Source organism: Lutjanus erythropterus, chromosome 16 (assembly GCF_056507025.1).
Source record: "Lutjanus erythropterus isolate fLutEry1 chromosome 16, fLutEry1.hap2, whole genome shotgun sequence".
Lineage (NCBI taxonomy): Eukaryota > Metazoa > Chordata > Actinopteri > Lutjaniformes > Lutjanidae > Lutjanus > Lutjanus erythropterus.
In genome coordinates, this window is record NC_139332.1 from 27,495,114 (window position 1) to 27,565,369 (window position 70,256).

Here is a 70,256-nt window from a genome sequence, read left to right on the forward strand (position 1 = left end):
CACTGTTTACCTTGCTATCTGGCAGCCTTTTTGCGATGGGAAACTGTGGTTATATAAGCCAAATATTGCTCTCTCCAGACCAACCGAACGTCATTGGCAAAATCAGCAATTTTACCTCACAGAGCATGTGAGCTGCTGGTCTTCCGCTGCTTCAGTCAGTTCTTTTGTTTTTGTTATTGTGTGACTTGGGTGTTTTAAACAGTTTGTTAGGATTCACTGAAGTGACACAATAACACAAACACAAACTGACCGAGGCAGCTGTAGTACAGCAGCGCCTGTCTTCTGTAAAGTAAAATTGCTGATTTTGCCACTGGAGTCTGGTTGGTTTGGAGAAAGCGATATTTGGCTTAAATAATGGCAGTTTGCCATTGGAAAAGGCCGTCTGATGGCAAGGTAAAGTGATGAAAATATCCTAAATATATCATCTACTTAAACTTATATGGATTTCTTTTCTTTCTGTGCCGATCTACTTTAGGTAATACACTGACTAGAGATAAATACCTCATATAACCACTTCTCAAATAATCTGAACTATCCCTTTTATGCATTTTAATTCTAAGAGTATCAGAACAGATTGTCCCCCCCCCCTCCCCCATGTTTGTTGTCACGTTGAAGCTGTTTCTTAATGTCAGACATTACCAGCATTTGATTTTACTTGAAGAAAAATTAGTTGTGGGCATGTTTAACATTGTTGGCTAGTGCTCTGCTTGTTTTTGAAAGTTTATATATATATATAGAGAGAGAGCCTTATTACAGGAATCCCTTTTAAGCTCGTAACGCCACGTACAGTAAATCGACCTCTGGAGCCTGTAGGGCAGGGCTGTCTGTCTTACAGCGCTGGACATCAGATGCCTTTTTCCTCAAACAAATAAAAGCATTTTTAAGTCTGAATTGAGATATATTTATATGTAAAGATATTAATGTAATGCACACACCACTTAGTTTTTCTAACAAAGTCCTATTTGAAGCAGAAGCGTGCTAGCTGTAGTGAAATATGGCGTTTAATAATCGTAGTGGTCTGTGATCATTTTTTCCAAAATTTGATAATGCAATAGGTTTACTTCTTGTGTGAAAAGCAAAACCGATGTGTTTGACCTGCTTTGTGGAGACTGTTGGAGGTTGTTTTTGTCATGTAAAAGCGATCCGATGAGCCATCAACCCTCCTCTGCAAAGACCTGTGAAGAGAAGACCTCCCTCTACTGTTCTTTTATCATCTCAAACGCTCATCAAAGACGTGAAAGACTCAGAATTTGATGAACTTATTTCTCAATGCACGTGCTGCAAACTGCGTCAAAGATATATATTTTTTGCATATTCATGAGAGGAGGAGGGTTGAAAGTTCATCCTCGGACTGATTTGTCCGTTAAGACTGTGCCTTTCTTGATGGTGCTGAAAAAAAAAAATAATCAAAGAAAGGGCGCCGAGGCCCGAGTCTACATTGATAAGTATATATTGATACATGACAATACTGTAAGGTGTGATTGCGTGTGTGTGTGTATATGTATTTGTTTGTGTGTGTGTGTGTGTGGGAGTGTGTGTGGATACCTCTGACATATGCCAAGAACACAAAATATGCAGAACTGATCAGTGTGGAGCTGACCGGACCAAAAGGACTGTGGGGATCGGTTCAGTGGACGGGTCGGGCACTCGCAAGCACAACCCAAAAACTAACATTTCTAACAAGAATTTAAATAAAAAATAAAAATAGGGGAACACTCATGACTCTGTAGGTAACGAGTAGCTCGGTGTAGAAATGATGTAGCATTATTTATTTATGTCTACAGGGAGTGATGCCTCCCTTACTGCCTGTAATTTATGTGTTCATTCTCGAATGGACGGCAATAATGAAGCAAGTTTCAGTGCAATCAGTCTGTCTGGCCTCTCCTCACTGTATGCATATCACTATCTGACCCCTTTTATTTTAGTTTTTTTTCTTTTATCTGCTAATGTGAAATTTAGACGTTTACAGACTTCGGGATAGTTGTTCGGTTGAGTTGTTACTCCACGAGTGCCCGTTTCCCACATTAAGGGATACCCCACAATAATAAATCTTTAAACCTCTGTGGTTGGCTGCATATCATACTCAAAAAGAAAAACAATGTTTGGGTTTCACAGTATATTATTATTAATGTGCTTTTGTTGTTTGTTGTTTTTTTTTTTTTTTTGCCTGATTATTAAATGGTGTCACTTTTAGAAGTTAAACTGTATGTCAAGACCTTTTTTTTTTTTTGTCTTAACACTCATCTGATCCTGGTCCTAAGTTGAGCCTTTTTATTTGGTTGTCATATTTAATTTTTTGAATAAATACTCTATGTATGAAATGTGTGTTTTTTGTGTTTCGTTGTGTTGAAATCACTTGTAAGAGGAAAAGGAAATATTTAGAAAGCAGCAAACGCAGTCGTGGTTCATGACATTTTCAGGGATGTGGTCACAGGGGTGAAAGAGAAATAAATCGTAAAACCTATTTCATATAATGTTGCCCACATTAGGTATCGCTGCCTCCAGGTGTTCAGCAGGTATATATTGATGTATAAAGTTTAGTAAGTCACATATTAAAGGGATAGTGCAGATTTTTTAAGTGTAGTTGTATGGGGTTATCCATGGTCAGCGTATTGGTCGGTTGGCTCGCCTCCAGTTTGGGGAAGCAGCAGGACTGGGTCTGCAGCAAAATGTAATTTAGCCACTTTCCTTAACAAAATCTGATGTATAACACTTTAACTTTTCAGGAAATGATTAGGAAACTATGGAACCCACAAAAAAAAACTGTATGTTTTAATGGTAAATATGTAAGTGACATGGGGTGCTTGAAGGTGAATTTGAACCAAAAAAACAAAACCCTACATCAAAACTTTAATTTCTCTCATATAAACCAAGATCCGCTGCATCTAACAGTCAGTGTTTTTCAGCAGATTCATTACGTGCTGGAGAGCACGAACACATTAGATTCATTAAACTTTTTATAAATTGTCTGTGTGCACAATAAACTAATAAATGAACAAAGTGCACCGCTGAGCCAACATGCCTGGCTGTTCTCAGGACTGCAGTATATGACAGGACACTATAAAAGGAAATTATCTGTGTGTACATGCACTCCACCTGCATAGGAGCGCTGCGTTCATTATTATTGACAGGAAATGGCCAGAGGGCGGTTATCAGTCACTTCCTGTTTGACGTCCCCTCAGACCAGACAGGGACAAACTTTATAGCTGCGCTTCAGCACAGTGTTGTGTAATCCCTGTGTTTACACTTCCGACCGCCCGTGCCTATAACTCCATATTAGCCGGGCAGTGTACAGCCACTGCTTCCTGCTTATGTAGTCTAACATCCTCTGGTTTTTAATTGCTTTATCCCTCGCCTCTGTAAAACACTCATCTTTGATTGAACACTGTCCTCGTTGCACTGTGAGTCACAGAAAAGTATATTTAACCTGGACACTGCATGTATGTGCCCCGATGGGACAGTTTCCAGCTTCATTTATACCCTGAAGGTCACAAGAGTGCTGCTCCAGTCTGTGAAATATTATTACCATGGAAACCGCAGTTCTCTGAGAGCGGAAAACTATTTTTCCCATAAACGACGTGTGTAGACCTGACTCACAGTTAGGGCTCTCGTACTGCTCGGATAGCAATGAAACTCTGCCGGCTGAAGGGCCAGTGTGTAGGATTTAATGGCAACTAGCAGGTTGCATACATGTCGCCTCGCTCTCCCCTTCCAAGCACGTAGGAGAATCTACGGTGTCCGCCAAACTCATGAAAAACACAAGGTTATATCTAGAGCCAGTGTTTGGTCTGTCCTAGGAACATGGTGGTGCAACATGGTGCCCTCTAGATATAAATGGCTCATGCTAAGCTAACAAAAACACCACAATTCTTATTTTCAGTTGATAATACACTAACGAAAACATAACTGTGAATATTGACATTTCTTAAGTCCCTTATCTTTTCACTCTCTGCTCAAATAACAGCTGAACAAGCTTGGTGGGACCCATCAGAACCTCAGTCAATGTTCTCTTTTCCTGTTTCCTGTACTTACGCTATGTGTGAGGCTCATCTGTGTTGAAAAGAAAACAATTTTTGAAGACGGCTAAAAGATGCCGCTGGGTAACCTTAAAAAACAACACGTTGGCACATCCTAAGTTAGCTTATATTAGCAAAACTAGCTAACTCACTAGCTAAACACTGATGTAGGATTAGCTAGCTAGTGTTTTGTTGCCAAGCAAAATGCTAGCAAACTATTGATGTAGACTAGTGAGTTAGCTAGCATTTTGCTAACATTAGCTTAAGTCAGATGTGACAATATGTTGTATTTGCAGGTCCCCCAGCAACATCTTTTAACCACCTTCAAAATTTGTTTTCTTTTCAGCATAGACAAACTTAGCATGTAGCATATCCAAACACAGGAAACAAGAAAGACGAAATTGGACCGAGGTTCTGACGGATACCAACAGTTCTAAAGTATTACACACTGGACCTTTAACTTGGAAGAGGACTTATGGAAAAGGGCTGGTAGAGGACCCAAACAACAAACCATTTCATTCCAGCTCACTAACAATCATTACTGCAGATCTGTTGGCCACTTTACTATTAATCCACTGTTTACAGACTTGAGCATTTCCTTACAAATGATTGACAGTTATTAACTTGAACCCTTATTATAAATCTTATTTTAAGTGGTAACAAAACTTAATCTAATCTTGAATTCTGCTGGACTGATCAGCCTATTTTTTTTCTGCATTCATGACTGTTTGCTGAAGGACTTCTGTACTGTAATCCAGAATTCTTGAAAACTATTTTTAAGAAAGGCTTATTTTTGTGACTTTTATGACTAGGCACATGTTTTTGTGGCTGGAGGCGTTTTCAGGTCATCCCATTCTTTTCAATGAAAAGGAACGCTTTGAGGGAATCTATTCAAACTTGCCACAAATGACTACCTGGACTCAAAGATCAACTAAGAATTTGGTGATTAAAGGTCAAAGGTCAAGGTCACAGTGACTTGACTAAACACAAATTTTGGTTCAAGAATTCATTACAAATTTGCACACAATAGTCTAATATGATGATGTAATGATATTTCATATCCAAGAGGTCAAAGGTCAACTTCATTGCGACACTGTAATGTTAAGCTCTCTATCAATCAGTATTCGGTACTCCTCTGTAAACAGTCTCTAAATGAAGACAGCATGTTTCACACTGGAAATTATTCACATGTATAGTGAGAGAGTTTGCCAAAAAATACATGTAGTAGCCTTTATTATGTTTTTTCAAAGTTACAGGTGAATACAGCTGTAAGTTCTGTAATATATTCCTTCAAAGTCTTCGCTACAGACATAATATGGATCTGAACAAGCATGGATGTAAACTGTAACTTGACTGGTTGGTGGAGACAGAAAACAGTGAAGCAGTAATTTTAATTTTTGACTGCTCTGTTTTACACGACTGTTTTGAAATCTAGTTTCATTTCGGGACAGCGTATGTGGAGGTCACGTTAAAGTTCGCAAAAGTTTGCAACTCTGCTGGTTGCACCTGTCAGTGGTGGTGCCATTGCAGCAAATGCTTCACCGTTTGCTTGGCAGAGCTCTGCACTCTACTGAGTGACCTCGTCCAGTTGTGGTATGAGACCTGTGAGGTCATGTTAATGAACATGAAAGCGTATGCCGATGCTGCTAAATTTCAGCTTTGAGTGTCGCAGCTTGACAAAAACAGAATCAGCAGATAAATACCTGAAAATGAAATTGCACATTTAAGTGTTTATTGGCAGCCTTTGAACTTTGGAGCAAACATTGGCTGTAAAAAGTACTGACATGACATCAGAAAACTTTAGTTTAGTCCTCTAAAAGTCCACATTTGTTAGAGTTGAATAAAACTTGCCAACCTTCCACTCTGTCGTTATTTTGTCCATATTATTTCGCATGAAATAAACAATCATTCTCTCTCAAAAACACATTTATATGGATAATTTTCATGGAGGCGGAGCTTCTTTGTACTTGTCAGCCTTGGTGGTTCTCCGGTGAGGACCACACCTCAGGATGTGCAGCTTCGCCGTGATGTTCTTGCAGCAGTGATTCAGCATGCTTCTGACCGCCGCCGAGGAGAAGTAGAAGATAAACGGATCCAGGCAGGCGTTGAAGGTGCTGGAGAGCAACGCCACGTTCCTCCACCCTTCACTCTCCTGACGAACAAACCCCACCACATGGGAGGCGTTGTAAGGCCCAAAACAGACGGCGAAGACTATCAGCGTGCCGAGCGCCAGACCGATGGCGCGCAGCCTCCGGCGCCTGCCGATGTTTGGAAGACGTGAGAGGATGAGGATGAAGTTGACGTAGCAGAAGCAGCAGATGAAGAAGGGGACGCAGAAGAGGACGAAGAAGAGTTCTAAGCGGACTGGGAGCAGGATGTTGAGCTCATCCCTGGAGAAATCAAGGTAGCAGGTGGGTGGAGGCGTGGCTTGGCTTTTGGTGGTGCTGCCGTTGCTGCTGTCACTGTCTGAACCTTTACTCCACTGGGCGTAGGGAATGATGTAGACGATGCTGAGGTTCAGAGAGGTCACCACCCAGAACATGATGCTGGCCACAATGGCGTAGCGAGGCCTCCGGCACAGGGAGTACCTCAGGGGGTAGGCGACGCCCAGGTAGCGCTCCACAGCGACAGCGGTGAGGAGCAGGGTGCTGTTGTAGATGGTGACGTAGAAGATGAAACCAGAGAAGGGACACAGGGGGAAGGGCAGCAACCAGGCCATGTCGTCGGACGCCTCCTTCATCTTGAACGGCAGGAAGGCGAGGAAGATGAGGTCGGAGATGGTGAGGTTGAGGAGGAGGATGTCGATCGGGGTGGCCTTGCGACGCACTTTGCGGTAGAAAGTGCAGAAGGCGAGGATGTTGGCGGGGACCCCCATCAGGAAGGTGAGGATGTAGACGGAAAGCAACAGGCGACTGCACAGCATGACGGCTGCTCACATCAGGGACGTCAGACTCTCTCAGACACTGGACGCAAGAAGACATCAACTGTCGTTCATAAAAAACAAAACAGTCAAGCCTGATTCTGCTGCAACATTTCTGACATCAACAGACTCTTTTTATTTCTAATTCCAAGAACCAGTAATGATCAAAGGAATTTCAAAAGGTTGGTCTCATTTTCAGTGGGCGCCAACCGGGATTTCAACATTGATTTGTAGTTGAAACTGGTTAATATTTGGTCTTAGACGTCTTCTCATCGTCTTTTCAACCAGCTAAAATGTGGTTACATTGGCCAAGAATGGCCTCTGAGACTAACAGAGACCAGGGACAACAAAGACACTGTGGGTGGGGACAGGAGAGGCGTGAAATGGGCGAGGATGGAGACTGAGGTCGGGTGAGCAGTACTTCTCAAACTGACCACAAACTAACTACTCAAAAAGACTCTTTTCATTAACTGTAACTATTGCAAGTAAAAAAACTGCAGAACAAATATCTCACAAAACCAAACTTTGATTCAAATGATGCATCATCTTCTTAAAACATCACAGACTCTTTTAAATGAAATCCAAGAGAGATGCAAATAGATACAACAGAGAAATCAACATGAAAACTTCAGTTGGTTAAAGAATAAAACTGACTCAGTATTGAACCAACAGTACTTTCCAACTTTTCTATCAATCTGTGGCACTCTGCCCCATGTCGAGAACTACAACTTTAAATGCCATATATGCATTTATTTTACTGTAAAAAGTCAAATTGTGTTCCCGAAAGAGCTGGAAACTGTAGTTTTTCATATCTGTTACACTAATGGGAGTACATTATTAAGATATTAGGCACTACTATCAGCTGTACAAAGCCCACATTCACCAAAGGATAGTGTCAGCAGGAAAATGATGGACAGATTTGAGGCTGATTATGGTTTTGGATACATAGATAATACTTGATATTGGAATCAGCTGATTTGTTGGACTCTAAAGCTTTAAAGTCCAGCATTCACTTACCTTTAACAAACCTACAATCAAACATGAACCACATAAATTAAAAAAATTAATTGAATAAAAATGTAGATATTCATCCAGTCCATCCATGCTGCTGATCAGAAGTGAAGTATGTTCTTAACTCACCTGTGTGAAGCTTGAAGGACCAGACTCTCCATCACCGTGTGATGCTGCAGCGCTCCGGCTGCATGCTTCGCCTCCTGGAAGCAGACTGTTTGATCAGATCTGAGGACTGCACTTAATAATATGCACGTCCTCCTCTGCTATCTGTCCTCAACAGGGGAAATTTAATAAGCTTCTGGACACACTCTTTGTTCTCCCCTCTGTCCAAACACCGTCTCCCAGCAACCGCTCAGAAGCTCGGCGTGATGCAGGTGGACATATGTCGTAATGACTGTCTGTGTGAAAGGTCATGACAGTGACAAAGAGGAGGACGGATGCTGCGTCAGTTATAACTTCTGACCACAGAAGTGGGGCACTTGGTCTGTCTGTAGCTGTACTGTCCACCAGAGGGCAGATGACTCAGGTTTACATGTTCACTCCTCGGGTTCACACTGAAAAACTGCAGCTTTAATACTGTTTTAACAACCAGGCTCACAGACGTCTGTAGTGACTGTAAATGCAAAGCTGAACCTTCTTCTGTTAGTTTTAATAATCATAATTAGATTTTGTATTAAATAAATACGTATCATATTAATAGTGGTGCTGCATTAAAAATAAAATACACAACAAGAAGAAGGAGAATATACAATTAAAAATTCCACATAATCAAGGAAATTGCAAATGTGCTTGATTAACCAGGAAAAAACATTAAATGCTCTTTTAATGTTTACACATTAATTGTGTAACTAAAACTATTTTAAGGGCTGAAACTGAATATATAAATATATAAATAATAATATAAGTAAATGCATGAAGCAGTAGCAAATTACATGAGACATTAAATAAATGTCAAGTGCATTTGTGCATTTATTTCTTTATTTATTTTAATTCAGTCATTTACACACATATATATTTATACATTCGGATATTTATTTATTTTGCTGCAGGAAGTCCCATATAAATAAATAAAAGTATGTATAAATAAATGCTTAAAATTACAGATAAATGAATTTGCAAATGAATGAATAAGTAACTAAATTAATAATTAAAAAATAATGTATAAATGTGTAAATATACATATAAATGGATAAATAAATAATAAATAAATAAATGCACAAATAAGTTTTGACATTCTATTTTTATTTATTTATAGTGACAATAAAGCATTAAATTATGTAATCATCATTATTTGTGACTGACCGGTATTGGAAATTTGGAGCAGATGCCTCTAATCTCTTAATTATTATAAATAACTATTTAAAAAAAACACAAATAGAATATAAAAATATTATATATTAAACCTGAAAAAAATAATAAAATATACACAAAATGCTGCATATAAATAAAAACAATCTGATTTATGTACTGAAAAAAAAAGAGAGAAAAAAAGCATATCCTGACGCAGACTGATGTCTGTGATGTGGTCAATATCAGGTCGATAATATCAGTCGACTCATATATCAGTCATGCTCTACTATTTATTTACATGAACCCTGACTTTATATACCAGTACACCAAAGTTACTTTACGTTAACTTCAATATCCCATCAACGGCTGCATCAGTAGTTATGACAGGTTATAACAGTAGAGGTGTGAGTGAAGACTTACCTGCTACCTGTCACCATCAGTGACACTGAGGATCAGATGAGTTCACTCTCTCAGCTCCACTGGGGTCTGTCACCCTGTCAGTTTGTTACACAACGCCTCCCAGCAGCCTCCTTTTTATACCGTCTGTCGGCACAACAACAAAAGTGTAATTATTCTGCAGCTCGGTGCCAAATGACCCCTGTCTGATCTGAACCAGCGGAGGCTGAACATTAAAGACACATAAAGACCAGACGTGTTCATCAAGTGCTTCACGTGCTACTGTGTGTATACAGTAGTTAACAGTAGTGGAGTCTTTTTCTTCTTCTTCTTCTTCTTTTCTAATCTATATTTTTCTATCAAAATAGACATAATAAACAAGGAATAAACAAGGAACCACAACAATGAAAAATAAACAGCAACAAAATGTACAAAACCAGAACATGTTATTTTATGTTTGTTTGCAATATGTGTATTTATTTTCCTATTTCTTTATCACCTCTTTGACTTTGGCATATTATCGGTTTATTAAGTGGGCTATAAACGTGTTTCCACCTTTGCAGATATTGTGAATCGTTTTTGTATTAAACATGTAAGAACATCACAGGTTCAGTGGTTGTAAATTATTCAAATCATTTACTGAAATAAATGTAGCAGTTATGAGTTTTTTAAAAATTTTATTAGTGACAAAATTTACTTTAAAATATCACAAGTGAAAGTACTCATTAGGCCCGTGGTCTGAGACTCAAACTGGCGTGGGGCCAGTGATGTCACTGTCATCTCACTGGGAGACATTACAAACATATTTTCATCATACATTGATTTCTATAGATTTTTATGCACATTGATAGACACAAACCCAGCAACTCTTCTGCCACTTTTAACCGGTCTTTAATGCCCCTGATGAAACTGGCTGACTGACCATTGCTGGTTTTGTTTGTGCTTTTGTCAAACGTCACAGAGTTTGTAGTGAAAACTCTCGCTTCGTGCTCTAACTGATCATTATGTTCACTGTCATGTGCAATACCAGGTTTCTATTACGTTCAATGTCAGTATTACTTTTAATCATCATGTGCATTAGTACTTTCCTTTCATGGTTAATATGCAATTTTTAAAAACTATGTGCAGCACTACTTTTCAATATCACGGCTGTCTGTGCAGTATTATATTTTCTATTACGTTTATTGTCATGTTTAATACACTCTGCAATATTACTTTCACTATCACTATTATTTTTTGTTATTATCATGTGCAATTACATTCAATATCTAGTGCAATATAACTTTTTTATTACCTCTCAATATCACTGCCAGTATTACTTTCAATTTCATTGCTGTTACTACATTTTGTACTTATGTTATTTCTTTTATTCAATAAGGTATTGTTTCTTTGCATTTACTCCGGATACACTTTATATTTATGTTTATACTTCACTTATTTGATGCTCTATTGTTATTATTATGTGACTGTAATTTTGGAGCAATCTGGCACAAACATTTTGTTCAGGATTAATAAAGTTATAACTTATCTTAATTTTTTATATAACCTTGTTTTTGTGAGTAGCGAAACCACAACTTGATCTCGATATACAGCCTTCTGTTGTAAAATGATAAATAAATCTTCCTTGTACCTTGATTCATGCACTGCACTATAAGATGCACTTCAATGTTAAGAGATAACAAATAATGAGAAAATACTGACAATATTTTGATAGAAACTTTGATCATATTCACAAACTCAAGCATAATTGATTTATGAAAAAGTTCAGCACTGAGCTCTGTTTTTTATTTCCATAATTGACTTTTATTTTTGGTTTCATTGACGTCATCCTCAAGCTGAATGTACGTAGTGTGTGTGTGTGTGTGTGTGTGTGTGTGTGAGATGGTTTTCTTTACTCTTTAAAGAAAACAGACAGCCTGCACAAACACACTTGCAAATATCATAGTACTTTATTTTAAAGGACATAACATAATATTTTACAAGTAAACAGACTTAACTGAGAAAACTAATCAGCATGTTAAGAAAACAATAAATTAATGCGCAAACATATTTATTAAAATGAATAATTCATTTCAAAAATAAACTTTATGTCTCAGTAGACCAGTTTTAACTCGTCACAGTAGGAAAAGTGAAGCTAAAAGTACAAACATTAATGACGTGTTTCATTCAGCAGTGCCAGTGAACTATCCGATGAGTCAACGACCTGTTACAGACATTACAGACATTTTATTGGCAGCTAGTGAAAATATCTGCTGTGGTAAAAGGTCTGCTCACGGGTCTTGTGTCTGGTCTTGAAGGAAAAAAAAAAACACTAAAAACACTTTCAAAAAGAGAACATGAAACATTTTGAGGTGATTCACTTGTTACAGTCTGGAGACGTGACCGGCAGGCAGCAGGTGGAGCCATTTGTCACCGAACTTATCGTCTGATGTAAACTTCACCACTGACTGGTTTAAAAGTCAGACTGGTTGAATTATAGAGTCTGAGAAAGAAAACTTCTTCCATTTCAAACATGTAGAGTTTCCTTGGACAAAAGCAAGGATTTCCACGTCTGTTAACGGTTCATTTTTTACTGAGAAGTCCCCTTGAGTGATGAGTCACTTTTTAACAGGAACATAAATACTGACTGTCAAAAGAAACATTTAATTTGAAGAAAAAAAAGGAAGTTGTAATCTGATGACACAGTGTGATGTAGGTTTGATTCAGTTACTCTGCCTGGAAATGACAGAAACAGAGACATCAGCAGGAGTTGAACTGTCCTTGAATGTTTTTATCCTATTTCTCCTTTTGGATTGGTGACGATTACTTTTCCCCAAAATCCCTAAAGTCTCTGCCCACTGTGACCTCACCCCTGACTTACTGTCGTCACCTCGGCCCCCGCCTGGGTCCTCTCTGATAATGTAGGCGGTGCCCTGGCGTTTGCAGCACCATTAGCGCTATTGAATCGATACCGAAACCCTTCGATCCGGCTGAACTGGCTTTGCCGTCCACACATTCTTCCCATGATTCCCCTGGACACTGCTGGCGACAGCATCAGCATGACCACGGGCTCCAGGAAAACATTACAGGAGCTCGTCAGCATGGCGTATTGCCTCCAGGAAACATTTTCATTCCTCACAAACCCCACGATGTGCGAGGCGTTGTAGGGTGCGTAGCACACCACAAACACAGCCAGTGTGGAGAGTGCAACAGTCAGGACTCTTCTCTTTCCGATAGGGCGCAAGTTTGAGTGCCACACCAGGGTGACGCAGCGCAGCGTGCAGAAAGACGTCACAACGAGAGGCACAAGAAACAACACGATGGCCATCTCCAGGCGTAGAGGCAGCAGAACATCCAGCTGGGAGGAGTTGAAGTGGTCATAGCAGACGGACGTGTCGTCTTTAGTGTGGACGAAGTGAGCGCCTCCTTCAGCCACCAGGGCAAAGCTGAGGTGAAGGGCGACCATGGCCCACAAGGCAGCACTGATGAAGCAGGAGAGTCGAGCACGGCGGTATCTCTTATAGATAATGGGGAAAGCGATGCCGAGGTAGCGCCCCACTGTCACGGCGGTGATGAACAGACAGCTGCCGTACAGCGAGGAGAAGAGGAAGAAGTTGTAGACGAGGCAGACAGGTGCTGGCAGCCTCCAGTCCTTCAGCAGAGTCTCCATGGCTTTGACGGGCAGCCAGGCCACCAGCACCAAGTTGGCCAGGCACAAGTTTAGGGCGTAGACCACGTTGGGTGTGGCGCCACGCTTGCGGGCCTTGCGCACGTACACAAACAGGACGAGCAGGTTGGCAGGAAGGCCCAGCAGAAAGGTGAAGGTGTAGACAGAAAGAGCGACGCAGTCCTTATAAGCCACATGCATCTCTTCAGTTTAGATCTGCTGAGAACGAAGGTACCGCTGCCTCAGGTTCACCATGACAAGGATAAAATCTTGAGTATAAGAAGCAATCAGACAAAGATTATTTGATGAACAGTTGGGTGCACGGTTGTCCTCGTGTTCTCTCCGTTTAGAAGCCACATCTTCCAAAAGACAGATTCTCCATTCGTCGTAGCTTTTTTCTTTTCCAAGCCAGTAAAGACAGCTGCTGTAGTGCCAGGTTTCTCTGGCAGACTCAGCTCTGGCAGAAAAAAAAAAAGAGGCGGTGGCCACAACGGTGCTGATGCATGTGGGCGCGACGGGGGCGAGGTGCACACGACATCACGACAGAGGTGCAGATAAGGAGACGCATCCACTCATGCAGAAGTAGGGGGCATTTAGCAGGCACCAGGCTGCCTTAATTGCCCTCTCAGTGGAGGGCAACAGACAGGTAGCATCTGGGCCCTTAAGTGAAATGATTCAGAATAATTCAGCGTGTCAGGAAGCACATGGCGATCCTCTCAAAGCCGTGGCTGTCTAAGTGAACTGAAGGGCTGGGCAGTTAAGTCATAAACGTGGTGGAGTTGATGGTCCATGCGAGGACAGGATGGGCTGGGCTTTGGGAAACGGTGACTTGTTTGTGGCCTGAAGGTGCTTCTCACGGTTTTATGGCGGAGAATGAGTTCCTTAGTGTGTGTTTTTGGAGAGGAAAATGGAGCAGAAAATCACTGAGGCTTGTTGCAGAGGCATTTTATTGGAGCAGAGTCGTCAATACCAAGAAATGATTTTCCAAGAAAAGACCTGCAGCGGGTCAAAACATGACTGCCAGGTGTTTGATTGGTCTATTGATCCACTGCTTAAAACAAATGTGTGTATAATTACTCTTATGATATCTAGAAACGAATGTTTGCAAAGTAATGACTACATATTTACCTTATTTATTAGGTGAAATGAAACTGACAGCCTTCATTCACTACTTTTACAGGAGCTTCAGGAGGTCGCCAGATTTCCCATGAGGGCCATTTAATCATGAATCTGATATAAGATCTGCACACTGCACAAACAGCTCCCAGCAATGTTAACTTAGCGTAAATGACCCTTCTGAAGTCCTGCCTCTTTCTGCTCTGTGCTCCAGTAACAGCTTGCTCAGCTTGGTACCCAGCAGAAACTAAGGCAGGTTACTCCTTGCTGTTTTTTCTGTAACGCTTTAGATTACAGCCTGCAACATACAACAATCACGCTGGAGTTAAAGTGTAGGGTGTAGGGAATAATGCTGTACCAGCACAGCACCTGCCAATACATATATGTAGGGACTAGGTAACAAGATGGAATAAGAGGGCAGCGATTTGGGACTTACAAAGAAATTATAATGTACACTGGTAGCACCAACTTTCAAGGCTTGATCAACCTCCATTACTGCAGAACACACTGAAGGTGTTAACCCATGTCTTGTTCCCTGAAAAAGGTCTTTTTGTGTAATTCTGAAATGTACATTATTTTTCAGTTTTGGGTAGCCTTACCATTTTTTCCAACCTCTGGCAGTTCACCACTTACCTTTGTACCATTTCAAGCTATTCATTGGACTCGAACTGCTTGAATTTCAATAAAAAACTGGAAAAACTGGGGTGTTCTAAAACTTTTGACTGGTAGTGTAGTTATTTTTTTAACTACTGGGTACCTACTTTGGCTTTGAAGCCAATCTGAAATAGCTGCCAAACTGTGTAATGACAAAGTCACCTGTTGCTCTGTGGATGATGTTTCCCCCATAGACTTACATTGTGAGATGCTATAAAATTGCAGATCCATTTTTTTGAGCATCACAACCCCTGCGAAATGGCTCCTTCCACTATCAGAATTTGATCCATCTGGTCCAACAACATTTGGAAACTCTAGAAGCCAGAGGAAGTCTCTGCTGCACTTGCTCTCTAGAACAGAGGCCCGCCTCCGATGCTGCATACACATCTCTAAAATACAAGCTCGGTCACTCACTCTGCAGGACCGCGAGTGTTACTTGAAAAGGTTAATATTTACCAACAGGAGCAGACTGGCCACACGCTCACTCAATAGATGAATCATCTTTCTATAATTACCTGTTGCGCGATTGGACGAATATATCAGCTACCTCTGATTAGCTGAGTTGATTGCCAGTTGCTTTTTTTAGCACCAATTTTTTGTCATTTCTCCTTTTGCAGATTTAATGGGCTGCACAGGTGACATTCAGTGGCACAACAAACATCAACTGAGCTGAGTGAGAGGAAAACAGCCTGTAGAGCCAGAATATTTTCACATCTAACGTGATGAATTAAGGATTTATTTTGACAAAACCAGAGCTGGTGGTTGTTAAAACAGTGGAAGGACTGACAGAGATGATTTTGGTTCCACCTTGGCCAATCACAGGTCGATAAAATAGCTGACAATTTAGTCTCATTCACAAAATAAAACAAAACTTAGTCTTTCAGTCATTTGCACACAGCGGATCAACATGCAAAACTGTGAATTTCGTCTACAAGCGAGCAGAAATTGTATAAAACTCTGATTATATGCAGGTGTTGTGAAAACTGCCAGTTAGAGACATTTGTCTTACCTGAGAAGATCTCACTGTCCAAACTTTGAGAGACCAGACACAGACCAAAGGTTTCTTTCTCTCTCGTCTAAAACTGACACAAACACATCCATTTGAAGACATTACAACTCAGGCAGGTTAGAGTTATGGGGGCTTGTTGTCTGAGGGATCGTGTTTAGTGCCTGTTTACCAGAATTTTTATCTAAACCGTGTACGCTGTATGAGTCAAAGTTCACGTCATTATCACCGTCTTCATGCTCCCAACAGCGTCAGTTGATCAAACAATATGATGAGGCCAAACAGAGCCATTAAAGCTAATGGTCAATAAAAGTAATGACCTTACCTCACATGAATGTGAGCACTAAATTCTTAAAATAAAGACAACCTCATATGCAAAAATACATTCAGATGCCAGAAATATCTTCATGAACAAATACTTTAATTAACACTAGAAGAAACAAGCATATAATTCACATTTTCAACATAAAATTATGCTGTTGTTTTTTTTTTAATTTAAGACATACTAACAACACAACGAAGCTACAAGCAAATTAACCACACAAAAGACTTTCTATATGAGTCAAAGACTATTTTTTCCCAAGAGGATGAGAATTCTTGTTGTAAATTAATAAATAAAACACACATAAACATTTTGTTCCTCAGCACTAATGGGGATGATTATTGATTTAAGACTTCAGAACTCTATTTATCTCAATTATAGGCAGAACATTTTGGTGCTTGTTGATGACTGCAGGGTTAAAAACATGCCATCAAAGCTAAAAAAAAAACCAAAAAAACAATAAGCCATCCTAATGTATTTGTAGAGTTAATTCCCTTCCTTTCTAAAACTCCATACTGTTGTGTTACTGAGCCAGCAGCTGCAGGTTGCTCCTCCCACTGGAGTTTGCGAGCGGGACCACCACCACCTGGGTTTTATCAGTGCAGGAGGCGGGTTTGAGGCGGGTGCGGGTGTTCATGCTGCGTTGTTCCAGAGACAGAGCGTCCTGTTTTCTGGAAAGATCCTGCAGCATGCGGGAGTGATGGAGCTTCATCTTCTGCAGAGAGTGCCTGAGTGAGGAGGGGACGGGAGAAAGTTTTACAGTTATTTCTTTCACCTTCTGGTGTTAGAAACATACAACTATTATGAATTGCTTCATATCCGTAGGCCTAAAAAAATTATTTAAAAAGTTTATCATAAAAAACTAAATAAATTGGTAAAAGACAGTGATCATGAAAAGTTATGTTTCATGCAACATTAATGAAAACTGTTTAAGCCTTGTTTACACCCTGGTATTTGGCATTTTGTGGCATAATTAACGAGCCTGCTAAATGAACATCAGCAGAATGGGGCTCTGAAATTATAATAAAACTCTGCAGGTGTAAACAGCTCTAAAGTGAAAACAAAAAAAATTTACATCACAATGTTAGGCCTCCTGTCCTGGCTATGCATCAGGAAGATCACACCATTTCTCCTTGACCTATCGACCCATCTGTCTAAGGTGCTTCTCAAATGACACTGACTGCATATCGCATATCGCTCCAAACCCAAAGTTCAGGACTTCAGACTTGACTTGGATGTTGTTAGTCTTGACTTGGGACTTGAGTGCAAAGACTTTAAACTTACAGTAGTTGTGACTTGCAAAACAATGACTCCTCTGCTCAAGAAGAAAGTCAACATTCCTAAATGTGTATTTTGTCCTTTGTTTTAACAGAGAAGTAGGTACAGTATATTTTAAGTCATATGTTCGCTGAATGACTGGATGTTTTTTTGTGTGTGTTTTGATGTTGAATGTGATGTTTGGCTTACATTTATGTGTAACTTTATTTGGCACAAAACTCTTATTTATTTATTTTTTAAACTATTAGCCCCACTTGGTGATAATAGAAGCAAATTTCAGACTCACTGAGCTTCAGAAAGTTTCTGTTTCAGAGCCATGGTTGTTGCCTCCAGCTGATGGACTTCACTAACGAGGCCGTGCTGCACCTGCAAACAAACAGGATCAACGTAATATATAACATGGGTCATTTTTAAACATTTTAATGCCTAAATGTCGCATATTATAGCTTTAAACCTCGTCTCTGCACAGGTCCATGCCAGGTCTGTTGGTCCTGTTCTCCAGTCTGGTGTGAGCCAGTTTCAGGGGGGCCGTTTTCGCCTGCAGATCTGCATCCAGCCTGTGGATGTCGCTCTCCATTTCTGCCATTTCATCTTCAGTCTACAGGCAGACGTACAGACAGGCAGAAACACTAATAATCTCTTTCTCTCGAGGAAAATGCCTGGATTAAGACCTCTTTGAGCCCCCGTGTGTTAAAATCTCTAAAACAGCAACCTGCACTTAAAAAGATGAATACCTTTAGATAATCTTACATTTTTTATTTGCCACTCCAGCTCATCGCGGGCCTGCCCTTCATGGTGATTACGCTTACGGAGAGCAAACTCTGTGGCCCTGCGCTGAGTGTCCAACTCATTCTGCAGCTAAGAAATACAAAGTAGAGAGAAAAATCTTTGCAAATGTGCCAAGTGAAATGAAAGCAAGATCAGTGAAAAATGTTCCCAGACTTTCAGGAAAAAACAAAGAGGGAAACATGAGTCAATCAAATCCTTTAAAATTCCCTTGTTTCATTTTTTTTCATTCAGTCCTGAGATAAGTTATTTTGTAAATGGGTTGTCGTGTCTTCGGGATTTGCTATAAAAGACTCAAAAGTAACTTGTGCATCTTTCATATCATATATTTGCACTGCAAATACTATACAAGCAGAGGTATTTACACCACACACACCTGGGCTCTGGTGAGACTCATGTCCTCCCTCATTTGCTGGGACACCTGCATGGCCTCCTGAGCACGAGCCACATTATACTGGCTGAACTGGACCCACTCCTGGGGGGTGCAGGAACTACAACAATGACACCATTTGTTCATTTTACTTAATGAGATGGTTTCTTTGAAGCAGGGTTGTTTAAGGTACTTATCAATAATCAGTGTATTACGTACAGTAGAGGTAATACACTGATTATAGATAAATACCTCATACAACACCACTTCAAAGAATCTAAAATATTTCTTTAATGAGATATGAGTTAACCAGGAAAATTATTCTACTGCATTCTGCTCAGAGGCTTACATCAGGATATCATGCAAAATGTTTGAAATAGTTAAAATTCTAAAAACCCTGATGGTATGCGCATTGGGTTGGTCTTCAGGGATATCTGTGGTGACTTTATTGTAAGTGACAGGCAGGACATGTCAACGTCCAGGGCGTCCATCTTGTTTTGGAGGTCACCAGTAAGCTGGTGCCGAGCCTCCTGCAAAACGCTGGTAGCGAGAACAAAGATAAGAGTCAGAGAAAAAGCAAAAACAGAAATTAGTACCTATGCGATTTTCACATAATGTCCCCTACCACAGTTGTTCAAAGGCCTTGTCTATGTGCTGCTGCAGATCTTGCTGCACTCTTTCAATCAGCTGCACTTCTTTTTTCAGCTGCTCATCTACGGGGTCAGTGACAAGCTCGAGTCCTCGCCGTCCGTCCCTCAGCGTCAAGCATTCCCTACTGACCTCCAGGGGAACAGCAGTGGCAGCCAGGGCCTGTTCGGTTTGCTCTTTAGACTGTCCCAACACACATCAAGGCTAAAGTCAGACAGCCATAGAAATGCACAGTATATGGGTCTGATTCTTAAAGGGATAGTTTGGACTGTTTCAAGTGGAGTTGTATGAGGTATTTAGTGTATTACCTACAGTAGATGGTGGTTGACCCGCCTCCAGTTTGGAGTGGCAGCAAGTGTACTGGTTTAGGAAGCTAAACAATGTACTGCTGTGTCAACAAACTGTATTTAATCACCTAAAAAACTGCTTTATCTTGCCATCAGACAACTTTTTCTGAAAGGAAATTTATGGCTGTCTCCAAAGCCACCAGACTCCATTTACAAAAACACAAATTTTACCTCACAGAACACAGGAATTGCTGGTCACTGCCTCAATTAGTTAGTTTGTTTGTGTTATTAGACAAAAAAAAAATCTGTATTTTGTGAGATTAAATGACTCATTTAAACAGAAGTGGCTAAAATACATTTACAGTACATTACTTTACCTCCGACACCATTACTCCTGCTGCTTCTCCAAACTGGGAATGTGCTGACCACAATTTACTGTAGGTAACTGGATAAGTACCTCGTACAACCCCACTTAAAAAAATCTGGAATATCCCTTTAAAAAAGGCTGGTATCTTTACACTAAAATGAACATAAAATGAGACAAACTCTCAGACGTTTTAGACATTTCTGGACAATCACCAGGGTCAGAGCCTCCATCTCCTCATCCACTTTCTGCGCACAGGTTTCTAACGCCTCTTTCCACCGAGCGACATCCCAAATCCGGTCACTCAACCTGCGAGAGGTGTCGCTTTCATCCCAAGTCGTCTAGAGATTAAAAGCACAAGAAAAATGACCCAGGAGGAGTTTATAAAAATGAACATATAGAGGAGTATGTGGACAATGAATGGTATTATGTAATATTCTTCATTATGTAGAGCGTGACACTAACTGTTTAGCCTCTCAACCCACCTTACAGCTGGTCTCGCTGCGTAGTGACCTCCCTTCCTGCCGGATCACATTAGAAACATATCGCTCGTGTTGTGCTGTGGCAGACAGCTGCTGGTTGTTGCTGTACCACTCTGACACACTGTGGCGCAGGGCAGGCTTTGCAGGAAGTGCAGACATCCTACTGTCGGAGCAACATACAAACATCCCAGTCAATGTCTGCGCCAAGTACAGCTAAACATGCAGGATTTGTGTTTGGTGACACTCAGGAGATCTGTTACTTAAGTAAAAGTAGTCCTAACCAGTCCACTCAAACTCCTACTTAAGTAAAAGTACAAAAGTAGCAGCATTAAAATATACTTAAATTACCATTACTAATTATGCAGAATGGCCCGATTCATATATATATATGTATACTGATGCATTAACGTGTTCATAACTTCAATATTGCAGATGCTAAATGTTGAGCTAATTTTTATTACTTTATATTCAGCTAGCTTGTGAATTCCTCTCTTACCTTATAATCTGAATACTAATAATACATCAAATATTATTTTATATTAAATTATTATCATTTACGTACTAATAATCTGAATCTGCAAAGTAGATAAAAATTAATGTTGCTGTGGACAAAGAAGTACAACATTTCCCTATGAAGTGTAGTGGAGTAGAATAATAAGTGGCACATAATCAAAATACTTAATTACCTTTTATTTTTATTTTTCTCTGTCATGTAAAGTGTCTTTGAGTACATTTTAAAGTGCTTCACACATAAAATGTATTATTATTAGTAGCAGTACTTGTAAATGTACTTAGTTACATTCCATTATTGAACATGCAGCACTACGAGGTGCTGAGAGATGACACAGCAGAATTTCCATTAGTAGTCAATATTAAATTATACATTTACCTCAGATGTGTTTTCATATATTATTAACGACTGAGTTTCTTAGATCAAAACGCCACTTTGAAAAGAGGACTCTCTCAAAGAGGAAACAGAAGCATTTGGCTCTGACAGTAAAGTCTGATCACATCATCATTTCCTTTTTCACAGACTAAATGACCCAGAAAACAACCGAAGTTGATGTGAGGTTGGTGTATAAAGGGCAATGAGGGGAATATAAGCAACATTTAGATAACACCTATACTTTAATTAAGTTTTCACTTTGTGAGATTTTATAGGCTACTTGTATGTCACTACAAGTCCTCCAATGGAAATGCTCTATTATTTGGTGCATTATTTGCTGGCAGTTAATTATCTAATCATTTAATACACATTTTTCACAGCAGTCATTTTAACATGAAATGACAAATAATACTAATTAAGGTTCAGTTCTATTCAGGTCAAACAGAGCCAGAGGGCTGCTGTTGTGTGTGTTGGCTCACTCAAAAAGCTCTGCTACACTAAATGGAACAGGGCTTTAACTAGTACTAACGTGTTTATGATACTATTTCACATGAATAAGTCTGCTGCTAAGCTTTGTACACAACATATGACTTATTCAAAAATGCATGTAATACTATAATTAAAAGTACCTGATTATGCTTTTTTTACTTTTTACTTCAGTGATACCTTTAGTACATAGTTGAAATGTTATGAGCCAGTTCACAGCCTCCAGTCTGTTCCAAGGTCGGGTGTCTTTTAAGTCACTTCTTAAAAACAATTTTTATAGACCTGCTTTTATTTGTCGTCTTTTCAAACTATTTTAATATTTTAATTCTTTTATTTGCATTTATTTATATTAACATTACATGATGTTGTCTTAGTACTCATTTCACTCCTTTTATTTATATATATGACTAGATAACATCATGAAATGTTGTCTCTTAATTTTTCTCCCTCTACTTTCATAATCATTTTTGTCTTTTACTCATGCCTTAGTTTTACTTCAATTTTAGCTTGATTTTGTCCTGCTCAGTTTGGTCTCATTCTGTTTTTATTTTGCCTCCTGGGTATCCTGATGTTTATCTTTAAAGTCTGTTTTTTAAAGGTGCTATATAAATAAAGTTATTATTACTCTCACTAAGAATACCACTTAATTGAGTACTGTATGATTTTTTTTTAATTGACTCAAAGATGCTGTTGTGTTACCATGCAAAGTTCTTGTATATTTAACTAAAAATATTAAGTTTAAATGAAGCAGTTTTTAGAGCTTTGCTAATACGATGCTACTTCATTTGAATTGACAGATGTACCAACCTGACATAGAGACAAGCAAATCACTTTAAAACAAAACAAAACAAAACAAAACAAATGGCACTGCAAAAATAAATTAATAAATAAATAAATAATGAAGAATCATCATAAATTGGAGAGTTAGAAAAATAAAGAGGTTTTGTTGTCATAAAACATCTGAGCTCCTCGGTCTTCACCCCTTGACGAAGTGACGGGGCCATAAAAGTGTCCTGTTCCTCCCAAAACATGACACCTGTTAACAGCTGACGTTAGCTGCTGCTGCTGCTGTTTACAAAGCTGAACGTCAAACACCGCGACGAGTTTAAATGTCATTTCAAAGTTTTCTTGTTGGATTTTACTCACCGGAGTTTTAAGAGGTTTCAGTTAGGCGGCGCGTGCTGGCTCCTCCGGTCCAGGTCTCCTATAGCAACGACTTACTCGAGCCGTCTCCAGGCAACGGAGCGACACAACTGAAATACTTTAATAATTGAAATACTGTGGCAACGTTCGTGACGACCTGTGTCATCTTAACCCGACAAGGAACATAAAGAAGGCAGAACATACGACAAGAAAAGTAATGATTAAGATTTTCACCATTTTTTTTTTCAAAGTAAAAAAAAAAAAAAAAAAAAGGACTTTTTCCTAATAAAATTTGTATTCCTACCTCAAACTTTTATATAAAATCTAGAAAGATGAATGTTGAAAGCTCTTGTTTTCAATCCTGATTCAAATTCTCATATTTTAATGCCATTAATGTTACTCATTTCACTCATATAATTTATTATGACAATATAATAATATTTTTCCAACTTTTCAATTACCTAGCAAACAGGTAACTATTTACTTTTTAGCTAGCTAGCAAACAAATGTAATGTACTCAGCACTCAGTTTTTAATTTATTTTAATTTGGCTGAGCAACCATCTTCATACTGATTAAACTTCCAGTTTACATCACTAATCTCTAAACTTAGATTTGAGTTTTTAAAATTGTGCAACAGAGCACTGCTTAATTTTAAATCTGGATTTACTCATTTTAAATCTGATTTTGCTGAACTGTGATTAGATCTGATCTTAGATTAAATTGTCGGTGCAACCCAGTTTGTCAGACCGCATTATATTCAGAAAGAAACACTTCCTTCATATATAAAACCAAGGCAAAATATTGAAATAGAAAAACAGAAATCGGAAAAGTTCCATTTGACCTTACTCGCTGCCAAAAGGCAGCTGGAAATGAACAAAGTGTGGGCAACATCTGTGATAAACAGCACTCAGGTATAAACACTTCTGTTTTATTGTAGTATCAGAATTAGTCATGCCAGTGGTTATATTTCCATGCTGTGGTGACTTTCAGTGTAGACAAAAGCTGGTTAGTTACAACTATCATCACTCGCATCCAAACTACCCTCAGCACATTCCTGACCATGGCTGTTTATTTTATGGTCTTCTCTCAGCAGCAACGGTTCCCAAAGTTTCAAAGAATTTGGGAATATTGCAAAAAAAAAAAAAAAGAAAAAAAGAAAAGCCACCACGGGTGTCCACTAAAATGCAGCAGGACTAGTGGGCCAAACAGAGACTGGTCTCAAACCAGGACCTCTCATGACTGAACCTCCATTTCAGTGCATCACACCAGTGACCTATTGAGCAGATATACAAACAAACCGTATTTTAATGCCCGTTAAAAATGACTCACGTTGAAAAATCATCTTCCGTACTCTTATTTATCTGTACATTGCACCTAATGGGGACACGACAGAGACCTAAACTCTATATGTAAAGACTTCATTGAACCTGGGAACCACTTACCAGTGCGCTATCCCGATTACCTGAGCTATGTTAACACCTAGATTCTCCGACAGGCTTCTATTAAGGCCTTGCACTAAAAATAAAACCTCCATGCCTGTGCTATCAAAGCTGCTTTTACTTTGACTGTCAGGAAAAAGTATTTACCGACGTTGGACTGTGTTTATAAAGTTTGTGAGCTCTGCCTGGTGCTTGGAGTGTCAGTGTTAAGAGGCAGACATCGAAAAAAAAGTTTCCTCATCCTGCACACAGATCAACTATATACACACACATGATCCTCTGACAGTAAAAGTATCCTAGTAACAGTAACGAGCAGGATCAAAATATCTGATTTGCCCGTTCTTTCTTTGTTGCTGGGGAAAATAAAATCAGGGATCAGCTTTTCTTTTTCTGTGAACACATTCCTTAAAGACTAATAAATTAAAAATAAATGGGAGCTATCATTCAGGTCACATTTAGTAGTTTCAAACACAGCAAATGTCAACAAAAAAAAAAAAAAAAAAACAGGAACAAGTAGGCGTCTGCGGTACGATAAAAAGGTGAAATCGTTAAAAGTAAAATTTCTGCGGCAGGTTCATAATTTAAAGTAAAAAGAGAAAAGTTTGGTGCAAGCGTGGTGGTGCTGTGAACTGAGGTTCAGTTAGCTACACAGTTAACGGATTTCAGAGCCTTCGAACAGCTGGAGGCGGCGGAGGCGTTTTCACTTCGCAGTCCTGCAGCGTTCATCTCGAGCCCTGCGTGTGTGTGTGTGTGTTTTCGTGGTCCAATTTCAGATGGAAATTGTCTCTCATTGTTCTTCCTTTCCTGGTATTGTTCAGGTGGGTGGGAGGATGCGACATTGTGTTTGTGATGTTAACATGTGTCCAAGTCCACAAATCACTGTGGCGTTGCATCTCCGTTGACTTCTACGCCGTGCTGCTGTAGCTGTGCTCGAAGCAGTGCATTATCGTTCTTCAATTCCTCAATCTAGAACGAGAAAAGAAAGATAATTAGACGCAAAAAAAAATTAATGGAGAAGAAACAATACAGCTGCATCCTTAAAAAGTACAAAAGTACAGAGGTTACAAACCTCTTTTGTATCAACAAGTAAAGTGAGGCCGCTCACTAAGTGGCATATTTCATTGATATTTCATATTATATTTAATGCATAACAATAACAGTCCAGAACATCTAATAAACTGTACAAATAACCCAAATAATAAATGCAATGACTGCAGGAAGTTTGCATAAAATGAGTTTCTGAACTTTCTATACAATTCTGCCCGATTTAATGCATTTTTAAGTTTATTTTGGAACGAATGAAGCACTTCACACATCTATTAGATAAGACAGGTGCGTTGGAGAGAGGCATGTAAACCAAAAAGTTGCAAACGGACTCCCACACACTGTCTGACTTGCAATACATCATTCATTTGTGATGTTTTGGTACTAGACCTTCATCAGACAAACAAACATTTTTTTTTTTTGCCTATTGCCTATACTGCAAGTTAGACAGTGTGCAGGAGACCTTTTGCAACTTTTTGCATAAATTTGTTTTCTCCGTCTTGGCACTCAGCCACTGTTCTGTTAGCTTTTCGCTACTTTTTTTTTAATTGCATCCTTTTCTGACGCAGGACGAGGCTGTTTCACAGAGTGAAGGCTCTGTGAATACAGCTTGTGTCACTGTGCTCTTATCCCCTGAGCTTTTTAAATGTCATGAAATAATAATAATAATAATAATAATAATAATAATAATAATAATAATAATAATAATAATAATAATAATAATAATCTCAACTTTAAAAATAACAGTAATAAGTTTTCTTCATAGAAATGAAAACCAACCAACCACTGGCTTGCAGTGTTATTTATCATCTATACTTTTTAGGTGCAAGTTCCTGCGTCTCAACAGTAATGTCGCTTTCCACAAACAATGACCTGATTACTCAGTATAATCCACAAACCTCATTGTGAGTCTTCTTTGTGTGGCAGAATCTACTTGAACTACAAAACTTAAAAGTTGCACAGGAAGTCAGAAAAGTGAGTCAGCTGCACTGCAATATCGAGCTCACATTAGCCAACATTATCCACTGGTCACATTATTTCAAGTAAGACTGAAGTGAACTAAGAGGGTATTTTTAATTTGTATGCATAAGAATTTGCTAATGCTTCATTCAAATTCATCATAATCTTGCTTTATTAAGTTATATACTGTATGTAAGGTAAGGTTAGCTTTTGGTTCTTGGCTGTTTTATGTTGGATTTTTTCTTAAATGTTTTGTTACCTGTCTAGATGTTTTCCCTCTTATACATCAAATTAAATGGGCAACCTTATGTTCACAGGCCTGCACCTTATAAGTTTTTTTGTTTAACAGTGTTTCTCAAACTTGTCAATAAATCAATTTGTACATAAATGAATGTTCTTGACCATTTTTACTGCCATTTATGCATCATATTAAATTAGCTTGACGCATGTTACTGAAAACATACACATAAATGAGATATGAATGCATTTAAGCTGCATTAAAAGACAATTTTGTTTTTTATTTCCTCTCACAAGGAAAAACACTACAGGACATTTTACCCTCCTTCATAAATGAGACAAAATAAATTCATTTAAGCAGAGTTAAGAGACTTATTTTTTCCTTTCACCAGTAAAACAACATTAGATATTTTTAAAATGCTTTTTAAAAAGTGTACTGCAAATCTTAAATTTGTACAGTCTTTTATATTTCTTGGTGACCCAAATAAAATCTCCTTTGACCCAGCTGTGTGTCCCGACCTCGTCTCTGGGAACGGCTGCTCCATTACACAAAATAAAGGCTCAAACGTGTGCATTCAGTTTAGGGTGAAGACACGAAAGGATCGATGTTCACCTGTTGTCTAAGCAGCTCGTTGTCCATCTCGACTCGCTCCACCTCTTTGTAACTCTCCTGCAGCCGCTGGTTACTCTGGCGCAGCTCTCGGATGTAGTCACAAGCTTTGGACAGGATGCCTCCTTTACTCTGAGAAACACAGCACAGTCAAATATGTTACTCACATGAATCTTTAGTGAACTTTCCTTCAGTGACCGAACCATTTCAGAGCCTTTCAGCCAAACTCTTGGGTACACATGGGGTGATATAAGGTGAACGAACTGAATAAGCACTGCCACATGTCCCTGCCTAATAGAAATACTACTTAATACAGCCTCTATTAACTGAGAATGAAAGTCCTCGGCTGTGGTTACAGCTGGTGTTTCAATCTGACTTTCAGCTTCAGATGTGCAAACATGCAGAGTGCAGAGAAAGTGCACTGATTCAAGTGGTCAGGCTTATAAGTCTGGATGTTGCCCTGCTTCGACACAGAGGGTAGAAAATGTAAAGCAGACGCACATTTAAAATTATCACCATATAAAGCAGCCAGTTTCAGCTGTTTGAAGGGTTCTTGCACCATTTTAAAAGCCAAATTCAGTACTTTTTAAGATGTCAGTAAATACAATTTAAGACCCCCAAATGTTGTCTTTAATAGAGAAGAGAGGCAATCTATTAAGTCACTGACTTCCTTAGAAAACAAAACTTTTCCTTTCCCTTGTTCAGTGTTGAGGATACTGTTAATTCAAACAGCTCAAGCTTACTAATAAGCTTAATAACAATCCTCAAGACAGCCTGTCCCAAGCCAAGTGTGAAGGAAATGTTCCAAATCAGGGAAGATGGCGGCAAAGACGCTGCGTATGTCATTATTCGACTTGAAAGGATGGTGCCTGCTCACTGTGTGAAGAACCCACAGCACCTCAACCCTTTGTGTTTCTGGCGGTGACACAAAACCCCTTACTGCTAAGGAGTTGCAAGGGAGTCAGAGGAAGTTGCGTGCACGCAGGTCCCCCCCCCCCCCTATACTCCTGCTGCTTTTCAGATTTTATGTGGAATTCAACAGCTTTCATCTCCATGGTCTCTCTAACTTGAAAGTCTTTGGGCATAAATTACACCTCGCTTCAATTCCTGCCGGTGCCAAACACATCATCAACTGACTGATGATGAAAAGACGACAAGAGAGCTGGTATAGATAGTTTCTTTTCTGGTGTCAGACCTTTTAAGACTTTTTAAGGAGCCGTGGGAACCCTGGAGGTGAAGCCTAAAAAACTCAGTCCTCAGAGATATTACACTATTGACAGCTGATCTCTCGACAGCACTTACCGCTCCAGTTCTGCTGTCTACACTGCAGTCAGGGATGATTTTTGAAAGTGTAACAATCCAGTTGTTAATCTTGTCTCTTCTTCTTCTTTCCACTGCAAAAAAGAAATAAAATAATTAGGCCCTTTCAAACTGAAAATTTTAAGGACCTATATACACATTAAAATACAACAACTAAGACATAATACAGCGTTGACCACACACCCTCATTGTGCTGTGCTCTTCGCCTCTCATCTCTGGGCGCCCGTGGACCCTCCACCTTCCTGTAAAGACACAGTAAAACAAATTTTACAATGAAATTATGAATAAAATGTCAGACTTTCAATATAAAAGGGATAGTTCAGATTATTTTAAGTGGGGTTGTGTGAGGTACTTATCAATAGTCAGTGTATTAGCTATGGTAGATGACGGTTGGGACGCCCCCAGCTTCAAGAAGCAGAGAGGAGTACCAGCAAGGAAGATAAGCACATGAACTGCTGTGGACAGGGTCAGGAACAGAATGTATTTCAGCCACCATTTTATCTTGCTGCCATACAGCCTTTCCTGACAGGAAACCACTGTTAAATAAGCCAAATAATGTTCTCTCCAAACCAACCAAACTCCACTAGAAAAACCAGCAATTTTACTTTGCAGAACACAAGGCTTGCTGGTGTACCGCTGCCTTGATCTGTTGGTTTGTTTGAGTTATTGCGTGACTTCAGTGAATCAAGACTACATGGAAGTCGCAGAATAACAAAAACAAACAAAGAAGGAAAACAACGGCAGACCAGAAACTCTCATGTTCTGGGAGGTAAAATGACTGATTTTGCTGTGGAGTTTGGTTGGTCTGGGGAGAGTGATATGTTGCTCCTATAACGGCAGTTTCCCATCGGAAACGTCTGTCTGACAGGAAAGTAAAGCGCTAAAAATATGCTGCTGTCCCTGTCCACAGCAGCACATTGCTTAGCTTCCTACACCAGTACTGGCGGCATGTCCATCTAATACTAATTACAGGTAATACACTGAGTATCAATAAGAACCTTATACAAGCCTACTTCAAATAACCTAAATTATCCCTTTAACCATATCTGTAGCAACTGACCTAGAATCCAGTTAACAAAAAAAGTCTTTAGTCAAACACATCTGAGCAAAAATCCACATTTTTTGGCTTTGTTATTATTTATTTTGTCTGGTTAATGAGGAGTAGCCACATGCACCATTAGACTTGGTCTTTATTATTCTTGACAGGAGTCACAGGCACAGCTGAACCTTCAGGTCCTCTGAAGTTTGTGGCCTCCAGCCATCAAATTAAAATGAATAATGTGCTATTAGCTTTATTTATGCTAACAGGACTCAGAGGATGTTGCTAGATTAAAGCTGTTAACTAAACCTGACTGTCACCATATAATTCACGATACAGGGAAGCTAGCGGCTGCTCAGTGATCCACCAAACGTCTGTCTCTACATCACATGATGGGCGCAGGGTGGGGGCGTATGTGAAAGTTCTTCTCACCAGTTTGAACTGCCATGCTGCAACATCTCGCTTTCACCAAGGTCTCTGGGGATGGCAGGTAAGTAGGACAGAGTGTGGTTTTCAGATGCTGGATGTTTTAAATGATGGATATAGATTGCTTTTTTTTTTGTATCTTCAATTGTACACACAATGACAAAAACTAATCATTCCAAACAGGGAAGGAAGAGGTAAAGAACATCCGATCCACTGTGAAGTTACAGGATAAAAAAAAAAGGGGATTGGGGAAATGTGGAGGTGAGAAGTCGTCCAAAACACGTGGGGAGATAAGAGAGTTATGGTGATTTTGGTAACTTCAGGGATGGGATGAGAGCGTGGGGAGGCGTGTTGTCATACTCACGCAGTGTAGGTGTGTGTGCGCGGTGCGATGGTGCGAGGGGCCGTCGTCTGCAGAACCTCAGGGGGGCTCATCATCACGTAAAACTGGCCTGGATTTCAACAGAAAAATGACAAAGAAATCAACATCAATAAGCAACTGACAAGTGTTTCAGTAGGCTACTGGTGGCAAAACATTAAGAAAAATATACATACAGTATTAGCACTTTAAATTAAAGTAAAGATCCCTGCAGTCTCTAGGAAATATATTCCACCAAACTCCCTGTAAGAAACGGTAAATGTAGTGAAATGAAGCAATTAATTCCTCAGTGTGTATTAAAAGAGAAATCTGAGTTCTAATGCTGACACATTGTTCTTCACTGGTGGTGAAGAATTACACACTATTTCAGGTTTCATGTTTTGCCCAACAAAGTAACAGCTACAGGCAAGGCTGGTAATAATGGTGTGTTCCATTTGAACTGGGATGTCATAATTTCCAAATTCCTTGTTGGAAATTTCAACAGGAAAGGTCCCTGAAGTCGGATTTCCAACTCGGAAGGTCGGAGGAGCCTCGCCAACCCCAACCTCAAAATCTAATCCAGCTGCTCCACACATCCACAGTAATGAAAGCTGTTAGTTAGCACTTATATCTAAATAAATCAGATGTACACACAGTATTATCTATGGACATATTGCCATGCTGTTTGTCTGCACACAATATCACAATTATCAAACGCCATTTTTCCCCCCAGACTTTTTGAATTCGAACACATTCAACTCGGGTGTGACGTCGTTCCAAGCTGCGACTTTTCCTGGTAAGGTCATGGTATAAGAAAGAGAAAGGTAAATGGCATGCTCCATCACACAGCAACATGTGTGTGGGAGTCACAGTCTTGACTGCATTGAATCCTGGTACATGTAGGCACTGCTGCACGGCTCTGTGAGCAGAAACAATCTGGTTTCTTGGTCAATACGGCGCACACTGAGGAATTTATTGCTTCAACTGACTACATTTCCTATCAACAGTCAGTGGACATCCACATGAAAAGTGCTGAATTTTCCATGTAAGGGCACAACGGCCAGTTCCAAACAGGGCATATGTAACGATGTGGGTAACCAGTCTGAACTGGCCATGCTATGATTCCTGCCCTGCACACGCACCATGTGTTTTGTGCGACCTCATTGGAAGCTGACAAAATATCTGCAAAATGCCATCGATTCAGCAACAAAATCTAATGACATAACATACTGAATTCTGTTCTGCTGATTTTGTAAGACAAGCTGTCGTTTTTTTCCCCACAGATGACTCTGAAGTGAAGCCGGGGCCATTTTCTCACCTCCTGCCTGTGTGATCGTTGGGTCGGCGGTGGCCTGCACCGACACGGCCGTGGCTGTTCCATCGCTGACGGTGGCGGCGGGGAAATATGCGAAACGCGTCTCTCCTCCCACCGTCTCCCCGGCAGGACTGCCCCCATTGCTGAAAGGGTTCTGAATAACAGCCTAGAAAAGGTAAAGTCAGCGACACGTTGGTCAATAAGGGTCAGCTACTGTATAATTATGTGATGCATGTCTTTAAATGTGTTCACATTGATAAATTAGACAGGTACATCATTCCACACCTGAGCCACTGCCTGAGGGGCTCCGGCAAACGCCGCAGTAGAGACGACGCTGACCGCTCCGGTCCCGTCGGCCGTTGCTTCTAATTGATCGTCTGTCACCTGAACCACACGATAGGTCACCTGACGACAAAGCAAACAGACAGTTTTAACAAAGGAGGAGCGATCGCACCATGATCTTTAGACATTTTTGTAGGTTTTCTTCACAAACTCAAAATGAAACCAAGACCTGCTAACAAAAGCAACATGTACCTTTGCTAATTCTCACCTCACAGTTATTCTCTGGCCCTCACATTTCACCGCACCTTTACATCTCGTACTCTTCTTTTTGTTTTGCTGAGCTTCAAAGCATGAGTAACCGTTATCAGGTGTTGACATCTGTTGTGCCATGAAGTCTTGAGGTTTGTGGTTATTTCTAGAATTCAAATGAATCGACTAGTGTGAAGATTTTTTTTTTTTAACCTTGTTGTCATTCTAACATATTTGCCATGGGACTTGCAATCAACCAACAGCACAATGAACTTCACCTTTTGCAAAAAAAAAAAAAAACCTTCTGCCAAACAAGAGTGAAATCATCGCTTAGCAAAACACACAACAGCTAGTACAGTGCTTTTTTTTATATTTATTAATAACACTCGATTGTATGAGTGCATTCAAACCCAAATACTATCTAGAATGACAGAATAAGACTGTATATCCCAATGCACAGTATGTCAAAATACCAGGTTGTCCAAGTGCATCCAGTTGCATTTTGCAGTATGCAACCCAGCATGCTTTTCTAGCTATTCTGCCCCACAATCCTCTGCATTGACAGAACCGCTGAGAGAGCAGACCGATGACAGCTCATTAACTGTGCATACTTTCTATTTCCTTTAAATGTCGTGCTGTAGACCGTGACAGCTGTATGAGCAAAGGGGTCAAAGTTCGAGGCGCTATGTTATGCCAAAACACTATGTCTCATTGTATGCATACTGCAAGCAAGAGTACGTACTCTGCAATGCCATCTGCAGTACTGACTTATCTTTTTATTAAGTATATGATTTAGTATTCAGCTCATTTTTTTTTTTGGGCCTTGCAAGGATCAGTGCTTTTATAAATTTGGTAAGAAATGTCAATATTAACACCAGCATTAATGTGTTTCAGTTTAGTTCACACCTCAAAAAACATGTTTAAGTGTGTAGTGTATATTTATATCATGATTTTTCCCTCTAAAGGTGTGTGCACAAACTGTGTTTAAAAATAAAATCAGGTTGACATCATTTTGACAGATACTGATTGCAAGTAATAATTTTAGAGGGAATGGTAATTTCTGAATTAAATTTTCACTGAAAAATGAAAAAAGATTTGGATATTGCACTCAGCCTTATTGCAGTTTAATAATATTTTGATTAACTGCTCAACGCTCGTGTGCTCACAGCCTTGTCTTGTTGTGTATGTGTGTGAATATTGTGTGTGTGTGCTGCGATGTTCCCGTCTATCTTGTAAAAAAGATCTTGATCTGAATGAGACTTCCTCAGTATAAAACTTAAAATAACTACCCAGCACATAAAAACCTGTTGTCGTGCGGAGGAGAAGTTCTCCGTGTCCTCACCTGTCCTCCACTGTTCTCTGTGCGGAACTGGTACTGGACATTGTGGTCAGTGGCGAACGCAGCCTGCGGGACACCAGTGATGGTCACTGCAGTCTGCTCCTCCGCCCCCACCGCCTCTCCTGCAACACACACAGGTCAACGACACGTTTCACATCTGCGACGCCGCAGCACCAGGGCACAACCATAAAAAACAGATGTGAGAGCGGAGGCATTCCTGCAGATGATGACTGCAGGCACGCACAAAGTTTAGTCAAACTTCTTCTAATGTGTCTCAAAGAAGCAAAACCTCACAGATTGTATTTTCAGAGAAGAAGCTGATTATTTGTCAGGATTACAAGAAATGAATCTCCCACCTTCCTGTAACTGCACCACTTCTTCTGTTTCCTGTTTGTCGTGACTGAAAACAAAAAGAGAGAACCAATGAGTCAATTTCATGATAAACTAAAAAAAAAAGGCGATCTATCAACTTCAGGACATCAAAAGTGCACATTTACTGGAAAACGGTTCCCACAAAAGTTCATTTAAACCAGGTCAAAGAGACATCCTTTAAAATGATGCACAGGTTTTATCCAACTAATCATTATTTGCAGAAACTGAAGAAAGACGCTGATGTCCATCGTACCATTTGTGGAGACTGTTTTCTCTTTATTTTGGCCTCTCCCTTATATAAAACAACTGTGGAGTAAACTGTCACGATTTATTACTGATCTCATCCCCTCACCTTGTTACTTTGGAAAAATGTAATGTTTGGATCCCTGAATAGGATGAAAATCTCTGTTCACAGTTCTATCTGAATAATTTGTTGATCATTTTGACCACAATTCATACTCACAAACCATAATTTGTAGGCAAAAAGTCAAAATTTTCAGAGCTGACTGTCCATATCAGACAATATATTTCTCCTATATCTGAATAAACAAACAAAAACACTGTCAAACATCATTATCAAGATGTTTTCACTGTTCATCCTTTGTCTTCAGAGCTGCAACGTTTAGCTGATTAATTAATTAGTCGATGGAAAGAAAATTAGTTGCCAATTTCTTTTTAACTGATTGATTGTTTCAGTCATTTTTCAAGCAAAAATGTCAAACACTTATTGGTTCCAGCTTCTTAAATGTAAAGAGTCGATGCTTTTCTCTGTCATTTATGACAGTAAATGAAGAGTCTTTGGGTTTTGGACTGTTGGTTGGACAAAAGAAGCGATTTGAAGACGTCACTTTGGGCTCCGGGACATTCTGATGAGCATTTCTCACAATTATTTGACAATTTGTAGACTAAATCATTTGTGAAGATAAACAGCTGATTAATGGAGAATGAAAATAATCAGTAGTTGCACCTAGGACTGGGAGATATGGCTTATAAATATTATCTCAATATTTTTTATGGTGTGGTACACAGTTTGATATGCACATCTTCTCTAAAATAACACACCAGATGTATGTTGTAAACTAACCAACACTTCACAACTAAAACTTCTCAATTAACAGTTGTTTGTCTATAAAATGTCAGAAAATGGTTCCTCAACAAGAAAAAGATATCCAGTCTACTGTCATAGAGGAGTAAAGAAGCCAAAAAAAAAAAAAAAAATCATATTTACGATGCGAGAATCAGAAAACTTTGACTTTTTTGTTTAAAAAAAGTTACTGAACCCGATTAATCAATTACCAAAATAGTTAGCAATTAATTAAATAGTTAAGCAAGTATACATTTATAAATGTTTTATATTCATCAGTTGCAACTTTATAGTGGTCATCCGGACAATGTAACATACAAAACGTAACCTTTGCAAGTTACATTCATGAGTACATAAGGTGTTATAATCATCAGGTGCAACTTTATAACAGCCAGCCAAACAATGTTTATAGACGGTGTACAAACTAATTATTAATCATTAACAGCATTACAAATAAATACATCTGGTGATCTTCTCTCTATGTCATGACTATTTAAAGGTTTACAAATCATTTGTTTATCATTAATAAATACTTATAAAGTATGTATAATGCAAGAATGTGTGCAACAACAAGCTGTTAGTTAACTAATTTCTTAATGTTAGTGAAATGTAATGTGATTGTCTCTTTTCAGCTATGATACAACTTATAAATTATAAAGTAAATATTTTATATTATACCAACTAATTATAAAATAACAAATTGTAGCATTTCATATAAATAAACATTGACTGCTATCATTAAGTTGCAACTGATGTATAGAAAACATTACAATTGCTTAATAATATTGCTTTATAAAGCATATATTAACATTATTTGAATTCTGTTAACAATGAAGTTAAAAATGATATAATGAAGCGTTACTACATGAAAAACAGTCAATTTCAAACGGAACCCAACAGTTATAATTAATATACTGTCTACGGTTGTCATCAATGTACACAGTATGTGGAGCAGCAGTGGGTGAAGGGCGCCCCCACGAGGTCACATGAGGACATGATAAATAAGACATAAATAAAGTGACACATAACTGGCGTGCGAGCGTGACACAAATCGTGTTTTCTGCAACTTCCAGGGGGAAAATCATAATTATTCGAGAAATTAAACTCGAGTTTAACTGTTTCGTTTAGCTGCACGAGGCAAAACAAACTTAACATTTAATTATAACAGTCAAACACCGCCCCTCCTAGTTAGACTTAAGCATTTTAATCCTAACAGAGTTGCATTAAACGCAACAGCAACAAAGTGCAGTTGGATGTTAAAATGAAATATAGTAATAAACTGCTGCTGTGCACTCGCTTTTCTTGTCAAGTAAATAAAGCAGCAATCGTGATGTTACACATTTGCAAAACGGCGCACAAATTCTGCTGAAAATGTCTTTAAACGCATCATCACCGCCCGCTGCACCGTCCCCGATTCAACCAGCAGGTAAAAAAAAACAAACAATGCACACATATTAAAACTATCTGTACCATGCAGGTTATTAACATGAACAGAGCGGTGCGTTACAAGGAGAAAGAGGGTTTTTAGGCCGTGGTGGGAGCCATGGCTGAGCAGGAAGCGGCCAGCAGCCTCTCACCTCGCCGAGCTGTCCAGACTCTGCTCCAGCATATCCATGAAGCTTTTGCGGGTGTAAAACGCCGATATTCAACGACACTGATTTACGGAGATGGAAGCGCTGATCACGGGGACAAACACACGGGTCATGTGAGGAAGACAGTCCAGGACACGTGAGGCACCGACCGGGCAAGGAGCTAAAATGGAGGCCGCTGCCGAGCAGGACGAAGCCGTCTGCGTCTGTGCGGAAAACCAAAAAAAAAAAAAAAAAGAAAAAGAAAGAAAAACAGAAACACTCCGGGTGTTTAAACGCAGCGTCACGCAGGCGGCGGGTCTCCGGTGTCAGATCGTTAAAGCCTGTCGGATTAACGGCTGGATACACGTATAGAAGATCATTCGCTTTTTTAAAGATATGGTTGGAAGTCTTTTTGTCCTTGGGTTTCTTTTTGTTGCTCCCCTGCGCACAGCTGCTGTTTATCCGCGCAAAGCTGCGGCAGCGACATGCGCCCAATAAGATATGGAGTGGACTACTTAGTACGCTTTGTTAGGTGATAAAATTAGCGTTTTATTTACCGTAATTATCGCGGTGTCACTGTAAGATTTCAGATACTGCTGCCTAGTATTCACGTGACTCCTCGGACGCAGAATTTGGTGCTTAAAAACGGATTATTACGTCTTTCACGGTTTATTTCTGCGTTAAAGCGCGCGAGTGGGTGGATTATTTGCCTTTAATCGTTAAAACGACGTTAAAAACATTTTATTTTTTCACACTCACTTGCCAGCATTGGTCTAACAGACATACGCTGACAGTCAGCTCTTCACGGCTCTCTGTTTTTTTTTTTTTTCCAGGTCCTTTCTGTGCCCAGGTGACCACAGAGATCCAATACGGGTTTTCCCACAAACCACATGACAGAAACTGTCCATGTCCGTCTGTGAGCCACGGCAGCGCACACACGCTGCTCGTAATTCACATTTTCATGTCCTGTTGGACAGCTGTAGGACCGATTTTCACTTCAAATCAGAGGACACGTCGAGTCCGAGCGCAGTTCACGGTGGATTATGTTGTTTTTTTTAATGTTTGTGTCAACATTTTCATCACATTCAGCGAGTAGGAGACGGTGGTGTGTTACGCATGGTTGTCCTCTGCAGAAAAATACAGCAAATAATCAAACCACGATTAAGATTAAAACATGTTTCCCCTTTTAAATGTTTGTTAAATTCATAACTTATGTTTTTAAAGTAACATCTGCGCTTCTTTGTGTTTCTTTCGGCGACAATGAGATTTTTCCATGAGGAGGAGTCACACTGCTGAGCTGCGTGGTGAACAGATGCTCTCAAATAGCTTTAGAGTTACGGACGAGGGCTGCGCAATCAATCGCATTTATTATCAAAATTGCAAAATGGCAAAGTGCGATATCCGATTCGCAGAAGCAAATCTCAATTTTCTGAAAAAGGAGAAATGTTTGAGGAAAGAAAAGCACTATAATGATGCACTGCAATGCTGCAGAGATGCCCTGCCTTTAAAATCTTGTTCTCCAGATCCAAGAAAAGAAGTTTGTTTGAGACAGACCCCAGCAAATGTCACAACTTCACCATTTTAGTAGTTTTTTCTTTATTTAAAATGAATGTTGTCATGCACAAATGATCATTCCTACTAATCATATTGTATATCACAATAGCAATTTCAGTAAAAAAACTTTCACAACATGACTTTTTTACAATATAGTGCAGCCCGATTATGGACTTGTAACTGTCCAGGATATTTAAGTTGTATTTCACCAACACCAGAAAGCAGTAATGCACATGCATCAACACTGAATACACCTTTAACGTCCCTCAGAACATCTTCACAATATAAAATATAATGGAGCAAAGCAGACAATAAAATAACAGTGTTCACAAGGGTTGGGTCATCTTATTTTGAAATGTAGTCAGTTAATAAATAAGAACTACATAGGACAGGATAATCTGAATACTCTGGGATTACTTTAAAATCAGACAGTGGTAATATTGCATCTTATACTGAAAATGATTGCAGTTAAAGCAAATAAAGTATGTTTTTTGTGTAGGGTTCTTCTCCCACCAGCTTATCTAAGGTTGGTTATCGTGAAAAAAAAAAAAAAAAAAAAACATGAAAAAGTTTCATAATTTTTAACCTGCCTCCTGGGATTTTAAAGACGTTATCAAGAACACAATCCTTGACAATCTAGCTAATCTTATTACACATTTTTCACATGTAATCTGGGCTGATTATTGTTATTTATTTTTTTGTAATCTGATTATGTAATACTGATTAGTTGTTATTTGTCACTACCCAACCCTGGCGTACCACACAGACAAGCATACCAACAGTGCACCTTATGTCAGTGGTTTTCAAACTGGGGTCTGGGGACCAACAGGTGTCCTTCAACAGGGTGTAGGGGGTCCAAAATGGGGGCAAAATGAGGAACAGAAACTTTTATCACATTTTGTGGAAGTCGGAACAACAAGGTAACAAATAGTGTTAGTCCTTTTGATTCCTGTAATTTATACTGATCCTAGTTTGATTGATTATGAAGACTTCATTAAAATCTTGTCTAATGGGGTGTGTGGTTCAATTTTAACCTACTGTGGGGGTTCTTGACATGAAAAACACTGAGAACCCCTGTCTTATATGCAGGGTTGCATAGTGATGGATAATGTAATCAGATTACAAAAATAAGTAGCTATAACAAGCCAGAGTACACTTGTGTAATTATATTATAGTGTCAAGGATAATATGATTACATTTTTGATTCTGTCTTTACAGTATGGTATTCAAATTACTAAACTTTTTTCATTAAAAACATCAAATCAAAATACACATTTCTAAACCATAACTAGGGATCCAGCGCTGCGGACCCCTGTTGGTTTTTAGGGCCTTGGCACCGACGGTTCGATAATTCGCCATGAAACAGGAAGTTGTTGTAACTTCAATCAGACAAAAATACAACAGAAGAAAAGAGCAATAAGCATCAATAACAATATTAATATAGCCTACTTATTACCTTAAATTACCCATCATGCACCGGTGATTGGACACTTCAAATCTATAATGTGGGAAATTAGCAGAGCTCATCTTTTCAGAGGAGGTTGTATGATCAGACCCATACTGAGCTGATCTAAAATGTTATAATATCAGATTATTCAGAATGTATTTAGGTATTTCCACATTATAAATGACTTGTGTTTGAATTACATACATTTCCCATGACTGTATTTTGTTAAAATACATATGATGAGCAAGTATTTGTAATTGGTAACAAGATACTTTTTGAAATGTTTGGGGATTTTTTATTACTTTAATTGACAGGACAGCTGAAGTGAGGACAGGGGGACATGGCGTAAGCGATTGCTTGCTTGCCTGTGTGAGTGACCAATGGACCTGAAGCTTGTCCGCACCTAATCTCAAATACTACAGAACTATCAGCCTAAATTTTTTGGTGCACATTCATGACTGTATGTTGAAGGATATCTGTGATTCAGAATTCTTGAAAACATTTCTTATGGCTCCACGCCGGTGACAGTCGTGGCCACAGGCATTAGGGTCCCTCCTTGCAGCGCCGCAGCTCGAATGCGGCCGCCAGCATTCGGGGCCCCTCCTCGCTGCGCCTTTTATTTTATTTTTTATCCAAAAGGTCAAAGGTCAACTTCACTGTGACATAATAACACATAATGTTCAGCTCTCTATCAGTCCACTGTACTCCTCTGTAAAAATTGTCTCTAGTCAATGAGAATAAACTAAAAAAAAACAAAAAAACTATAAAATGCATCATTCTTTCACAGTTTTGTTAAATGCTCGATTCTGATTGGTCAGTTACAACATTTTAAATTCTGTTATTTCTTTATAGCAGACTGTTGCTACGTATATCAGACCGTTGCCATGAAGAACAGACTGTTGCTACGGACGCAGTTCTGATCATAACTTGGAGGAGCGATAAAATAATTTTTAAATTAATGTTTTGTGTCAAATTATTGATTTTTTTAGTGAGTAAATGTGTGGAAAAATGTACAGTGGGCAGGTCGTTATTGTCCTGCATTACTGGACATTATCCCTTACATTTACATTATTCTGAAATAGGCCATTCTGCATAATGAGTACAGTTACATTTTGGTATATTAAGTATTTTGAGGATTGCACTTTTGTTGGCTACTTAGCAGGACTTTTGCTTGTAACAGAGTATTTCTGTACTGTGTTGCAAGATTCTGAGTACTTCTTCCACCACTGTTAATACATATATTTTTTTTGACATTTTTACATTTCAAACTCAATCAACAATTTAAAACCCCTTAACATCCAGTTTTATCCTCTTACTTCCCATTCAGTAGCTTTTTCCTTTACTCGCCAGCAGGCCACTTTGATTTAAATAAACTTATAAGCATAAGTTTGCAAAAAATATGATAGTAATACATTACTGTGGTCTGTGTTGTGTTATGTTTACTGTTTTTTCTAGCTTGTATCCAACTAAGATGAAGCAGCTGAGAATCTCTTCAGACAGGGAAGCTCAAAAAATCATCTTCCTGAAACTGAACCAAACTCTTTCATTGAAGATTAAACATAGATCACGTTAGAATGCATAAAAAGTGCGTTCAAGTTCTCGAAACTTTGTATTTAAGAGTTAAAACAATCTGAAACCTCTCTTATATAACTTGTTCATTTTGATTTCATGCAGAAGAAGGAGCGCTGTGGTTTTATAGTCAAACAAAGTAACTCAACTCTCAGGCAACAGATCTGCTTAAAATTATCCCTTCTATGTATCACATGGCGTTGTGAGTTTCTTTGAGCGGAGGGTGACTCATTCATTCAGACTGCACACCCATTACAGAGGCAGAGGGAGACGAACAACCACCTACCAAGTGCCAAACTTGAGGCCAACCTCTCTCCTCTCCTCCCATCTCATTCTTTCCTATATGGGCACTCACTCTCGGATGGATCTGCAGACAGCGCAGTAACAGACTGAACAGAGACCTCAGAGGGACACTCTCATCACAACATAACTAAGAAAATTAACAGAGAAGTCTACGAATATCCCCGGAGCAACATTTTCTCTTCATCTGAGCAGCTTTTGAAAGGTAAATCTTCCCGTCATAGTTGGCATCTTTTGTGCAGAGACATTTGTTTGATTCTAGGGTGGAGTCGATGACCCCTCCCATGTCTTTTCATTAATTATAGTCTTTGTCTTTTGTACGCTTTATGCTATTGCACTCAAAAGAGTTGGACATCTCTGGAGAAAGCTGATATTTTACTGTGAATTAAATTTAATTTCAAATCTAAAAGTGCAATTATTACTTTTTTATGCACAAATAGAAGTTCACAGATCCTAACTTTTGTTAGTTCTGTATGTTAAGTATACACTATAGCAGTATTTTCATGTTAATCAGAAAAAAAACCTCCTGTGCATTTATTTTGCCTTTATTTTCAGGATAGTTAAGTTAATATTCATGTTCTTTTCTGTAAAGATAGGAGATAAGTGCAATGGCGACACCTAAAAACACTCCCCGAGGTGCAAACACCCCACTATCCCCCAACCGCATCACCCGACTCCAGGAGAAGGAGGACCTGTCCAACCTCAACGACCGTCTGGCCGTCTACATCGACAAGGTGCGCTTTCTGGAGGCTGAGAACGCCGGCCTGCGTCTGCGTATCACTGAGTCAGAGACCGAGGTCAGCCGGGAGCTGACGGGCCTGAAGGCCGCTTATGAGGCCGAGCTGGCCGATGCCCGTCAGACTCTGGACTCTGTGGCCAAAGAGCGAGCACGGCTGCAGCTGGAGCTGGGCAAGCTGAGAGAGGACTTCAAGGAGCTGAAAGCAAGGTGGGCTGCAGCACGTTTGACAGAATTTTCTCGTGTTTTCTTCATGTGCATGTGTGCAGCAGAAGTGCTGCTAGTGGAGAAAAAAAGGAGGAATACTTTCAAACTGATAACTACATTGATTAGGCTGGGGTGTTTTAAGGGGGTCTCAGCATGTTAGAGGCCCCGAATTCCTTAAAAGCACCCGTGCATGTTTGTAAGATGTAGTTTCTTCATAATTGACCCCTGCTAAGTCCTGTCCCTTTTTTTGCTCGGTGCACCAATAACAGTTGAACAAGCTCGTCACCCAGCCAAGCCATGGTCAAATTTCTCCTTTCCTGTTTCCTGTAAGAAAAATGTTTCCCCCAGGAGAGCAAAATCCTGCTCCAGCTCTGATTGGCGAGGAATCGTTGCCTTTGTTGGTTTGGGTTGTTTGGGTTGGCTAGGTTTTGGCATGAGAATATCAGGGTAGAGGCAGAGGAGGGCGGGTCATGCTAAAACCAAATTTGAGGATAGTTATAAGATGGTGCTTGGGGACCTGTAGTTAGCTAATGTTAGCAAAATACTAGCTTACTAGCAAGCTAATGTTTGCTGTAGATTAACTAGCTAGTTAGCCAGCATTTGATGAACATTGGCTAACTTTTTTTTTGCATTTTTGAGGGTTACTTAACATATGTAAAGACAGAAAAAATAGGGTAAAAGGGAAAAAAGAAAATACATAAATAAATACATAAAACATACACAAACAAAAGCTGTATAGATGCCCTATATATTGCTTCTACAGGTCCAACATCTTTAAATATCTTCAAATGTATGTTTTCTTTTCAACATAGACGAGCACATAGCATATCTAAATACAGGAAACAGGAAAGGTGGTTCCAAAAGGGGCGGGACTTATGAAAGGCCAATTAAAGTGTGACTCACATTTTTTGTGCAGCTAATGGTGGCTGACATTAGCAACCTACATAAATATTGTTGTGTTACTGACATTACTGAGTCAGCTTGTTGTCTTTATGACTCTACTTACTCTGCTGTTATACAACATTTTATCGTTTACTATGATCCCTTAAAGGGTGACTCGATCTGTGGTCTTTTCTGTATTTTTCAAATGGAAACTCCCGTTCAGCCGTTAGGAAAAAGCAGTGACGCAGGGTACAGCACTGATGCCCTCCCCTTTCCTCCTTCAGATATCTTTATGTGTAGCAACGCCATCATGCAAACCTATGTCACACAGGAAAAAGTTTTTTAGAAGGACTTGGGAAAATAGCACTTTGATGCTGAAACATACGTATTATTAGTGTTTGGATGTGAATATGTAATAGGAATACTGCTGGAAAGCTACAGAAAACCTACAAAACAGTAATAACTGACTCACCCGACCCTTTAATTGTGGACACTGGCTGCTGTTAAGCTTAAGTAACACAGTCTAGCTTTAACGCCAAAATTACTTTCTTGGAAATAGGTTACAACTGTAGACATGCAGAATTAAGATGATTTTTTTCTTCAGTTGTGATAAGGAAACACATGACAAGGCATAAACTGTGCAATCAGTTGCTTCTTTTCCAAGAATACAAAGCTTTTTGGTAAAAATGAAACAAATCAGCCTAAGATACACTTTAATCAAAATGAAAAGATCCTTCTGATCCAGATATTTTGGTTATCTGACGATCATGAGATCCAACGGCTGCCCCGAGGCCTCTACAATCCTCTTTTTTCCACCAGATCCTTCTGAGTTAAAAGCATCAGTTTGTCTGTTATTGCATGAGTGTGAGGGTTTTGTGCTTGCGGTGTTAATATCTAACATATTTCTGCACGTGTGTCCACAGCAGCAGAACACACTTGTTAGCTCATTAGCTCTTTTAATAGCTGATGATGTTTGTATAACTCTTGCTGACACTCTGGCAGCAGCGGCGTCCTGCTGATGGCCGGGGCCACGCCCTTCTGCGTTAACATACCCTCCCCATTGCTCACTGCAGTTTGACGTTGGACTTCTACGCCGTCTCTTTCCCATGCTGCCACATCCAGAGCCCGATGACTAACTCTTTCCCCAGTTTCTCCTCCTTCAACCAAACTCGTCATTATGCACACAATACGTGGCAGTGTTTAGAGGGCTCCGCTCTCGCCTCCATTATTTTTCCATAAATATTGAGACGAAGGCAGTTGTGTGTTTGGCAAAGCCAAGCCGTTGCCATGGCAGCGTCTCAGCTAAACACCAACGGCTGTGGCTTGTGGCTACCGACACGGGACTGGACGCAGATCAGATTGTGGCCTATGAGTCATATACACCGTGGTCTTTCCCCTGTTTCTGCCTCATCCAGGCTACATCCTCACTCAAAAATAGCTCATATTTGTTTGATTAGACTCCGTAAAGGAAACTGTAGTAATTCACTTTCCATCTGGTTCTTAAGTTACAAAGCAAAATGGATGTCTAGCCTCGTTCTATTCACTGGGATATCCTGTAATACATTCTTTCTGTCTTTACAGGAACACCAAAAAGGAGTCAGACTTGGCTTCAGCGCAGCAGAGGCTCAAAGACCTGGAGGCTCTGCTGAACTCAAAGGATGCGTCCTTGACTACGGCTCTGGGAGAGAAGCGTAACCTGGAGGTGGAAAACAGGGACCTGAAGACGCAGGTTGCCAAGGTAAACTCAACCCCACGCTCAGTATAAAACTCAGTGGAAACACATCTGGGGTCCATCATTCTGCAGGCAGCCTACAAACTCACCAAGTTTGTCCCTCGTAATACTCTGTTTCCACTTTGTGATAATAAATGGCAGCTTATCAAAAACCCAGCAACAGCCCTGTTTTACCCTTTAGATTAGATTAGCCTTTATTGTCTCCCTCAGGGGAAATGTGTCTTGGACATTCAAGAGAACACAGGCGACATGACCACACACATGTACAATCAAACTACAATTAACATACAGTATCACACCCAGATCCATACAGCCAAACATACACACCAAGAGTATTGCACAATGTCCTACACAGTATTATTGCACAAATGCCCTATTTTTGACTTTTTGTCTGAGGAGTTTTGAAAGGGCCTCATAAGACCAGGTCTTGCATAATAGTCTTGAGTAAAAATAAAATATGAAAATTCCTGAATTCAGTATCTGTTTGTGCAAATGAAGAATGTATTTGCTGACTTCAGACTTGAGCTCAGACGTTTTGATTAAAGAGCAGCCTCCACACTGTCCAGCCCTCTTGCTATATTTACCAGGAACGTGCACAGAGTTTTTGAAAAAAGGGCAAAATAAGGCATTCTTTACCCAAGTAGAAGTGCAGATAGGCTCTGCTAAAAGTAGAAGTTTCAACTTCTTTACTCAAGTAAAAGTGAAGATTGTACAAGCTGATGTACTGATGTACAAAGTCTGAAATGTGCTCAGAGTATAAATGTCAAAAGTAACTCTGCTCCCTCTCTTTTACTGTTCTTTTCATCTTATTATGTCTTTTACATCGTTTTTTGTCAGTTGTGCGTGATATGATACTGATGGATACAGCGATGCATTGTCTGTTCTATGTATTATTGTCAATTCAGTTCAATTCAAGGGGTCTTTATTGGCATGACTTTAATAAAATATAACATTGCCAAAGCACAAAATACAAAATACACAAATAAAACAAAAGCAACAAACAACAAAAAATAATGTTATAATAACAGTAAAGTGCAATGCAGGAACAGGAAAATGAGATTAACTGATGGATATCATCTACAATATGAAAATACTATTAATAGCAAAAATCTTAATGGACACTTAATGTAATGGTTGTAACAGAGGAGTTAGCTTGCATGTAGCTTGCTGTCTGTATGTTAGCCTGCTAGCCAGCTAGACCACTACTGAAATGGCTCCAACAACACATGCCTGTAAAAAAGTAATAAAAATGGATGATATAGCAATGTATTGGTCTAACTTTAGCAATTGTGGGCAACACCAGCAAAAATAAAACTGTATTTTTTTTTTTTTTCCGCCAGAGGAGCCGCTCAGCCAAAGATGACAAATGGGCTGTTGCTCGGGCAACTTTAGCCCGTCCTTGATATCAGCTGCATATTTCTGCACTCTGCAGCAAGTTCATGTAAATATTTGTGCGTTACTTTGTACTAATATTCAGCTCCTGCTCTCTCCTCTCTTAGCTGGACACCAGTTTGAACGATGCCAGGAAGCAGCTGCAGGACGAGATGCTGAGGAGGGTGGACGGAGAGAATCGCATCCAGACCCTGAAAGAGGAGCTGGAGTTTCAGAAGAACCTCCACTCTGAGGTCAGACTCCTGAAGGAAAAGTTCTTATCATCATCACTGATTTATACTCTAAAGTGGCCATATTATGCTAATTTTCAAACTCAGATTTTTTTTTTTTTTATTAGAATAGGTTTAAATGCTCTCTTGCTAAAAAAAAAAAAAAAACATGATTATTTTTGGTCAACAGCCATACCTGCTGCTCCTGTAATCACTGTGTGTGTTTGTTTTAGCTCCTTCAATGCCTCCAGTTCATTCAAAATTTCAATCCAAACTAGCTTTGCATAATGCAAATGTGTTACATAGTGATGTCATTATGCAGCAGAACAAAGGCTGGTTTACAAATGAGGCAGGCAGCGTTTCTTAGTAACTACTTTTGGGATGCACTTGTGTCTTTTTGACTTTGCACAGCTGTTACATGAACAAAATGCTATACAACAAAAGGAAAAAGCAAAAAAGCAGAAACTTTCTCCAGCATCAGCACCCGCTTGTTATTTGAAAAAAACATGCATGTTTTGGTAATTCTTCAACAGGAGCTGCGGGAGGTAAAGCGACGCCACGAGTCTCGTATGGTTGAATTGGACAACGGCCACCAGCAGGAGTTTGAGAGCAAGTTGGCGGAGGCTCTGATGGAGATGCGTAACCAGCATGAACTGCAGATCAAAATGTACAAGGATGAGATTGAGAAGACCTACAACACCAAGGTAGACCATCAGCTTAGTTAAAACATCAGTCAAACAGCAAAGAATAAATATCCACTTTTTTTTAAGTAACTGGTTCTAAAATGAGAAACGAAAAAGCAGAGTTTTAATAATTTTTATTTCTTTCTGTCAGCTGGAAAGCGCTCGTCAGTCTGCGGACAGGAGCAGCCACCTGGTTGGAGCAGCACACGAGGAGCTCCAGCAGACACGAGTCCGCCTGGAGTCCATGTCGTCTCAGCTGAGCCAGCTGCAGAAACAGGTGATCTGAAACAAGCAGTTCACACTGGTCACATTCACGGCTCTTATGCAAGAAGATGCCTGCATCATTATGAACATGTGGCTTTTTTTTTACGACTCTTTCTTTTATACTAAACGGGACATCATGTGATATTTTGAAGCAAAAACAAAAAGATCTAAAAATGAACACTCATTTAGAAATCAGTTCAATATCATGTGCAATATTACTTTTCTACTTAGTTTACTTATTTTTCTAAATTTGTCTTACTTTTATTGATATTCTATGAGGCATGGGTGTTAGCATTTACTCATTTACACTTTATATTTATTACTCTATTGATTTTACTCTTGTGTTGTAACCCTTGTTGACCCTTGTGATTTATGCCTCTGGCGTTCTCAGACTTCCCTAATTTTGATCTGACAATAACAATAACTGTATGATTCTTCTGTCCAATCTAGCTGGCGGCCCGCGAGGCGAAGATAAGGGACCTGGAGGACGCCTTGTCTCGTGAGCGGGACACCACGCGCCGCCTGCTGGGAGAGAAAGACAGAGAAATGGCCGAGATGAGGCAGCAAATGCAGCAGCAGCTGGATGAGTACCAGGAGCTCCTGGATGTGAAGCTGGCTCTGGACATGGAGATCTGTGCTTACAGGAAGCTGCTGGAGGGAGAGGAGCAGAGGTATGTGGACCAGAGGGCTCACAGTTGAGCTTTTCTAAGTCCCGCCCCTTTTTACTCTGTCCTAAAACAACAGTTGAACATGCTTGGTATTCGGTGGAACCTCACCTTACTCTCTCCTTTCCTGTTTCTTGTACTGATGCAATGTACTAGGCTCATCTATGCTGAAAAGAAATCCAAATTTTGAAGGACAGTAACATCTTAAGTTAGCTAATGTTAGCAAAACACTAGCTAATCAGCTAACTAATCTATTGCTGTTTCCAAAATTACTCTCTCATTCACTACTCCCTACTCACTATCTAGGTACTAGGTAATCCACATTAATTGATAGCTAGCTAGATCCCATAGCTAATATTACCATGTCACTAGCTAACTACCTAGGTCATCTGCATCAATTCTGGCTAGCCAGTTACATCTGATAGCTAATGTTTCAAAACACCAGCAAACTAGCAAGCTAATGACTAATTAGTTAGCTAGTCAGCTAGTGTTTTGCTAACATTAGCTAACTAAAGATGTGACTATATAAGCCTATATGTTGTTACAGGTTACAGGTTTCCCAGCAACATCTTTTAACTGTCTTCAAAATTTCTTTTCATCAAAGGAGCCCAACAGCACATCTAAGTACAGGAAACAGAAAGGAGAAATTTCATCAAGGTTTTGCTGAGTACCAAGGCTGCTCAAATGTTATTGGCGCATAGAGAAAAAAAAAGGGCGGGACTTAGGAGGAGTCAGTTAGTTCATTCAGTAAAATCATTTGCAGTAACCCATGTGTCTCCTACACTTGTTTTCCCCGTGATAATAAACATCATCATGTTTGTCCCTGCAGGCTGCGTCTCTCTCCGAGCCCCCCGCCCATCAAAGTGACAGGAAGTCGCTCCTCTTCTTCTGGAGTTCATTCTCGATCTGTCCAATACGGCGCTCAGAGCTCGCCTGCCAAGAGGCGCCGTCCCAACGACACTGACAGCGAGGCTTCCAGCTTCGCAGGTGGAGCTGTGGCCCGCACTCGCATCACCCAGCAGGCCTCAGCCAGTGGACGGGTCACCGTGGACGAGGTGGACCTGGAAGGGAAATATGTCCGACTCAGCAACAAATCAGATGAGGTGAGAAGAGGAGTTTGGTTGGTAAAACTCAGCAAGTTGTCTACTGTTTTATTAATTTACTATCTGCTGAAGGAGAGTATTACTTTGAGGATTTGACACTTTTTATCCAACCATCAGGATCAAAACTTGGGCAACTGGCAGTTGAAGCGACAGGTGGGATCTGGTGCTCCCATCATCTTTAAGTTCCCGGTGAAATTCACCTTGAAGGCCGGCCAGAGGGTCACGGTAAGCGGCACCTTTACCCAGCAGGATCTCACATGGAGCACAGTGATGAACACAGTTACAGACACTTCAGTTGTACCTAATATTATGCCAACAGATCTGGGCCTCTGGTGCCGGTGGAACCCACAATCCTCCCTCTGACCTGGTGTGGAAGAATCAGCCCTCTTGGGGCACCGGAGACCTGCTGCAGACCATCCTGATCAGTGCCAATGGAGAGGTATTTTACTATTATTATACTATTTTACATTATGTTTTATTATGGCTGCAGTACTGGTGTCAAGTCCTTCGTTCTGAGCTTCAAAGGGGATCATTTGGATGATTTGAAGTGTGATTGTATAAGGTACTTATCCATAGTCAGTGTATTGTGCCTACAGTAGATGGTGGTCGACACATGCCATGTCATATGAGCCAAATATCTCTCTTGCCAAACCAACCAAACTCCATTAGCAAAATCAGCAATTTTACCTCACAGAACGTGGGAGCTGCTGGCTGCCTTGATCGGTTAGATTGTGTGTTTTTGTGTGACTTCGGTATTGTAGAAGGTTACTTTAGATGCACCCAAGTCACACAACAACACAAAGAAACTAACCGATCAAGGCAGTGGGAGACCAGCAACTCCAGTTTTCTCAAGGTAAAATGAATGGTTTTGCCTGTGGAGTTTGGTTGGTTTGGAGAAAGTTTGGAGAAAGCGATGATGAGCCTTTTTAAAGTGGCTGAAATACATTTTGCTTAGCTTCCAAGCTGACAGTCTCTGCTTTTCCAAACTGGACGCTTGTCGACCGCAACCTATTGTAGGTATATACACTGACTATGGATAAATACCTCACTCAACCCCACTTCAAATAACCCGAACTATCCCTTTAATGTGTCAGAAATGGGCAATAAATAAATAAATGAATCAACACTATAATACTTTTTCCTTCAGGAAATGGCAATGAGGAAGGTCACCCGCACACATCTTGAAGAAGATGATGACGACATGGTGAGAAAAACTATATGCATTGATAACATACACTGTTTATCTATGTATATATACATGCAACACAGAAATCTACAGGAGCAAAAGGCAGTTAGCAACATTCACCAGTAGCCTAATTTTCATGATAAAAGCAGCTAAAGTACACTGAATTAGACCCACAACATATTAAGAACACTTAACAGTGATTTTCAGCATCCTAGAAATATTAAATTAGCAATTTTTAAGTTTTAAATGATCAATCTGAATGCTTGGAGTTGCACAAAACATCAAGAGATTGTTCTGTAAAATTAAATAAATGTTAATATTAGAAGTGAGAGATTTGCACTGACATGATGTAGATTACAATCTATAAATAATTAAGTGCTGATTTCTTTTCTCACTTTATGGTTGCTCTATAATGGTCTGAAAGAGTGGAACAATAACCAGATTTTGGGGAAACTGAATACAATTAGTGGTAAACACATCATTATCAATTAGATTGCAGATTATGTTCTGGATTAATTAATTATATCTTTTTATTAACCCTGTAAAATGTAAGAAAATCATGAACAATTCCCGGCATAACTTTCCAAAACCACAAAATATTACGTTTTCTAACATATAAATCTAATAAAAACAGCCAGGGGATATTTGGTATTATTTAATGACAAATTGCTTTATTTATTGAGTGTATTGTTTATTTTTTATTCTGGCAGTTTCAGTCCTCCACAGGACTACCACATGAGATGAATCAGTAGATTATCAGTACGTTCCCCTGAAATGCTCTAATATTAATAACTGACTGTGTGTGTTTGCCCCAGCAGGTGGCTCACAGCACCTGTGGGGACAGTGAGTACAACCTGCGGAGCCGGACGGTGGTTTGTGGGTCCTGTGGACTCCCCTCAGACAAATCCAGTAACTGCTCCGTGACCTCAGCCTCACGCTCGTTCCGCAGCGGAGGCATCTCCGAGGGTTTACTGCCACACTCCTACGTGTTCAGCACCAGCACCCCTCGCAAGGTGGGCACTGCTGACATATGACTTCAGACTTTTTAAAAGCTTTATTGGAAATCAAACAAATTATTCAGCTACTCTCGAAGGCTGAAGCACGAGTGTTTTTCTGTCTTTATTTTAATTTTATTTGTGTGTAACTTTGTTAATCTTTCCAATTAGGCTGGAACCAGGATGGAGAACTGTCCAATCATGTGAGCCGCTGGATCCACGCTGACACACTTCAACTATTCAATGAGTTTTTAGTTCTTCAGTTACCTGTTGTACTTATTAAGTTCAGTTCATGTACTTTGGAATACTTTTCGAGATATTGTATGCAATGAAACTTCATACTGCTTTTTTTATACTGTATATAGGCATGTTCTGAAATGTTTTCCTGAATTCTTGATTTAAGCAGCCACTTTTGTTTGTATCTGTGACATTAAGGGTTGGAAATCTCTACCAGGCTGCCACCTAGTGGCAAAATATGAGCCTAGCAGCATTTCCCAGTCCTGGTTCTCAGGGCCCACTGCTCTACATGTTTTAGGTGTTTCCCAGCTTCTGCATAGACTTGATGATGAGCTGATCATTTGAATCAGGCGTGTTGGTGGAGGGAAACACCTAAAACATGCAGGGCAGTGGGCCTTGAAGGCTGTGATCGGCAAACACTGCTTAAAACAACTGTTTGGCCCAATTTGTTCTGATAAATCTTGCAGCTTGTTGGTAAATACAGTCCTATTTTTTAATGCTGTTCATATCAGAGTTAAATCAGATTTGCATTTCACTCTGTACTGAACTACACTGATGCAGCAGGGTCGCTGTAAATTAATTTGTCTTAGCTTATTTTGAGAAATACCTTTAATTTGAACCAAGTAATCAAATCAAGTTGACCCCAACTTTGCTTCAGATCCACAGAATATTGTGTATTTTTACTGATATCAATAAAGTTTCTTTTTTTCATAATTCTGCCATATTTGTCTTGATCAACAGTGATGTGATACTTGTTTACACATACACACACAACTTACTACAGTATGGCTATACACTCACCGGCCACTTTATTAGGTACACCTCTTCAACTGCTTGTTAACACAATTATCCTATCAGCTAATCACATGGCAGCAACTCAGTGTATTTAGGCATGTAGACATGTCAAGACAACCTACTGAAGATCAAAATGAGCATCAGAATGGTGAAAAAAGGTGATTTAAGTGACTTTGAATTTGATTTTCACTCACAACCATCTCTAGGGTTTACTGAGGAATGTTTCCAGCGCCCTTTGAATCTATGCCATGAGGAATTAAGGCAGTCCTGAGGGCAAAAGGGAGTCCAACCTGCTGCTAGCAAGGTGTACCTTATAATGTGACTGGAAGACACTAGTTTGAACACTAGGGACTCCAGCAATGTAACATCGCTCGTTATTTTTTAAGGGTGATCCAAGACTGACTGTCTGTGAAGCTAAGCTGCATTTTATAACAGTACATGTGTTTGTAAAATCTCTGTTTAGCCTTAGAAATACAATTTGTATGCGTTCATAATTCAATTTTTTTGGGAAAAAAGATTAAACAAAAAACTGGAGGCTCCCTGCAGTAACTGAAGATGCCCTAGGGGTCACAGACCCACAGTTGAGCATCAGTGGCTACGTCTACATGCACACTAGTTTTCCTCTAATATTCAGAATATGGCAATATTCTGAATTTGATTAAGTTCATGTGAACAGCATAATCTGGTTGGGTATTTTAAATTTGGCTTTCTTCTGATTGGAACGTCTTCTGATTAAGACATCTGGGATAACCTGGTATAATTCTGGTGTTAGGAGCATTCTTTGGATATATAAACATCAAATTCAGAATATGTGTCTCATTTGGGGTTTTTATAGCAGTTTTACAGCAGACACACAACCTCTTCTGCTCTGTGCTGTAAACAAACCAAATAGCCAACAGTTTACAGGACAAACTCAAGTTAAACCACAATTTAATCAGATTTAAAAATGAATCTTTGTTGGTGCAACCCAGCCATATTGAAAGAATGTTTGTTTTTCTGAAAATGGGGGCAGAGGCCTTGTCAGAGTTTGAAATGATTGTCAATCTTTAAAAAAAAGTTGAGTTTTCTTTAAAATTAATATGTTCTCCAATTTATTTTATTCCAATTAATTCATAAAATAAATTCCGATTTATTTCCAAACAAGTGTGGGAGACTTGAGAATATTCTCTTCCATCTGCTGATGCTGGCACAATTCATTTCATCCCTCCTGCCCCTTCCTGCAAATATTATGAAATTCGTTTTTTTTTAATATTTAATGAGAACTCATCAAATTGAAACACAAAAATTCAAGCTCCTGACAGGCTCTGTCCATGGTGCTGATAAAACTTAATATTGCCAAAATAACACATGTATTATATAATATAATGCATAATTTCATCAGAAAACAAAAAGAATATGATGCAAAGTACTGTAAAAGATTTTGCAGACATATTGCAGTTTAAAAAAACATCACAGAGTTACATGTGAGTATAAGAATTTGAACAAGTAGGGTCATGTCTTAAGAATCACACAATATAATACTACTTATTCGTCCACAAGAGATCATTATTTAATGCTAAATTAATATGGAAAGTGAGGGACTGTGATGTGCTGAGTTCGAGAAATTTGAGCGAAAGCGTAAAAAGTGTGACAAGAGACCCCGCTCTCCCCTACTGAAGCTACACTGCGGTGTCAGTAGCTATATAACCTTATAATACAGCCAAAATATAATATTCTGTCATATTCAGCTATTATAAAGTTATACTACACCCCATATAACAGCATAAGGTGGATTTTAAACATCAAGGAGCATAACATATTTTCCAAACTGACGACGTTTTGTCACGCGCGGGCACCAGCGTGATGACTTGACGAGTCAACATTCTTTGAACTTGAACAACAACAACAACAACAACAACAACAACAACAACGAACACGTTGTGACGTCATCCCTACTGCCCGCACCATTCCAGAACGCGATGACGGGCGAAAAAGATCGGAACGCGATGACGTCACGTTCCATTGATGACGTCACGTTCCATTGATGACGTCACGAAAGGCATTCGAAGCTGATAAGAGCTGATAGCCAGGCCAGATTACACAAACACAAACTCTCAACAGACCAAACGCGTTGTTTAAGCTGGACTCCTGTTACACACAGTTACACACATATAAATATTTATCTCTTTTCAATTTGCACTATTCGTAGACATGACAGCTTTTAATACTTTTGCTGCGAGTCGCCTCATCACATCTGGACTAAATCAGATCTGGAGTCACTTCAGTTCACCCACAGATAATCAAACACCTGCAGACGTACCACCAACAAACCAAAACGACAGCGGCTTCAAAAATCTCAGGCTTCTGCATCAGTATAGTGGCGCCTACAGAGGCTTGAACTTGTTTAACGAAGAGCAGGCCTGGACCTGCACCTGGCGCGCTGGACCTGTGGCTGATTGCTGTGGACAGGGACTTAACCACCCCAGTTCCTTCAGTAACAGACCTGCAGACGTACCGCCAACGGCCCAGGAAAACCAAGAAGACAGAACCAACGATGATCTCAGCCACTCCACAGACTTGAACAGTCTTTCAAATGAAACAGAGGCAAGCACCTCTGGGTGCACTGCACCTGTGATTCACGAGATTCAGTGTGGCAGCAAGAAGCATGAACTTTCTCATCTGTGTCTCTACACGTCTCTATGTATGTGCCCCATTATCCCTGTCTATTTCTGTCCCCCAGTGAGGACCCCAGTGGGGACAGAAATAGACGATATTCTGCAAGTATCTGTTGTGGTGAATGTATATTCAGTTCAACATGTCTTCTTGGTTTGCGTCTTTCACTGTGTTTCTTTTTACTTCCTTTGCAAGATCATAGTTAAGATTGCTGCTGGCTTTTCCAAGTCCATACAAAGATTGGTTAGTCGTTTTTACTCGACAAATAAAGAATTGCTACTGTTTTTTCCAAGAGCAGAGAAGGAATTGCACTTGTTTTTTTCAGGATTAGACCAAGATTTGCATCTGATTTTAACTGAACCAGAGCAAGAGATGTGGCTGGTTTTTCCAGAACAGGAAGAAAGACTGAAACTATTTTTTCCACAGTCTGGAAGAGAATTGCTGCTGAATTTTCAGGGACCCATGGAAGAAATTATTATGTTTCTTCCACAATCAGAGAATGTATTGAGGCTGTGCAATCCAAGAATTAGTGCTGGTTCTTCTGGGACCAGAGCAGGAATTGGACCTGTTCCCATCGCAGTCGCTAGAAAAACTGAAATTGTTTTTTCGAGGTCCAAAGCGAGTACTATTGCTGTTTTTTACAAGGACAGGCAAAGCAATGCAGCCATTTTTCACTTAAACAAAGAAGATATTGATATAGACTTCAACCTGGAGCAAGGTCGACTTCAAACTTGTTTTTCCAGAGTACGAGCAAGAATTGCAGACACTATTACCACAGCCAGAGAAAAAATTCAAAATGGAATTCAGAGATTGGCTGATCGATGGACAGGTCTGCTTGAACATGTCCTCAGAGCTTCCCGTACAGCCTGTAGGCATGTTGTAAACATTTTTCTCTGGACCCGAAGAATAATGGCAGGAGCCCAATTAAGAATTGCAGATGTTTTTTCCAGAGTTCGAGCAAGAATTGCAGATGCTTTTTCCACAACCAGAGAAGAAATTCAACTTGAAATCTGCACAATTTATGATGTATCACCGGAGAGAGGTCTGCTTATAGTTCTGAAAATCTGGTTCACCGTAGCTTCTCATATAGTCTATAGGCATGTTTCACACTTTATTGTCGAGACCAAAAGAAGAGTAGCACAAGCTCGAGCAAAAATTGCAGATGTTTCTTCCGGAATAAGAGCAACAGCTTCAGATGTTTTTTCCACGATAAGAACAACAGTTTCAGATGTTTTTTCCATGATAACAACAAGCACTGCACATGTTTGTGACAGTATAAGAGAGGGAATTGCTGCAGCTTTTCCCAGGACAAGGCAAGAATCGCTGCTCATTTTTCCAGTGGCAGAAGTAGAACTGCAGCTGCTTTTTTCAGGATTAGATCAAGATTTGCGGTTGGTTTTACCAAAACCAGAAAAAGAAGTGTTGCTGTTTTATCTAGGCCCAAAGCAGGGATTGAAGCTGTTTTTGCCACAGTCTGGGCAAGAAATACAGCTGATTTTTCAAGAACCAGTGGAAGAATTGATAATTTGTCTTCCAAAATCTGCACAAGCACTGTTGCTGATATTTAGAGGACTCGATACAAAGATCAGAGCAAGATGGACAACTGTTTCTTCCACGATCTACGGAAGAAATACTGTTGCTTTGCCCCGGACCACAGCAAAAACTACTGCTGTTATTTCCAGGAACGCAGTAGATGTTACTGCTGTTTCCAAGACCGGAGCAAAAACTACAGCTTATTTTTTCACGACCAGAGAAGATTTAAACACTGAAGATGATTATGGCATCTATGACCTTGAGCCAGAGCATCATCTACCTCTTTTGTCTATGTTTGAGTGGGTCGTGACATCTATTCAGACACCCTACAAGTATGTTGCAGCTGTCTTTTCCAGGACCAAAAGGAAGATGGCACGAGCGTTTCGGTGAAGGATTCAACCTTACTTCAACAGGGTCTCAGCTATGTTTGGGCAACACTAATTATAGCTGATTTCAGGCCCATCACATGTCATGCATGTCATCATTTATACCATCATCATAAGGTGACACTGACTTAGAATTTTCCCCCGTTCCCATCAGGTTTTCTCCGGGCGCTCCGGTTTCCCCAAAAGCTCTCAGCTATGTTTGGACAACACTAATTATAGCTGATTTCGGGCCCATCACATGTCATGCATGTCATCATTTATACCATCATCATAAGGTGACACTGACTTTGTGATTTTCCCCCGTTCCCATCAGGTTTTCTCCGGGTGCTCTGGTTTCCCCAAAAGCTCTCAGCTATGTTTGGACAACACTAATTATAGCTGATTTCAGGGCCATCACATGTCATGCATGTCATCATTTATACCATCGTCATATGGTGACACTGACTTAGTGATTTTCCCCCTGTTCCCATCAGGTTTTCTCCGGGTGCTCCGGTTTCCCTAAAAAAAGACTTAATAAATAAATAAAGACTCAAACAATCATTAAAAATAAGTATTGATGTGCATGTCATTCTTTTAAAGTTGGCTCATTACTTTTATACAAATGGTTTATGTTTACAGAATTTATTAATGCCACACACACTGAATGTTTTGCATCAGCATTCATGATTACGCAGGTTACTTTTATGTTTTGTTGCTTTGGTGGAGATAATAGCTTGTTGACAAGAGGACAAGCGTCTCCTCCTCTTTCATTTATTCTGATCCACTCTTCTTTGTTGGTTTGAAACGAATATTCTCTTGAAGGTTTAAACACAAAAATAAAGCAGTTGATTCACTTAATTGGAGAATCATTTAAACTAAATATCACTCCTTTATAAAATTGGGAAATAAGGGGGAAAAGGTGTTTTAATAGTGTTTTAATTGGTATAAGTCTCTTTTAAGTCAGCGCTGAACTTTTTGTCTGTTTGGATGCTGGCAGATGTGAGGAAGTTAATGGGAGCCTATCAGGGCTGCAGAGGAACAAGCTGCTCACACTCAGTGACGTGTTGCAGACTGTTGTTGGGTCTGTGACAATGTTGGAGATGAGGGCACTAAAGGTGTCTGTTTTGAAGTACACCCAGTGATATTTTAAGTGCACTTAAACACACAAACAAACAACAAACTCAAGTACTAAGTCCTCAGCACTTTCATGCAAAGGTGGAAGTAAATAATTACAGATATGCAAATTACTGTAATAAAGTAGTTTTCTGGGGTACTTGTACTTTTCTGAGTAGATTTTCAAGTCTTTGCTTTTACTTGTACTTAAGTAGGCATTACACTACTTGATCTGCTCAGTTACTTTTAAAATCATAGTTGAGTGAGTACAATTTGAATTAATATCCAGACCTTTCATCTGCATTTGTGTAGTCAATCAGATGATCTGATCGCAAACAGACCAAGGAAAACAAAGACATAAAGACAAAAAACAAAACAAAACAAAACGCTGCAGCAGAACAGATTTGGAGTACGGATATTAATGATCAATCATTAATTGATTAACTGCCATTAAGACTATAACAAATTAAAAAAAAGGTATTCATGGCAGTATTTCATACTTCACTTGACACAGTTTTGTCTGATTGAATGAGGAAAATTAACTTAAAATGGGGGAAAGAGACAGAGAGAGAGAGAGAGGGAGAGAGAGAGACAGAGAGAGACAGAGAGAGAGAGAGAGAGAGAGAGAGAGAGAGAGAGAGAGAGAGAGAGAGAGAATGAATAAAATACCTAGAAATTGATAAAATTAAAAATTTAGTTAAAAGCCAGACTAAAAAGGTGGGTCTTAAGTTTGCTTTTAAAAATATTAATATTACACTCTCCACCACTGCTTGTACGTCTGTACACTAGCTATTGCTGAAATAATTATTTTATTTATTCTTTAAGTACAAAATGGAAATACTTCCTGCACCTATGACTATTTTCAAAATAAAAAACAGTACACAATTTGCCTCGGTCCAGACCTTCGATTCCGCCCACTTCACCTAGTAATAAAGTATAACGAGTTTACATTCACACATACAGTCTGTTATAAGGCCAGTACTCAATACGGTTTTTGGTTTGTTCCATATCGGCTGTATGTACCAGATTTCATACTTTTATTTTGAAAGCAGAGCCGTGGTGTGACTTTTTTTTTTAACCCGGAAGTGGTGGACACCATCAGGCTGCGGGTGTTGTTGCAGTGTCGATACATTTTTTCTGTGTAATATTGCTCTGTAAGTTGTGTCACTGCATTGTCTTAAAGGACAGACGTGTGAATTTGTTTTCAAGAAAAGCTTGTTAACATTTGGTGAGTTTCATTAATATTTTGTCACAAAGTCAAGGAAAGTCGAGCTCATAGCAAACGTTAGCTAACAACTCATAACAACTAAACACAGCCTGCAGCTGGAGTGTGACTTTTCTCCCTGTGTTTCAAGTTATACCAATTACAAAATGTATAAACAAACCACTTTAATTAACACACTCGACTCTAAGTAGTAATTAGGTGTATGTTAATTAAATAAAGCTGCATTTAAGCTGCAAGTAAAACTAGTCTCCAAACAGTGTTCACTACATTTTTATTAATGTTTGTGGCAGATGTGGTTCAGTATTTTTTACATATGAATTTTAATTATTGGTCTTTTTTTATGTAAACATGCCAAATATTGGCTGCCTCAGCTATAAAAGACTTATATACATACACATGTGCATGGTATTTTACATGTATATATTACATAAATGAATGAATTAAAATGCGCTTTTAGTTTCAATAATCAAATCAAGGGCAGAATCCGCAACTCTTCCAGTATTTTTTTCTCTCTACAAGGGCTAGAGGGAATGCTAACTTTTACGTCATTGTTCTTGTTTTCATTTAAAAAAAATATCATTATGGTGTGACTTTTTTCAAGGCTCTGTACCAAACAAAGATGTTTTTTTTTAAGTCTGTAAAAATTAATTTAAAATTGTAGTCTGACGCACATTTTGCATTTAACACATACTGCTGCAGGCCATATTGTGATTTTGATAAAAATTTCAATTCATTGTTCAGTCCTATACTCTGCCACTGCCTGCTTGCAGCATCCAGCATGTGTCTGAAGGAAAAACAAAAGAACACTTCAAAGATGACACATTTGCAGCTTACCAGCAATTTTATCACACTTGATACCATATAGACTTATAATAGATCTCTTAAAAGAAGAATTAAGAGAAAAAATGTTTAAATTGAAAAATCAAATGGAACCATGCCCTTAAATTCAAAAGTGAAATTGAATCATGAATTTGGAGAGTCGTGACGCCTCTACATGATATGTTAACTCTCAGTTTTCATACAACAGTATTCCACAGAAATCTTAGTAGAGTATAGTTCTGTTTGATCACTGAGCCCTACTTACAAGCTCAGACTCATGTACTAAAATACAAAGTTTACAGAAACAGAGAAGTTTAAGTTTAATTTGGCATCAAGAATCTTTGTGTCATCTCTTCCTGAAGAGCATATTGAGCAGAAGCTGAGAGCACAGGGACGATCGATGCAAATCCTCTTCAGACTGTGAGCACACAGTCTGCAGGTGGACGGAAGGAGCAAAGAAAAATGCAAATCGAGCAGTGAAAGCAGTGTAGCAGCTGTAGGAGGTGGCGGTGTCAGCAGACTGAGCAGCAGAGCTTCCATTAGTGGGAAACTGTACATCAACACTGGAGTTGTGTGTCTGAATCATAGCTCGCAGGCTTGTTTTGGCTCCACAGTTACACAACTATCAGTTTATTAAGTCATGGGATCAGTGTGGGGGCCGTTTTCCTTTAGTTCAAGGTTGAACACCGTGGTCTCCTCCTCCTGTTTCAGGAGTCAGGTCCATCTGGATGTTGAGTGTGCGGGCTTTGTTTGGGATCGGCTTCCTGGTGACCTCAAGGGCCGCGACAGTCCTCGCTCAGACAGGGACATGTCCGCTGTCGTCTGTGGCTGACAACCGCAAGAAGGACTGTTTCAGTAGCAGAGCAGCATCCACCATGGCACAGACCGTCAAATATCTCGGGTGAAGTTTTAAATCTTGTACATGGAGCAGTAAAACCGTTTACAAACTGAATGTGCGTGCAGACTGACCTGTTTGTGCTCCACAGGCAGGAGGAGGCCCAACATATCGACGAGGAGCTCTTCAGTGAGTATGGCTTCAGTGTGGACCAGCTGATGGAGCTCGCTGGGCTCAGCTGTGCCACAGCCATTACCAGGGTGAGATGTCAGTCAGGGCTCTTAATTTGAAATGAAAACGACTATGTTTCAGGGTTCAACATTAATTTCTTTTTTTCCCACTTGACCAGTCTGGCAGGTGGGTCAGAATTCTACTTGCCCAAAGTAGAATCTACTTGATCCTGTAAGGAATTGGTGCATTTATTAGCGGTTAGCAAATAGCAACAAAGACTAAAGTTAGTTGCCTTGTTTAACCTGGAGCTCAATGTTTATAAAATGTCAGAAAATAGTAGAAAATGTCAATCCCAGTTTTTCAAAGCCTAGGGTGACATCTTAAAATGTGCCGTTTGGTCTGTCTAAAATAGATAGATGGATAGATGGGGTGGGTAAGAAAGATGTTGAATTGAAGAAGGACTCAGGAAGCAGAAGTCTGTGCAATAAATGCTCTGGTTTTATTAACATTACAATGAAACAGATGAGATTAAAAAAAAGATTCCTTGGAAAATTAACAAATAAACAAAAACAAATCCCCTGAACTTCCAAGCTTCCAACCTGTTACCAAAAACAATCAATTCAACTGAAGTGGCTCTGTATCCCCCTCCTGGCCCCACCCTCACTGGACTTAACTCACTGCATGAGGGTAAGGTAAACGAAAGAGAGAAATCCCCATTGAAACCTGATCCTGACTGGAACATAGCAGACGTGAACGAGGTGAGCAAATATTAATAAGCTCCCTCCTGCCATCAACAAACAGTACAGGCTGCACAGAAAGAGGTGGAGACACTGAGGCCTTCATCCTCCTCTTCAGTCCAGACTGCCTTTGATGGCACGCTCATATTATATTGATTAAAATAACAACAAACCAGCTAACTGATGCTCCACCCTGTCTGACCCTGATTACAGTGATTGTTGTAGAAAATGTAGAGAATCTGGACATGTGAAAATGTAAAGAGGGAACCTTGTCACAGGCAGATTTATCAATGATTAAAATAAGTAGTAGAATAGATACAAACAGTAAAACAGATAAAAGACAACAACCATTTTGGCATTATTAATTGATTATTGTCAACACTGGATAATGCATTTCTATTCTATGCTATGGACTACTGTTGTTTCAGTGCACATGTGCACACCTTAAAGACCTTTTAGGTATCAGGTATACTGTGTTTTTCCACCAAAACCCTGTTACCAGGAAATCAGGTTTTACCTGAACAGAAATCAGATTATTGCCTGAAGAGAGGAATAATCAGATTACTCCGCATTGAGTAGCTGCTGTAAAGAACATCCTCTTCTCCTTGTCAAATACCAGTTGTGGTGAAGAGCTGTATAGATCTTTTCTGTCCGTCTTTCCTGCAGGCGTATCCCATTACTTCCCTGGTCAAGTCCAGACCCTCTCTGCTGGTGATTTGTGGACCAGGTAACAACGGAGGCGACGGCCTGGTCTGTGCCCGACACCTTAAGCTCTTTGTGAGTGTCCTTTACTTGTGTGACAGTAAGATCCTCTGCAGCAGTGGAGGAAAGTATTTCCTTTTTGTTTAACCAGAAACAGCTGCAGTGTTTTCTTCTCAGTTGTGGCCATGATACATCTATACATGCGGCCTACAGCTTTGCATTGTCCATTTATGGTTGAATTTGGGCATATAGAGGGCAGGCTGTGAGGCTGATCCACGTGCGCACATTTCCAGGTGGACTTATAAAGGGAACACTGACTGCAGGTGTGTGCATGCACCGAGTATTAGTATTTCTCTGATGGCATTTTTTGCTTTTGAGCGCATGCACACTTTTATTATGGATCCTAAGCACTATTTTAGGAATGAGACCCATGTCCTGTGCAGAGTGGAGAGTAACTTTGCTCTGTCAAACGTTTGGCTGTCAAGTTGTCAACTACAACGGATGTTTTCTTCCACTTTGTGTGTCCTCTTGCAGGGTTACGAGCCCACAATCCTCTACCCAAAGAGGCCAAACAAACCTCTGTTCCAGGGTCTGACCACACAGTGCCAGAAAATGGAGATCCCCTTCCTGACTGAGATGCCTGAGGTCTGGTGTTCATTAATTATGCAGTGGTGGAGAGAATTCTTTTGCATATTGTGTTTATGACTGTGCATTTTATTTCAAGCTGTGTGAATACTGTATTACACTTTGTTAGATGTTGCTAAATGAGGCTGCACTTTAGATGAAGCCTTAATTATCCCTGTGGGGGCGATTAGGGTTTCCATTGCAACAAACATTGATTGATAAGGTAATAACGCAGAGTCTGGAATAGTGCCTTTACTTATGTTTTCAAGTTTTACATCTGCATTTTATCACACATCATGAGTTTTTTTTTTTTACACATGGGCTTTTTGATACAAAAAGGTGGATGTTTTCAATCAGCATTAGAGAAAAAAACTAATGTGGAAAACATTGATTTCTCAGGCTAAAATGATTGATGAGGCGTACAACCTGGTGATAGACGCGATCTTCGGCTTCAGCTTCAAGGGGGCTGTGCGGGAGCCTTTTGGTGTCATCCTCAACGTCCTGAACAAGACGACAGTCCCCATAGCCAGCATCGACATCCCCTCAGGTCAGTCCTCATGCAAAAACACAGGGTTACACTAAAGAAAAATGTACTTCCTGCCATATCAGTGAGTTTTAATCTTCTAAAGAGTGTTGCCTAAAAGGTTTTCCCTCGCCACTGTTGCCTAGAGGCACCACTAGGTGCTTTATAGGAAAACTACCCTGAGATAACTTTTATGATTTGGTGCTATATAAATAATAAATGTGAAAGACTGCTACGCTACTTTTTCTCCATATCTTTTCTTGCTATAGATACAAGATTATTTAAATAATTTTGCTTATTTCTACATCCAGTTTCTATAGTGAAAAAAACACACTAAAGAACACACACTTTTTTGAAATTATTCAGATGTTTTCTACTCTGCATTATGTCCACAAGAGGGCAAACCAGTACAGTGAGAGACATAACTACTTTTATAGGTATATTTATTTCAGCATGAACTTGTCTTTTAAAAGATTTAACGTGCCTACACATTTCAAAATAAATAAAATAATGTCTAATACTGTGAAGCCTGGTTGTGGTTGGTGCTAGAGCTGAGAATGGACTGTATCTCAGACAGGGATCAAATGAATGATTCATTCATAATTGATATATTACTCGTTAACTAAACATTGCTGAAATACAACTTTAACTCAAGGTTCTGAAATTTCATCTCACCAAAATCCAAAGTATTTCTAAATGGGGCTTTTTAGATTATTCACAGTACAAATTGTCCTCTCTGCAGCAAAGTTCATCACCCTTCATTACTACACGGTAATTATTTGCTCATTAGACTTGACCTACATTTCATTTTCAATAACTGAAAGTGACATTGTGTAATTCTTGTCATGCAGTGCATTCAGTGCATCAGTCCAGACGAGAACTCGTTATTTTTGTCCCACAATTGAATATTAATTTTCAGAGTCAAATGTCTAGAGTTTTTTTTTTTAACAATTCAATCATATAATCAAATGTAGAATATTTTCTGACAGCCCTAATGATGTTTTCTGTGCATATTCACTCGCAAGAGTAGAAGAGGACGTCTGGGCTCAGTTGTGACATCCTGTTTGTGTTTTTTTTAAAGGTTGGGATGTGGAACAGGGCAGCGCAGATGGACTGCAGCCCGACATGCTCATTTCTCTCACTGCTCCCAAGAAGTCGGCCTCCCTGTTCAGAGGACGTTACCACTTCCTGGGAGGCCGCTTTGTTCCGCCGGGCCTTGAGAGGAAGTACCAGCTCAACCTGCCTCAGTACCCCGGCACAGACTGCGTGTTACAACTGTAGAGGCTGTTTAATGAAAGGTTTCTGTGTTGTCCTTAAATGAATAGTTCAGCACATGGGGGAAACAGTTCACATCCATCCTCTGGAGAAACTATTGTTCCTGTACATAAGTCCCCCTGAAACCACACGATACAGATAAAAAAAATCTGGAGGAGCCGATGGGGAATTAATTTAGGTTTTGACAGCTGTTTCAGCTTACTTGTACTTTTCAGGGATCCTGACTCCACCTCTGTACATAACACTCAGTGTAGGAGTGCAACGGATCACAAAACTTAGATTGTATCATAGTTTTGAGTGATGCATCAGATCATTTTTTCAATGACCAAAAAAGTTGGTAATATTGGGGTTAAATTAATTTAAAAAATATTCTACTTTGGCTCAGGTGTAGCCGCCTCTCTGTCTATAGCTCAAGAGTAATGGCCTTTCAATACTACAGGCAACTGTGCCACAGGCAGGCAAAGAGACTGAGGCTGTTGCTGTGAGTGAGGGGAACAGTGTGTTGAAGGGTAGGCAGCAGATGTTGTCAAAGTTAAAATAAATGTCACAATCTTATGATCTATTTCTGTGATGACAAGCGTGCTCAGTTTCCCAGTTACATCACTAAAAATGCCCGAAGTCACAGCCTAAAGGGTATCACTCAGAAGTGAATCTCTCTCTCTTTCTCTCTTCAAACCATCCAAACTCCATATTGTTCCTTGCAGAACACAGTAGTTGCTGCTTTACTGTTGCCTCAAACTGTTAGTTTGTTTGTGTTATTGTGTGACTTCTGTGTTTTCAAAAGATAGTTCAGATTCACTGAAGTCACACAAACAAACTAACAGAACAAGGCAGTGATACACCAGCAACTGGTCTGAAAATGACTGAAATTACTGATTTCGCTGAGGGAGTTTGGTTGGTGGCTTGTATAACAGTGGTATCCTGTCAGAAAAGGCTGTCTGACAACAAAGTAAAGCAGTGAAAATATTCTACAAACTGGGGGCGTGCTGACCTCCATTTACTGCAGCTAATACACTGACCTAACAGAACCCCCACTTCAAATAATCTGAACTATCCCTTTAAATTCATTACTCTTCCTTAACCAAATCATTTGTCTTCAGAGTACAACACAGCACACATCTGTCTTGTCTTTTCACTGCATCGAGATTCAGGGAATCATTACTTTTAACAGCGACAGTTAAACTGTATTTCACACTGTGATGGTTACATTATGCAAGTTATCAGTGGTGCACACGTGAGCCAAACCGTGGGCGGGTGGGTTGGGGTCAGTATTGATCACAGATCAACTATGTTCCATGATTATGCCACTATGAGAGTGGTATCGATCTGAACAACTAATCTTTGGGAAAAAAAAAAGTAAAATAAGTGCATTTTCCTCAATGTTGGACTATTCCTTTAATTCTAGGAATTGAATTGGTTCCCATTGTGTGGATGATGGTGGTTGTGACCTTCAGCCTGTGCTGTAAATCAAATAAGGTGTTATAATAGAGCTTTATTAGCTTTTTCTTCACGTGAAAGCATAAAGCTTTAACATGGTGGCTGATTAAGCTACATGAAAATAAAAGAAAAAATCTGACTGGAAGTTGTCTGCTTTGTTATTCTTCCTGCAGAGACGGTCGTCCATTACAGCTCTCTGAAACATTCATAAGACAAATCAGCAAAATTTCTATGGTGGGAATCAGCAGAAGATCATATAAGTGGTAAGAAGTATCATATAATGTAATATAATAATATCATAGGTTATAATTCTTTCTCTGTACACATGAATATTCTGCGAACTTAAGACATGTTGATCCTAAGACAGGATGTGATGCAATCTGTTCTTTGGAACAGCAAAATAGTGAAGTATCTGGGGGACATGACTCTTTCTCAGAAAGGGCAAAACAATAAACATCTGGTCTGCATCAGGGACACACACACAGATGCTTACATGCACGTGCACACACATACAGACAAGAGCTATAACAGGAGAGGCATGCTTTCATACTGTTAGCTCTTTATTTGTCACATAAATTGCTCTTGCCTCTGCCTCATCCCTGCATCAACTCTCAGGTGCAACAGCAACAAAGACTTCTCCATCACATGTGCTTTTTCAGTTTTTATTAGTACATCTTAAGATTTCATTGAATGTACAACTAGCAATTGGAAAGACAGTCTATCATAGTCCATCACATTCTATTTTATAAATAACTCGAACCATACGTGTTGTGTGTCTCATTATTTATACATTAGGTGTTGTAATGATGTAGTAAAAAGCTTTCCTTTACAATCAGCCTCATGGAGTCCCAACAGACCGCCATAGTACCACTTAACGTTTTATATAAATGTGTGACTACATGTACTTAAAGAAATACTGTCTGTACAGTATATGCTGTTGACAATGTGGCTCATCAATGCATAATGGGTTCTCATGTAAGTGCAAGACATGCTGTTGCGCGCAGAATACTATATACAGTGCTGGTACCATGCTCCCTTTGTATGCCATATCCATTTGTGATCTTTGTCTAGGAAAAGGTAAAATAGAGACTTGAGATGAAGGGGAGTTTGTCCCCCGAGTTGTCTACATGCAGGTCAGAGGGTGGAAGGTTGTCTTCAGTCCACGGAAGAAGCCTGAAGATAAAGACAACATGTATTAATGGATTTAAAGCCACTTATTCGAAAAGTTTTTATAGAAAATCCAGGTCAACAACATATACATATACAAGTTGCCAGGCACATTTAACTGAAGCTAATGCAGTCTATTATAAAAGCTAATTAATGGTGTGATAATTTTGGATGATCGATTCCAAAAGTTGGGATGCTGCAATGATCTGCAAATCCTTTTCAACTTGTTTTAAAATGAATGCAGTACAAAGACAAGATATTTAAGGTTCAAACTAATAAACTTCATTGTTTTTTGCAAATATACACTCATTCTGATGTTTGCAACATGTTTCAAAACGGTTGGGACAGGGGCGACAAAAGACTGGGAAAAGATTTTTGGATCATTCAAAAGGTGAACATGTTAACTGGTAACAGGTGACAGTATGATCAGGTGTTAAAAGCATCCTCAAAAGGCTCAGTCGTTCACAAGCAGGGGGACGTTCACCACTTAGAGAAAAACTCAGAACTGCAAAACATTTAGGGATTTCATCATCTACAATCCAGAATATCATTAAAATATTCAGAGAATCCAGAGACATCTCTGCATGTAGGCGGCAAAGCTGAAAACCAACATTGAATGCCTGTGAGCTTTGACCCATCAGGTGGTGCTGCCTTAAAAACCCAGATAATTGTATAAAGGATACTGCATGGGCATGGGAACGTTTTAGGAAACCGTTGTCAGTGTTAAGACCATGCAAAGAGAAAGTCGTATATCAGCACCATCTAGAAATGCTCCAGTCTTCTCTGGGGACGAGCTCATCCGAGACGGACTGACAGAAAGTGGAAAAGTTTGCTCTGGTCCACATTTCAGACTGTTTTCATTAATCATTGATATCGACATTGTGTTTGATTGTTACCAGCCCCAACTTCAAAAATCTGCATCTGTGATGATATAGGGGTGCGTTAGTGCCTGTAGCATCATGGGTAACTGTCACATCGGTGAAGGCCCCATCAAGTACAGGCCTTGGAGCAACATATGCTGCCATCCAGACAACATCTTTTTCAGAGATGTCCCTGTTTATTTCAGAAAAAATGATGCAGGGACACATTTTGCACGTGTTACCACAGCGTGGCTTCTTAGTAAAAGAGTTCAGGTACTAGACTGACCTGCCTGCAGTCCAGACCCGTCTCCTATTGAAAATGTGCGGTGCATTATGAGGCGCAAAATACGCCAACACAGTGTCTGGACTGCTGAGCACCTGAAGTCGAGCATCAAGCAAGAATGACAGAGAATTTCACTTTCAAAACTTCATCAGTTAGTGTCCTCGGTTCCCAAACACCTACTGAGTGTTGTTCAAAGAAAAGGTGATGTAACACAGTGGTAAACACGACACTTGTCTCAGCGTTTTTGGAATGTGTTACAGGCATCAAATTCAGTACATTTTTACAAAAAAATAATGAAGTGAGTCAGTTTGAAAATTCAACATCTTGTCTTTGTACTATAATCAATTGAATATGGGTCAAAAGTTTTTGTAAATCATTACATTCTGTTTTTATCTATGTTTTACATAATGTCCTAACTTGTATGCTGGCAGGTGTTGCAAACTGGGTGGACAAAATATTAGAAACAACGGTTTTAACAAAAAGCTGAACATTAAAACCACCATGAAGGCGCTGTGCGTTGCAGGACAGTTGTTTTAGCAAGTTCTTCCTAAAAAACTGGCAACTTAAATTTGGGAGAGTTGTGACCTTCAGAGGAAGCAAATATGGCTAAATCCAAGCATCCTTAATTTATTAACTTACCAAGAAGTATCTTAAAATACTAAACATCATCTTTCCCTAGAGACACTTGGCAATAATGGGTGAATAGAGTGTTTAGAGCAATAGTTACACATTTTGGTAGTTAACTTATTCACTTTCTTGCCACTCTTGCCACTCTCACGTCTGTACAGTAGCTTAAAAAAGATTGAAAACAGAGGGAACAGCTTGCTTGGCTCTGTTCATAGTAAAATCTGCCTAGCATCACCCTAAAGCTTACTCATTAACACATTACGTTCCTTTTGTTTACGCTGCACAAAAACAGTGTAAAGGGAAAAAAAGTGTAAAGATGACACATTAGTCTTATCTAACTCTTGGAAAGAAAGCAAAAAAAGCATTCCCAAAATGTCTACCGTTGCAGAGTAAGTAGAGCGTGATGAGCAAGTATTAAATGCCAGCTTTTGTTCCAATTGTGCTACTCACCGCCTGGGACCAGACAAAGTATTGAGATTCAAGCTCTAGTTAGAACTGGTCAACAAGGGACTCTGTGTACCTGATATCCAACAATACATTTCATTTCATCAGTGTTTCTGACAGAAACACGAGGATGTGAAATGCTGACAGTTCAT

The 70,256-nt window shown here is 39.6% G+C and overlaps 7 protein-coding genes across 10 annotated transcripts in view; 2 read left to right on the forward strand and 5 right to left on the reverse strand.

Annotated features, from left to right (window-relative positions):
• Nucleotides 1-5,838: 5,838 nt before the first annotated feature.
• Nucleotides 5,839-8,258, reverse strand: LOC146313237 (free fatty acid receptor 3-like). The gene is made up of 2 exons (XM_084738869.1): nt 8,077-8,258; nt 5,839-6,979 (listed from the first exon to the last, which is right to left on the reverse strand). Exon 2 carries the CDS (start codon nt 6,937-6,939, stop codon nt 5,959-5,961), a length of 981 nt encoding a protein of 326 aa, XP_084594995.1. The 5' UTR covers nt 6,940-6,979; nt 8,077-8,258; the 3' UTR covers nt 5,839-5,958.
• Nucleotides 8,259-12,393: 4,135 nt separating this feature from the next.
• LOC146313238 (free fatty acid receptor 3) lies at nt 12,394-13,795 on the reverse strand. The gene has a single exon (XM_084739193.1). The coding sequence runs from the start codon at nt 13,481-13,483 to the stop codon at nt 12,482-12,484; it is 1,002 nt and encodes a 333-aa protein (XP_084595319.1). The 5' UTR covers nt 13,484-13,795; the 3' UTR covers nt 12,394-12,481.
• A 2,769-nt stretch (nt 13,796-16,564) lies between these two features.
• On the reverse strand, nt 16,565-20,853 carry tekt2 (tektin 2 (testicular)). The gene is made up of 9 exons (XM_084738996.1): nt 20,599-20,853; nt 20,329-20,454; nt 19,440-19,645; nt 19,211-19,354; nt 18,821-18,935; nt 18,409-18,516; nt 18,113-18,256; nt 17,945-18,024; nt 16,565-17,108 (listed from the first exon to the last, which is right to left on the reverse strand). The coding sequence occupies exons 1-9, from the start codon at nt 20,779-20,781 to the stop codon at nt 16,904-16,906; spliced, it is 1,311 nt and encodes a 436-aa protein (XP_084595122.1). The 5' UTR covers nt 20,782-20,853; the 3' UTR covers nt 16,565-16,903.
• Nucleotides 20,854-24,018: 3,165 nt separating this feature from the next.
• On the reverse strand, nt 24,019-37,383 carry usf2 (upstream transcription factor 2, c-fos interacting). 2 transcript variants are annotated; one of them, XM_084738961.1, is made up of 11 exons: nt 36,763-37,383; nt 34,086-34,129; nt 33,733-33,851; nt 32,145-32,264; nt 31,863-32,025; nt 30,551-30,638; nt 30,193-30,237; nt 28,905-28,963; nt 28,704-28,795; nt 27,405-27,533; nt 24,019-25,516 (listed from the first exon to the last, which is right to left on the reverse strand). In XM_084738961.1, the coding sequence occupies exons 1-11, from the start codon at nt 36,798-36,800 to the stop codon at nt 25,427-25,429; spliced, it is 987 nt and encodes a 328-aa protein (XP_084595087.1). In that variant the 5' UTR covers nt 36,801-37,383; the 3' UTR covers nt 24,019-25,426. The 2 variants fall into 2 exon arrangements, with proteins under 2 accessions (XP_084595087.1, XP_084595088.1); XM_084738962.1 differs by lacking the exon at nt 30,193-30,237.
• A 2,093-nt stretch (nt 37,384-39,476) lies between these two features.
• LOC146313241 (lamin-A-like) lies at nt 39,477-52,273 on the forward strand. 2 transcript variants are annotated; one of them, XM_084739340.1, is made up of 13 exons: nt 39,477-41,831; nt 42,219-42,572; nt 45,033-45,189; nt 46,683-46,808; nt 47,318-47,488; nt 47,619-47,744; nt 48,182-48,402; nt 49,226-49,499; nt 49,617-49,724; nt 49,819-49,938; nt 50,647-50,703; nt 51,501-51,698; nt 51,852-52,273. In XM_084739340.1, the coding sequence occupies exons 2-13, from the start codon at nt 42,235-42,237 to the stop codon at nt 51,885-51,887; spliced, it is 1,932 nt and encodes a 643-aa protein (XP_084595466.1). In that variant the 5' UTR covers nt 39,477-41,831; nt 42,219-42,234; the 3' UTR covers nt 51,888-52,273. The 2 variants fall into 2 exon arrangements, with proteins under 2 accessions (XP_084595466.1, XP_084595467.1); XM_084739341.1 differs by having other exon boundaries at nt 51,504-51,698.
• Nucleotides 52,274-59,446: 7,173 nt separating this feature from the next.
• On the forward strand, nt 59,447-65,386 carry naxe (NAD(P)HX epimerase). 2 transcript variants are annotated; one of them, XM_084739742.1, is made up of 7 exons: nt 59,447-59,529; nt 61,131-61,320; nt 61,406-61,514; nt 62,829-62,939; nt 63,399-63,509; nt 63,888-64,035; nt 65,093-65,386. In XM_084739742.1, the coding sequence occupies exons 2-7, from the start codon at nt 61,148-61,150 to the stop codon at nt 65,290-65,292; spliced, it is 852 nt and encodes a 283-aa protein (XP_084595868.1). In that variant the 5' UTR covers nt 59,447-59,529; nt 61,131-61,147; the 3' UTR covers nt 65,293-65,386. The 2 variants fall into 2 exon arrangements, with proteins under 2 accessions (XP_084595868.1, XP_084595867.1); XM_084739741.1 differs by having other exon boundaries at nt 59,460-59,603.
• A 1,985-nt stretch (nt 65,387-67,371) lies between these two features.
• Nucleotides 67,372-70,256, reverse strand: part of scn1bb (sodium channel, voltage-gated, type I, beta b) — an 11,329-nt gene continuing 8,444 nt past the window's right edge. Inside the window, exon 6 of the mRNA XM_084738839.1 lies at nt 67,372-67,896. The gene's annotated coding sequence lies outside the window, so the exon portion shown is untranslated. The remainder of the gene's footprint in view (nt 67,897-70,256) is intronic.

Bases quoted from the DNA above. Each gene is read 5' to 3' on its own strand.
- LOC146313241 (XM_084739340.1), top strand. From the start codon at position 42,235: ATGGCGACACCTAAAAACACTCCCCGAGGTGCAAACACCCCACTATCC. The intron at 42,573-45,032 runs GTGGGCTGCAGC...CTGTCTTTACAG, and splicing joins TTCAAGGAGCTGAAAGCAAG to GAACACCAAAAAGGAGTCAG. The intron at 51,699-51,851 runs GTGGGCACTGCT...CTTTCCAATTAG, and splicing joins GCACCAGCACCCCTCGCAAG to GCTGGAACCAGGATGGAGAA.
- LOC146313237 (XM_084738869.1), bottom strand. From the start codon at position 6,939: ATGCTGTGCAGTCGCCTGTTGCTTTCCGTCTACATCCTCACCTTCCTG.
- usf2 (XM_084738961.1), bottom strand. From the start codon at position 36,800: ATGGATATGCTGGAGCAGAGTCTGGACAGCTCGGCGAG. The intron at 32,026-32,144 runs GTGTGGAATGAT...TACCTTTTCTAG, and splicing joins CCCCTCAGGCAGTGGCTCAG to GCTGTTATTCAGAACCCTTT. The intron at 28,796-28,904 runs GTGTGTGGTCAA...TCTTTTTTGCAG, and splicing joins AAGAGCACAGCACAATGAGG to TGGAAAGAAGAAGAAGAGAC.
- naxe (XM_084739742.1), top strand. From the start codon at position 61,148: ATGTTGAGTGTGCGGGCTTTGTTTGGGATCGGCTTCCTGGTGACCTCA. The intron at 61,515-62,828 runs GTGAGATGTCAG...TCTTTCCTGCAG, and splicing joins GTGCCACAGCCATTACCAGG to GCGTATCCCATTACTTCCCT. The intron at 62,940-63,398 runs GTGAGTGTCCTT...GTCCTCTTGCAG, and splicing joins CCCGACACCTTAAGCTCTTT to GGTTACGAGCCCACAATCCT.
- tekt2 (XM_084738996.1), bottom strand. From the start codon at position 20,781: ATGTTTGTATGTTGCTCCGACAGTAGGATGTCTGCACTTCCTGCAAAG. The intron at 19,646-20,328 runs GTGATTGTCCAG...GTGTTGGGACAG, and splicing joins AGATGGAGGCTCTGACCCTG to TCTAAAGAGCAAACCGAACA. The intron at 19,355-19,439 runs GTAGGGGACATT...TCTCGCTACCAG, and splicing joins AAGGCCTTTGAACAACTGTG to CGTTTTGCAGGAGGCTCGGC.
- LOC146313238 (XM_084739193.1), bottom strand. From the start codon at position 13,483: ATGCATGTGGCTTATAAGGACTGCGTCGCTCTTTCTGTCTACACCTTC.